Source organism: Lithobates pipiens, unplaced genomic scaffold (assembly GCF_037356315.1).
Source record: "Lithobates pipiens isolate NorthernLeopardFrog02 unplaced genomic scaffold, aLitPip1_a1.2 Scaffold_19, whole genome shotgun sequence".
NCBI classification, from domain to species: domain Eukaryota; kingdom Metazoa; phylum Chordata; class Amphibia; order Anura; family Ranidae; genus Lithobates; species Lithobates pipiens.
The window spans coordinates 133,338,112-133,410,200 of NW_027507764.1; the positions used below are offsets into that span (position 1 = coordinate 133,338,112).

Here is a 72,089-nt window from a genome sequence, read left to right on the forward strand (position 1 = left end):
GTGCTACGGTACATAGGCTTGAGTGCGGTACAGTCTGCTGTTCTGTAAGGACCGCTATCGGTCCACAATAGATAGGGTTGACGTGCACCACTGCTGACCGCTGCCCTATACTGCAGCAGTCCTTCAGCGGTATAGGGACTGACGTACAGTCTGCTAAACACTAATACACAACCTGCTTGGTCCACAAAAGTTCTTATAAGGACTGGTAACTTGGTATAGGGTGCTACGGTACATAGGCTTGAGTGCGGTACAGTCTGCTGTTCTGTAAGGACCGCTATCGGTCCACAATAGATAGGGTTGACGTGCACCACTGCTGACCGCTCACCTATACTGCAGCAGTCCTTCAGCGGTATAGGGACTGACGTACAGTCTGCTAATCACTAACACACAACCTGCTTGTTCCACAAAAGTTCTTATAAGGACTGGTAACTTGGTATAGGGTGCTACGGTACATAGGCTTGAGTGCGGTACAGTCTGCTGTTCTGTAAGGACCGCTATCGGTCCACAATAGATAGGGTTGACGTGCACCACTGCTGACCGCTGCCCTATACTGCAGCAGTCCTTCAGCGGTATAGGGACTGACGTACAGTCTGCTAAACACTAACACACAACCTGCTTGGTCCACAAAAGTTCTTATAAGGACTGGTAACTTGGTATAGGGTGCTACGGTACATAGGCTTGAGTGCGGTACAGTCTGCTGTTCTGTAAGGACCGCTATCGGTCCACAATAGATAGGGTTGACGTGCACCACTGCTGACCGCTGCCCTATACTGCAGCAGTCCTTCAGCGGTATAGGGACTGACGTACAGTCTGCTAAACACTAATACACAACCTGCTTGGTCCACAAAAGTTCTTATAAGGACTGGTAACTTGGTATAGGGTGCTACGGTACATAGGCTTGAGTGCGGTACAGTCTGCTGTTCTGTAAGGACCGCTATCGGTCCACAATAGATAGGGTTGACGTGCACCACTGCTGACCGCTGCCCTATACTGCAGCAGTCCTTCAGCGGTATAGGGACTGACGTACAGTCTGCTAAACACTAATACACAACCTGCTTGGTCCACAAAAGTTCTTATAAGGACTGGTAACTTGGTATAGGGTGCTACGGTACATAGGCTTGAGTGCGGTACAGTCTGCTGTTCTGTAAGGACCGCTATCGGTCCACAATAGATAGGGTTGACGTGCACCACTGCTGACCGCTCACCTATACTGCAGCAGTCCTTCAGCGGTATAGGGACTGACGTACAGTCTGCTAATCACTAACACACAACCTGCTTGTTCCACAAAAGTTCTTATAAGGACTGGTAACTTGGTATAGGGTGCTACGGTACATAGGCTTGAGTGCGGTACAGTCTGCTGTTCTGTAAGGACCGCTATCGGTCCACAATAGATAGGGTTGACGTGCACCACTGCTGACCGCTGCCCTATACTGCAGCAGTCCTTCAGCGGTATAGGGACTGACGTACAGTCTGCTAATCACTAACACACAACCTGCTTGTTCCACAAAAGTTCTTATAAGGACTGGTAACTTGGTATAGGGTGCTACGGTACATAGGCTTGAGTGCGGTACAGTCTGCTGTTCTGTAAGGACCGCTATCGGTCCACAATAGATAGGGTTGACGTGCACCACTGCTGACCGCTGCCCTATACTGCAGCAGTCCTTCAGCGGTATAGGGACTGACGTACAGTCTGCTAATCACTAACACACAACCTGCTTGTTCCACAAAAGTTCTTATAAGGACTGGTAACTTGGTATAGGGTGCTACGGTACATAGGCTTGAGTGCGGTACAGTCTGCTGTTCTGTAAGGACCGCTATCGGTCCACAATAGATAGGGTTGACGTGCACCACTGCTGACCGCTGCCCTATACTGCAGCAGTCCTTCAGCGGTATAGGGACTGACGTACAGTCTGCTAAACACTAATACACAACCTGCTTGGTCCACAAAAGTTCTTATAAGGACTGGTAACTTGGTATAGGGTGCTACGGTACATAGGCTTGAGTGCGGTACAGTCTGCTGTTCTGTAAGGACCGCTATCGGTCCACAATAGATAGGGTTGACGTGCACCACTGCTGACCGCTGCCCTATACTGCAGCAGTCCTTCAGCGGTATAGGGACTGACGTACAGTCTGCTAAACACTAATACACAACCTGCTTGGTCCACAAAAGTTCTTATAAGGACTGGTAACTTGGTATAGGGTGCTACGGTACATAGGCTTGAGTGCGGTACAGTCTGCTGTTCTGTAAGGACCGCTATCGGTCCACAATAGATAGGGTTGACGTGCACCACTGCTGACCGCTCACCTATACTGCAGCAGTCCTTCAGCGGTATAGGGACTGACGTACAGTCTGCTAATCACTAACACACAACCTGCTTGTTCCACAAAAGTTCTTATAAGGACTGGTAACTTGGTATAGGGTGCTACGGTACATAGGCTTGAGTGCGGTACAGTCTGCTGTTCTGTAAGGACCGCTATCGGTCCACAATAGATAGGGTTGACGTGCACCACTGCTGACCGCTGCCCTATACTGCAGCAGTCCTTCAGCGGTATAGGGACTGACGTACAGTCTGCTAAACACTAACACACAACCTGCTTGGTCCACAAAAGTTCTTATAAGGACTGGTAACTTGGTATAGGGTGCTACGGTACATAGGCTTGAGTGCGGTACAGTCTGCTGTTCTGTAAGGACCGCTATCGGTCCACAATAGATAGGGTTGACGTGCACCACTGCTGACCGCTGCCCTATACTGCAGCAGTCCTTCAGCGGTATAGGGACTGACGTACAGTCTGCTAAACACTAATACACAACCTGCTTGGTCCACAAAAGTTCTTATAAGGACTGGTAACTTGGTATAGGGTGCTACGGTACATAGGCTTGAGTGCGGTACAGTCTGCTGTTCTGTAAGGACCGCTATCGGTCCACAATAGATAGGGTTGACGTGCACCACTGCTGACCGCTGCCCTATACTGCAGCAGTCCTTCAGCGGTATAGGGACTGACGTACAGTCTGCTAAACACTAATACACAACCTGCTTGGTCCACAAAAGTTCTTATAAGGACTGGTAACTTGGTATAGGGTGCTACGGTACATAGGCTTGAGTGCGGTACAGTCTGCTGTTCTGTAAGGACCGCTATCGGTCCACAATAGATAGGGTTGACGTGCACCACTGCTGACCGCTGCCCTATACTGCAGCAGTCCTTCAGCGGTATAGGGACTGACGTACAGTCTGCTAAACACTAATACACAACCTGCTTGGTCCACAAAAGTTCTTATAAGGACTGGTAACTTGGTATAGGGTGCTACGGTACATAGGCTTGAGTGCGGTACAGTCTGCTGTTCTGTAAGGACCGCTATAGGTCCACAATAGATAGGGTTGACGTGCACCACTGCTGACCGCTCACCTATACTGCAGCAGTCCTTCAGCGGTATAGGGACTAAGAGTTTTGTCACAGGGTCATTTAAAAAATGACATGCAGAGGAAGAGGCAGGCCCTTCCGCAGGGGTGGTAGGGGTAGGGCAGGAGCAACAGGCTTGAGCCAAAGTGGGAAGTTGCAGAAGGTGCGTTCAATTACTTTAAAGGATGCACCAGACTTGGTTGAGTGGCTCGCTCAGCCTTACTCTTCTGCACCCTCCTCATCCTCTCGATCTGCACCCTCTTCTTCACTCTCTGCTATGTGCACCCCCAAAGACACTACCACCAACAACACGACCACCACCACCACCACCACATACCTTCCGCTTGAGTCACTGGAATTATTTTCCGATCCATATCAAGAGGACATTTCTGATGCGCAGCCACTCTTGGTATTGGATCAGGAAGAGGAGGTAGCAACAAGCGCTACTCAGCAGTCTGACGCCAGTACCCAGATCAGCCCAAGGAGGAGGTTGGTCCCCGGTGTTGCTGCCTACTCTACTTATAGCGGTGGGGAAGGTGACGTTGATGATGACGTGTCTAGTGATGTCACGTGGGTGCCCACAAGAGAGGAAGAGGAGGGGAGTTCAGAGGGAGATATGGACCAGCAGATAGGGAGGAGAAGCAGCAATGACTTACATTGCACAGCAGGGACAAAGCAGACTGCAAATGTATCAGGAGCGAGTCATCGACCATGTACGGTCACATCTGGCGCTCCCAGGACACCGGCACATGGCTCCGCAGTGTGGGCTTTTTTTAACGTGTCCGCTGCTGACAATAGCGTTGCCATCTGCAATCTTTGCAGTCAACGCGTTAGTCGCGGTAAGCCCAATACTCACCTAGGGACGACCGCCTTAAGAAGGCACATGAGCAGCCATCACCGAGCCCAGTGGGAGCAACGGAACACACAAAGCCACACTGCAGGCTCTCACCGTCCAGCCTCGTCTTCTACTTCTCCTTCTCCTCTCTCCTCACAATTGTCCTCCACTCCACCTTCCATCACGCCAAGCTCACATTTTTCTGCAAAAAGGCAGGCTTCCGTGGGCCTAATGTTTGAGCGTAAAAAAATGATGACGCCGGATAACCCTCTTGCCCAACGGTTGGCGGCTGGCTTGTCAGAACTCATAGCCCGCCAACTACTGCCATATAAACTGGTGGACTCGGAGGCCTTTCGCAAATTTGTGGCCATTGGAACACCACAATGGAAGGTCCCAGGAAGGAAGTATTTCTCAGAGAAGGGCATCCCAGAGCTATATGGCCATGTTCAGCGGCAAGTGAATGTATCTCTGGCACACAGTGTCGGTGCCAAGATACATCTGACCACAGACACGTGGTCTAGCAAACACGGGCAGGGAAGGTATATCAGTTTTACTGCCCACTGGGTGAACCTTCTGACGGCCGTCAAGCATGTAACCCGTGGCACCCGTGTAGATTTGGTTTTACCGCCACGGATTGCATGCAGGCCTGACTCTTCTTCTCCTCCTCCTACTCCATCCTCCTCCCTCTCCTCCTCAGCTGCCTCCTCCTTTTCCGCTGCTAGCGTCTCTTCCACTGCACCGCCCAAGCTCCCCAGAACCTATTCCACATGCCAGGTGAGACGTTGCCATGCCGTGCTGCGTCTGTTGTGCCTGGAAGCAAAGAGCCACACTGGCCCGGCACTCCTTTCAGCTTTGCGTTCACAGGCAGATGAGTGGCTAACACCGCTCAATTTGACAGTTGGTAAAGTGGTGTGTGACAACGGTGCCAATCTGCTTAGCGCATTGAAACAGGGCAAAATCACGCACGTGCCGTGCATGGCACACGTCTTAAACTTGGTCGTGCAGCGATTCCTTGTCAAATACCCTGGGGTCCAGGACATCTTGCGGCAGGCAAGGAAAATCTCGGCCCATTTCAGAAGATCTTACACGGCCATGGCTCGCCTTGCTGACATTCAGCGGCGACACCATCTGCCGGTCAGACGTCTTATTTGCGATTGCCCGACGCGATGGAACTCAACCTTCTATATGCTTGATAGGCTGCTCCAGCAGAAACGTGCAGTTAACGTCTACCTGTATGAACTCTGCGAAAGAAACGGTTCTGGGGAGCTGGGTTTTTTTTCACCGCGCCAGTGGCTGCTCATGCGCGACACATGCAGACTTCTGCGGCCATTTGAGGAGATCACCAAACTGGTCAGTCGCAGCCATGGCGCCATCAGTGACATGGTACCTTATGCCTTCTTTCTGGAGCGTGCATTGCGTCGTGTCATTGATCAGGCTGTGGAGGAGCAGGAGCGGGAAGATGAGGAAGTCGCAATGCTGGATGAATTCCCAGGGGGGGCTACTCTATCTGAGACAAGTCAACAACAGGAGTCTGATGAGGAGTCAGAGGAGGATGGTGCCGGGGCGGATGAGCAGGAGCAAGAAGAGCATGCTTTAAACCTTTCTGGGATCCCTGTTGTGCGAGGATGGGGAGAGGAGAATGAAGAGGACGACATTATCCTGGATGATGAGCAGGAGCCAGGCCACCACACCGCTTCCACTTTAGTGCAAATGGGGGCCTTCATGCTCCAGTGTTTTAATAGGGACCCCCGTATAAAAAGCATGAGGGTCAAGGACCAGTACTGGGTGGCAACGTACTTAGACCCCCGGTACAAACACAAAATGGCGGAAATGTTACCGCCGTCGCAGAGGGCTGTCAGAATGCAGCACTTCCAGGCCTTGCTTCGAGAAATGCTGCATTCTGCTTTTGCGTGCGCTGGCAGAGGAGCAATTCCCACTCCCAGAGAAGGATTTGCGGGTACCAATCCAACAGCGCCTGCAAGAAGAGGCCGGTTTGAAGATGTGTTGGTGACTTCGGATATGAGGTCATTCTTTCAGCCGACCCATCGACAGGTGTCATCCGGATCCAGCATCAGGGAACGCCTAGACCGTCAGGTGTCCGACTACATTGGGTTAACGGCCGATGTGGACGCTCTGAGGAGTGATGAACCCCTAGACTACTGGGTGGGCAGGCTTGACCTCTGGCCAGAGCTTGCCCAATTTGCAATCGAACTGTTGGCTTGCCCCTCATCCAGTGTCCTGTCCGAAAGGACGTTCAGCGCAGCAGGGGGGATTGTGACCGATAAGCGTACTCGCCTAGCTCACCACAGTGTTAACTACCTCACATTTCTAAAAATGAATGAGGCATGGATCTCGGAGGAATTCAACACATGTGATCAGTAGACCATGTATATGTCTATAAACAATTTTTGGAATCAAGCACACAGACCTTCTTAATTCATTTGGCTCACTTCCCTGACCCAAAAAAGCACACCGTACTATATGCCCCTACCCTCCTCTTTGAAGAGGTTGAGCGGTGTCATATTTCTACTGGGGCTGCTTATTATGAGGGGTTCCCACCATCCCTGTGCTGTGCTGACTTCCTCCTGGGTGTTCTTATTATGAGGGGCTCCCACCATCCCTGTGCTGTGCTGACTTCCTCCTGGGGGTTCTTATTATGAGGGGATCACACCATCCCTGTGCTGTGCTGACTTCCTCCTGGGGCTGCTTACGGAGCTGCTGTCAGCGCTGTATGTCACGGAGCTGCTGTCAGCGCTGTATGTCACGGAGCTGCTGTCAGCGCTGTATGTCACGGAGCTGCTGTCAGCGCTGTATGTCACGGAGCTGCTGTCAGCGCTGTATGTCACGGAGCTGCTGTCAGCGCTGTATGTCACGGAGCTGCTGTCAGCGCTGTATGTCACGGAGCTGCTGTCAGCGCTGTATGTCACGGAGCTGCTGTCAGCGCTGTATGTCACGGAGCTGCTGTCAGCGCTGTATGTCACGGAGCTGCTGTCAGCGCTGTATGTCACGGAGCTGCTGTCAGCGCTGTATGTCACGGTGCTGCTGTCAGCGCTGTATGTCACGGAGCTGCTGTCAGCGCTGTATGTCACGGAGCTGCTGTCAGTGCTGTATGTCACGGAGCTGCTGTCAGCGCTGTATGTCACGGAGCTGCTGTCAGCGCTGTATGTCACGGAGCTGCTGTCAGCGCTGTATGTCACGGTGCTGCTGTCAGCGCTGTATGTCACGGAGCTGCTGTCAGCGCTGTATGTCACGGAGCTGCTGTCAGCGCTGTATGTCACGGAGCTGCTGTCAGCGCTGTATGTCACGGAGCTGCTGTCAGCGCTGTATGTCACGGAGCTGCTGTCAGCGCTGTATGTCACGGTGCTGATGTCAGTGCTCTGTATTACGGTGCTGCTGTCAGTGCTCTGTATCTCCTGCACCCTCTTGTTTGCCTACCCTGGTCCCTGACCTTCCCTCTCCTCCATTGCCTTCATTAGCTCCATAGTCCTGAATTGTCAGAACAATTTCCCAAATAAAAAAAAAATGCTTGTAGTTATCGATCCCAAATTCACCTCATACATGTATTATGCTATTGTCCAGGTGGTGGGACTACGTGCTACCCCCTAATAATTACCCCGTGGCCGCAAATTCGACCTAAAGGTTTGCGAAATTCGCCTCCCATTGAAGTCAATGGAGCCCGCGGCGAACGGTCGTTTTCGCGAACGTTTGTGTCCGTTCGCGTTTCGCGTTCGCGAAACGTCCCGTCGGAAGTTCGTCCATCACTAGTGATGACCACATATAATTAAGGAGTGAATTGGGATGTTAACATTCTAGTGAATTTCTAATATCCATAAAAGCCATATCACTGACACTAAAATCAGTTTAAATGCTGCAGCATGTCTGATCCATTTTAATTCTTTTACATTAAGTAAATATAAGAAATCCCTCACCAGACACCTACTAACACCAGTAAAAATTCTTATACTTTGGAAAACCACTCATACCCCCTCGGTCAAGGATTGGTTGGACAGAGTGCAATATTATATAAGATGGAAGAAATTCTAGCGATGAAAAAAAAATAAAAATAGCGAGGGCTTTACCAAAACGTGGCAGAACATTTCTGGTTCTGGTTGATGCCATCAGCACAATTTTTCTGCCCCTGTTTAACAGGGGCGTTTAAGTACAATTTTTGATGCAATGCTTTGCAGCAGGGCTAATTCCTGCAATCAAACAAGAGTATATGGGAGAGGTTGCAGTGTGGTGGCACCAGCACCAGTGCCTAAGGCCCAATTTTTATGCCCCTGTTTAACAGGGGCGTTTAATTACAATTTTTGATGCAATGCTTTGCAGCAGGGCTAATTCCTGCAATAAAACAAGAGTATATGGCAGAGGTTGCAGTGTGGTGGCACCAGCACCAGTGCCTAAGGCCCAATTTTTCTGCCCCTGTTTAACAGGGGCGTTTAAGTACAATTTTTGATGCAATGCTTTGCAGCAGGGCTAATTCCTGCAATAAAACTAGAGTATATGGGAGAGGTTGCAGTGTGGTGGCACCAGCAGCAGTGCCTAAGGCCAAATTTTTCTGCCCCTGTTTAACAGGGACATGTAATTACAATTCTTGATATAATATTTCACAGGAGGGCCCCTTCCTGTGCCCACCCAGAGTAACGGTGAGGACTTATAGTGTTGTGGCACCAGCACCACAACCACCAAAGGTCAATTTTTCTACCACTGTTCAACAATGGCATGTAATTACAATTCTTGATATAATCGTTCACAGCAGGGCGCTCCAGCGCCCACCAAGAGTCACTTTCAGGGCTTACAATGTTGTGGCAAAACCAACACCTTGTTCCGCCATTTCTGCAGAGCATATAGGGCAGGCCCCTACTTTCAAGCATCCAATTTACAAACATCTCCTACTTGCAAACGGAAGGAGACAACAGCAAGTGAGATGAAAAAAGATGGACGACAAAACAAATTATACAGGGGTGATAACCCTTCCCTATGTTTTCCAAAAAGCTTAAAAATTGTTTTTTTGACTGGAGCTACACTTTAGTGTTTAATCTTCTTTTCAATAATTTTTATTGATATAAAGAAATGCAGAATACAGTTTTAAGAAAGACAGCGCAATAAAGCGTTCTTAGTAATACAAAGTATGCAATTGTTACATCTATTTTTCAAATACAACAGAAAAATAAAGAAAACAAAGTTATAAGGGGTAAAGAACAGTGTGTAAACTGCTGTAGTGGTAGTATTCCAAGATATGATATATAGGTGGGATAGCACCCTGCCCCAGGTACCCCAAATGGGAGACTGGAGCTACACTTTAAAAATGTACCAGTTGAAAATTACAAACAGATTCAACTTAACACAACAAGCCTACACAGTCCCTGTCTTGTTTGCACCGCCTGTATACTGCTGTTCTGAGTATATAGGGCCTGGGGGCCACACGCATTTCCTTTTTTTAATATGGGTACAGGGTTCCCCTTAATATGCGTACAAGACCCAAATAGGCTGGTAATGGGCAGGGAGGGCTACCCATGCCATTTTTCTCAATCATTTTCAACCATATTGCAGGAACCAGATATAACATTAAAACCGCAAGCAGTTTTAAATGGTGTTATGTCCGTTTAATGTAATTTTGTGCAGGGACTGTTCTAAACACGGGAAACACGTGGCACTTCACAGGCATACTACAGACACCCCCCAGGCACCATATTTAAAGGAATATTTCACTTTTTTTTTCACTTTAATCGTCATTAAAATCAGTGCTCCCGCCAAAACGGCCATTTTTAAAAACATTTTAGGCATTGACCCATGTCCCCTGGGGCAGGAGCCAGGTCCCCAAACCCTTTTTAGGACAGTATCTTGCATATTAGCCGTTAAAATTAGCACTTTTAATTTCGAACGTTCGAGTCCCATAGACTTCAATGGGGTTCTAAAGTTCATTCGAATTTGGGGTCCGTTCGAAAGTTTTGGTGCGAACCGAACTGGGGGGTGTTCGGCTCATCCCTATTAGAGAGCTTTGGCAGACCTTCGCCCCAACTTGGGTGACATTGCAGTAGCATTTGGGGACACCAGCAGCTGAAACTCCAATGTCTTCGGCCCTGGATCCCCCTCCAGCTTGGTGTTCTGCTCCTTGACACAAGGCTCGTACTCCTTCAGGTGTCAGCCGTGCCCACTCTTCCGGGGGGTCACTGGAGCAAAAAGGCCTTCTCCACAGAGCATCTGCATCCTTGTTCCCGACCCCTGGTCAATACTCCAGGCTGCAAGTAAACCCTGAGAGGGCAGCCAACCATCTGTGACCTGTGGCATCCAACTTGGCAGTGGAGAGGATGTAGATGAGAGGATTACTGTCGATCTTAATCACGAACTCCGCTCCATATAGATAATCCCTCAGTTTATCCACTACTGCTTACTTCAAGGCCAGAAACTTGAGTTTGTGGGTAGGGTAGTTCTTCTCAGCGGGTGCCTAACTCCAACTCACATAGGCAACAGGCCATAGGTGGCCGTAGTGTTCTTGATACAGCACCCCGCCTAACCCATCTCGATTGGCGTCAACGTGTAGTTCATATGGCTTGGTTGTATCGGCATAGGCCAGAACTGGGGCAGTTGTTAGGCTCCATTTCAGCTGCCTAAAGGCCTCCTCACATTGGGCAGTCTGTTCCTGAATGGACTCTCTGAGTTTTCTGGGCCCTCCAGTTGGTCTGACAGGTCTTTTCAGGTCATCATCTTCCTCTTCACTTTTCAGTAGTTCATTGAATAGGCGGGCTATCTTAGCGAATCCCTCAATGAATCTTCTGTAATAGGAGCAGAATCCCAGAAATGACCTGAGTTCAGTCACATTAGTGGGCTTTGGCGAGGAAGTCACGGATTCCAGCTTCTGGGGGTCTGTGGCTGCTCCGTCGGCAGACATGATGTGACCAAGGTAGTTGACCAGGGGTTGATAAAACTGGCACTTCTCCAGAGACAGCTTCAACCCCTCACCTCTTGCTCATGGCAGTTGTTAAAGAATGAATCCATGGGACTAGAACATGTAGTGTTCATAGAGCAGTGCACCTGATTACAACTAATGTGCACTGATCCTGTCAAGGTGTGTGTGTGTGTGTGTGTGTGTGTGTGTGTGTGTGTATATATATATATATATATCTCATTCGCTACCTGGGCCCCCCCCCCCCCCCCCCCACACACACACACACGTTTTGCTCTTGGTCTAGCACCACTAGTTGGTGTATTCACTTTTCAAGGTTTCAGCTTCAGTTAAGGGGAGGCATGTCTGTGGATTATGAATGTCTTGAGATATAGGTCTAAGGGGTCTTACTTTTTTGCTGAAGAAACTGATCTGGTAATGGGGTATAATAATTCACCAGGCAAATATCACATGAAGGATAATTACAATGATCTGTACATAAAATATGGCACAGAAACATCTTCATTATACAATTTTAGCACCCTCCCAGAGAGGTGCTAGGTATAGATAAAATGTGTATGTGTTTTAATACACCCTGGAGGATGACTGCATGCTAGTGCAAGAGAGCAAGACTGTGAGTTGTAGTACTTCTAAGAAGGGGCTTTGGAAGTGAGGAGGTGGTGATTTTTCAGTTTGTCCCTACCCATTTGACCAAACACAGGCATAGATGAAATCCAACCTGGATACTACCGTAAAAGTCTTAGATTTGTACACCAGCCTGCCCCAATGCAAAATTTCTGAAAATGGGTTCCTTGCATACTGGCACATTATGAGAGACTTACTTTAGACCAAAGCCCTCCAGTGCCACACTGTCATTATTGCGAGGGCTGACATCTTTCCCCCGGTCTTCCTTCCAGATTAGCATCCTCCGGCTACATATGTGGCCATGGCTGGATGATGTTGCCTGCGCGTGGGAGCCACAGTTTACGGCACGGGCATCGTAGGCCACACCTTCAGAGCACATGTGATGGTAACGTCACCGGCTGCATGCACTCTGAATATCTCCTATACTGCAAGTTTAGGACAGGTGATCTGTCTATCAAGGTTCCCCGGACAAGGGGGAGGGGCTGTGTGTGACGGCGCGCGACGGGGAACACACAGCTATTGAAATTAAAGTGGTTGTAAACCCTAGATTAAGGCTTACTGTACCTGTAGGTCCAAGCAATATCTCCTAAACCTATATGGTTTAGGAGATATTTCCCCGAAAACGGGCACCGCTGTCTACGGCGCATGCGCCGTAGACAGCGGCGCGCAGGCGCACTGAGCGCGGCATTTCCAAAAATGGAGCTGCCGCGCGTGTCGACTCCCGTGCGCATGCGCGGGAGTGACGTCATCGCCGCTTCGCCGAATGAAGACGCCACCAGCAAGATGGATGCGGCGGACTACAGGGGACAGCGGCGACTTCGCTGGCTCCTGTGTCAGGTAAGTGACACATAATGGGCTACTATGCGATGCATAGTAGTCCATTATGCTTTGCCTTTGCAGGGAATGAAAGAGGAAGTAAACCCATCAGGGTTTACTTCCTCTTTAAAGCTGTGATGTTCCCGGCGCTCTATTCAACCAGACGGCTCTCTTCACTGCAGAGGGGCATCGCTGGCTGCATCAGTCCTGCGCTATTCACCCCCATCATGGGAGGCACCAGGGGCGGGACGGGGGCGGAGTTCCGCCCTAGGCCCCGCCCCATTTTCGGCTCAATTGTCGGCCGTTTTTTCCTTTCGGCAAATTGCTGAAAAGGGCATTTTCGGCCGATATGTTTAGGCGGCCGAAATTTCGGTGCATCCCTAATTTTCAGTCCTAATATGCTTATAAGGCTCAAACCGAAGGGATGAAAACAAAGTGATGTGAAGATAAGATGGTTTTTCCCAACCTCAGATTCGTTGCATCTCTGAATAATATGTCCTTGTTTAGGACTTCACCCCAGACTGTGCTCTGAAAATAGTGTATTAGGTTGACATATAAAGAAAGTTCAGTGGAGGGGGAACATGAAAGGGTGGTAAGGCTAACCAGCAGGAAGGGGTTAAAAGGTGTGTCAGGGGTGTTGGCAGGGGATCAAGGTCATTGGTCAAGTTTTGGTACAGAGGGGGGGCTTGTTCTAGTGATATAAAATGGGGAAAAGGGAGGGGTCTCCACAGAAGGAGGTAGCTGTGAGCGAGCATCCCACCCTCCCGCCCTTAAAATGTGTAGTAAGGTTGTTCTGGTTGTTGAGGTCAGGAGTGCATTTTGGGGTCCTTGGCGGTGGTAGCAGTTGGTGTTTCGGTTAAGCGGTGGGGAACCATCTACGGTGGTATGGTGTCCTCGAGTGGGAACGGGTCACTGGATAGTGATCGGGTACTCTAAGGACCCTGGGGTGGCTGAGGTCAGCTGGGTTTAGGCTCCGAGCCAGCATAAGTAGCAGCTGGGGTGGCAGCTCGGCTAGGTGGTGCCTCAGACACACATTTAAAAAGGGGGACAGAGGATAGATTGGTACTGTCAAGGATCTCAAAATATTTACAGTATATAGAGGGCAGGTAAAGTTTAGGTGGGTGTACATTGGGACTGTAACTGGTTTAATAAAGTTGTTTATGTTAATAAAGCTGTTGTGTTAATAAAAGGCCATGCTTGGCCATTTACTCCACCTATGGTATAGTGTGGTTATTTATGGACATAAAGTATTGGTAAGTGGTGGTAGGATTAAATAAGGGCATGGTCAGATCTTACCTACCATTGTCATGAATTTTTTATTAAAGAGATGTAACACCCACTGCGGATTTAGCCCCGGAGCAGATAAAATAGATAACAATGAATGATTTGTGCAGAAGTTATAACATGCAAGACATTCTGCATGTCACAAAACATAGTTGCTTGTTTTGTATTGTACAATTATAAGTCAATTACTAACAATCACATGTTTGAATAATAAAAAAAAAAATTATTTCAAGAGGGAAAACACAATCTTAACAAAAGTTGCTGACCACTTTAAAACAATGTAGAGCGTTCCCATCAAAAATAGCACTGAAGCACGATCTCCTGAAAGTGCATGTAAAATGTACAGTCTGAAATCAGTACTATCACTGAGGTAGCAGCTTTTCCCTCAGTGGAGCATGTAGGTCCACAACCTTTGGTGCCCAAAGAGACCCCCAAGCTGAAAACATGCAACTGTGTAATTATATTTGACTGCAAAGGCAGCAGACTGGGTACCGCCGCTGAACATTCAAGCACATACAAAAATGCTGCAAATGACCCACAAGGAATTATGTGGTTAAAACAGGCTATGGGGAGGTGTCATATAGCCTCCTCATCGCCCGCCAAACACGTCTAAAAAGTGATCTGAATGCAGATTACTTTTCAGAAGCATACCAAACTTGGCGCTCATCTGAACATAGTCTAATTCTGCTGATTGGTTGTATGGTCAATGACTGCATAGGTGGAAACCACCTTTTTGCCTGTGCTGCCTTATGGCACAAGAGCACTCTCTGTAATGGTACATTCAGCACTGGCTATCAAAACAAAATATAACTGAACAAACCAAACTTCGGTGTGGCTGAAAAGGTCTTCTGTATGTAGGCACTGCAGTGTCACACATTTCACAGAGCCTGCCTACTCAACTGCAATCGTTACAGAGCTATTTATTTTAGGATAAGCTAGACTTGCTACTTTGGTGTGAATGCAGTGTCATTTAGGCTCCATAAACTTCAATGGAAACACATCAAAAACGCAATGTGATTTTTGGCAGTTTTTTGTGTAGAAAACCCAGTCTCCGTCTCCTACAAAACATGTGAAGAGAGACCGCAGAGACGGACGGAGTCTAACCAGTCAGACGGAGTTGTACGTCCTGTATTTTACTATATAAACTCGCATTACTGTTATAAATACTTGTAAAATGCAAAACTCCGGTGGGTGTTACAGCATGTCCTATTGTCCTATTTACCCTTTCTTAGTGTATCCTTACTGTGGATGAGTGTGGGGTGAAGCAAGATGGCGGCGACGGAACGTCACTTCCATAGCAAACTGTGATGGGTTGACTGCGGGGAATGCCTGGTGTACGGAGGGACTCTGCCGGGAATACCTGGTGTAAGGGGAAACTCAGTCGGGAATACCTGGTGTAAAGGGGGACTCCACCGGGAATACCCGGTGTAAGGGGGGACCCTGCCGGGAATACCCGGTGTAAGGGGGGGCCCCGTCGGGAATACCTGGTGTAAGGGGGGACTCTGTTGGGAATGCCCGGTGTAAGGGGGGACTCCGTCGGGAATGCCTGGTGCAAGGGGGGACTCTGCCGGGAATGACCGGTGTAAGGGGAGACTCCGCCGGCAATGCCCGGTGTAAGGGGGGACTCCGCCGGGTATGCCCGGTGTAAGGGGGGACTCCACTGGGAATGCCTGATGTAAGAGGGGACTCCACTGGGAATGCCTGGTGTAAGGGGGGACTCCGCTGGCAATACCTGATGTAAGGGGGGACTCCGCTGGCAATACCTGATGTAAGGGGGGACTGTTGGGTGGAAGAACTGAATGATGGAGTGTTAGACTGCCGTGCTCTGAGGGAACCCCCTTCCTGGAGGGGGGTGAAGTCAGGCCTGGAGCTCGTGAGCTCGGAGGGAACCTCTCTCTACATGGTCATTGAGATGTGTCCAGGATCAGGAAGAGGACAGTTGGAAGAACTGCCAGGAAAGTTATTCAGGAGGGATCCATGCTGTGGTCAGTGAGTCAGAAGTACAGTGTAAAGCTCTGGGAGAGACATGCCAGGATTTGGATGTGGAGCCAGAGGGAGAGACTGCAGTGTTGTTTTGAAGTCAAGTTGTTGCAGCCATGAGGGCTGGCAGGATTTGCATCAGACATGCTGGGATCAGTAGTCCACCAAGTGTGAGTTAGCACATTTATTCTCTCTACTAAAATGTTTGCTACCTCAAAGGGGACTGCAGACCCTTGCCTGTAATGGGCTATTAGGAAAATGTTAGGACTTATTCAGAGTGAGGCCTAGACATGTGCTAATGGAGGCAGGAACCTAGATTTGGACAGTGAAGTGAAGCAAGTGATCTCAAGTAGTGTGCAGGAGGATATGTCCAGATGAAGACACAATTAAATCTAGACTCAACCAACATTCATTTAATTGAGAAGTATTCATTATCTGGGTATCCCAAGTCCCTTTTCCCCATCCAAGTTTAATCCCTTAATAAAAACAACAAAAACAAGTAAAGCCGCGTACACAAGTAGCCGTCTGTCCGACGTACTTAGTCTGGCGGACGTCCGCCAAACTGTCCGTCGGAATTTTCGAACGGGCTACTTGCCCACACACGGCACTTTTTCAGCGGACTAATACGGCGTACTAAGTCCGCCGTACTAAGTCCGCCGTACTTTCGAAATGAACGGACTCGCCCACACACGCGGAGGAAAGTCCGCTCATTTCGAGCGCGTCTCCAGGTAGGCGGGGCCCGCGAAGGAGACTTCGCTGGCCCCGCCGCCTGGTATGGACTTAAAGGGGAACCCCCAACGCCCAACAAAATCGGCGTGGGGTCCCCCCAAGTCCACAACAGACCATTGTCCGAGCACGCTACCCGGCCGGCCAGGAAAGGGGGGTGAGCGAGCGCCCCCTCCTCCTGAGCCGTACCAGGCCACGTGCCCTCAACATGGGGGGTGCCTTGGGGAAGGGGGGGCCGCGCGGCCCCCCCACCCCAAAGCACCTTGTCCCCATGTTGATGAGGACAAGGGCCTCTTCCCGACAACCCTGGCCGTTGGTTGTCGGGGTCTGCGGGCGGGGGGCTTATCGGAATCCGGGAGCCCCCTTTAATAAGGGGGCCCCCGGATATCGGCCCCCTACCCTATGTGAATGAGTATGGGGTACAATGTACCCCTACCCATTCACCTGTAAAATAAAAGTACAAAAAAAACACAACACACGAGATAAAATACTTTATTGCACAGCTCCGGGGGTCTTCCGTCTTCGGGGGTCTTCTCGCCGGACTCCTCCGCTATCTTCTTGTAGCTCTTTTGCTAGCGGAGGAGTCCGGCTTTCTTCCTCGCCGCCAGCCTCTTCTCCCGACTTCGGGGGTCTTGTCTCCCTCTTCGGTTCTTCTGCCGGGCCACCGCACCTTCTTATAGCTCTTTTACAGGCGGTGGCCCGGTCTTCTGTCGCCGCTGCCGCCTTCCGTTCTTCTTCTTCTTCTTCTCCAGGAGATGTTGACTCGGCGATCTCTCCAGCCGCAATGCCAGGGACGCCCTGCGCTGCCACTTATATAGGGACAAGGGGCGGTGTCACATGGCTTTATGTCACATGGGTTGGTCACATGGGTTGATGTCACATGGGGACTGTGACATCGTAAGGGGCGGGGTCACCATGTGACACCAACCCATGTGACATAAAGCCATGTGACACCGCCCCTTGTCCCTATATAAGTGGCCGCGCAGCGCGTCCCTGGCATTGTGGCCGGAGAGAGCGTCGAGTCAACATCTCCAGGAGAAGAAGGAGAAGAAGAAGAAGAAGAAGAAGAAGAAGAACGGAAGGCGGTAGCGGCGACAGAAGACCGGGCCACCGCCTGTAAAAGAGCTATAAGAAGGCGCGGTGGCCCGGCAGAAGAACCGAAGAGGGGGACAAGACCCCCGAAGTCGGGAGAAGAGGCCGGCGGCGAGGAAGAAAGCCGGACTCCTCCGCTAGCAAAAGAGCTACAAGAAGATAGCGGAGGAGTCCGGCGAGAAGACCCCCGAAGACGGAAGACCCCTGGAGCTGTGCAATAAAGTATTTTATCTCGTGTGTTGTGTTTTTTTTGTACTTTTATTTTACAGGTGAATGGGTAGGGGTACATTGTACCCCATACTCATTCACATAGGGTGGGGGGCCGGTATCCGGGGGCCCCTTATTAAAGGGGGCTCCCGGATTCCGATAAGCCCCCCGCCCGCAGACCCCGACAACCAACGGCCAGGGTTGTCGGGAAGAGGCCCTTGTCCTCATCAACATGGGGACAAGGTGCTTTGGGGTGGGGGGGTCGCGCGGCCCCCCCCCTTCCCCAAGGCACCCCCCATGTTGAGGGCACACGGCCTGGTACAGCTCAGGAGGGGGTGAGCGCTCGCTCGCCCCCCTTTCCTGGCCGGCCGGGTAGCGTGCTCGGACAAGGGTCTGTTGTGGACTTGGGGGGGACCCCCACGCCGATTTTTTTCGGCGTTGGGGGTTCCCCTTTAAGTCCATACCAGGCGGCGGGGCCAGCGACGTCTCCTTCACGGGCCCCGCCTACCTGGAGACCCGCTCGAAATGAGCGGACTTTTCTCCGGGCGGGAAAAGTCCGCTCATTTCAAAAGTACGGCGGACTGGCATACACATGACCGGATTGTCCGCCGAAATGCGAGTACGGCGGGCAGATTGATGTGCAACACGAAATTCTAAGTCCGCCATACTGTCGGGTCAAAAAAGTATGCCGGAGGCTACACACGGGGGGATTGTTTGGCGGACTTGAGTTTGCCGGACTTTTCCACCGGATTGTTTGATCGTGTGTACGCGGCATAAGAGACTGTTCATTGTCTGGGAAAGTGAGCCAAAATGGATGTCTGACCAGCAGGGTGAAATGTGTGGATGTTGAAATACACAGTGATCTGACAGGGGCGAACAGGCAAAAAATTTGTTCGAACACGTAAAAAATTTGTTCGAACACGTGAACACCATTAAAGTCTATGGGACACGAACAGGAATAATCAAAAGTGCTAATTATAAAGGCTTATATGCAAGGTATTGTCATAAAAAGTGTTTGGGGACCTGGGTCCTGCCCCAGGGGACATGTATCAATGCAAAAAAAAGTTTTAAAAACGAAAGTGTAATATTCCTTTATATATTGTATCTGGGGGGTGTCTATAGTATGCCTGTAAAGGAGCGCATGTTTCCAGTTTTTAGAACAGTCTGACAGCAAAATTACATTTCTAAAGGAAAAAAAAGTAATTTAAAACTACTCTCGGCTACAATGAATTGCCGACCGCAATACACATAAAAGTTCATTGATAAAAACGGCATGGGGATTTCCCCACAGGGGAACCTCGAACCAAAATTAAAAAAATGTGTGGGGGCCCCCCTAAATTCCATACCAGGCCCTTCAGGTCTGTTATGGATATTAACGGGAACACTGCACCAAATTTTAAAATAAATGGCGTGGGGGTCCCCCCAAAAATCCATACCAGACCCTTATCCGAGCACGCAACCTGGCAGGCCACAGGAAAAGAGGGGGGAACGAGAGAACGCCCCCCCTCCTGAACCATACCAAGCCACATGCCCTCAACATTGGGAGGGTGCTTTGCGGTAGCCCCTCAAAGCACCTTGTCCCCATGTTGATGGGGAGAAGGGCCTCATCCCCACAACCCTTGCCCGGTGGTTGTGGGGGTCTGCGGATGGGAGGCTTATCGGAATCTGGAAGCCCCCTTTAACAAGGGGACCCCCAGATCCTGCCCCCCCTGTGTGAATTGGTAATGGGGTACGAATGTACCCCTACCATTTCACAAAAAAAGTGACAAGTCCTTTATTAAATTCTACTTCTTTGTGCTTATTCTTTCATCTTCTTTCTTCTGGTCTTCCTTTGGTGTTGTTCTTCTTCTCCATCTTCTTCTTCATCTTCTTCTTCCTCAGCTCTTCTCGTCCCGCATTTTGCTCTGTAAACGGGTGACCCCGCCCCCTCTGACATCACGGGGAAAGCCATAGGGAAGTCCCCGTGTGTCAGAGGAGGGTGGGGTCACCGGGTGGCCCCGCCCTCCCTTATTTAAGAAGTGTCAGAAGAAGCGAAGTGTCACACTGCTGAAGACTCCCACAGAGGCGGATCGTGCGGATGGCACAGAGAAGAACCCGGAGCAAGATATGGGATGAGAACACTGGAGGAAGAAGTAGATGAAGAAGATGATGAAGAAGAAGAAGATGGAAAAGAAGAACAACACCGAAGGAACACCAGAAAAAAAGAAGATGAAAGAAGTGCAAAGTACTAATGTTTTGGTATAGGACCCCCGAAGTTTTACATAAGTATGATCCCTCACTGTCTCGTTTATGCTGGAGGTGCCTACAGGATATTGGCACACACCTTCATATCTTTTGGGATTGTCCACGTATGACATCTTTTTGGTCTGTGGTCCAATCCATTCTACAATCAATATTGAAAAGAGATATCCCACTGACTCCGACACATTACCTGTTAGGCCTTCCGATCCTAGATCTCCCTAAATATGCTAAAAAACGAATGGCTTTTATACTCCTAGCTGCCAAGAGAGTAATACCGGCTCATTGGCTATTTCCCATACCTCCCACACAAGCGCATGTAGTCTCGTCCATTGCTCACATGCGTAGGATGGAACATTTGACGGCAATAGCTCATGATTCCTTGCCCAAATTTTCCAAGACATGGGACCCATGGGATGCCTCCATATTCAACCCAGAATCTTTTTTTGCCCCCTCTGCCAGCCCTTCCTTAAGTAACCTTAGGGAGATTTGATATCCTGTTTACTGTATTATACCGTATCAGACCAAGAACACCCATACGTCTGGTTTCCAATGTCTTAGTTCGTTCTATCCTTCTTTTTCAGTTATGCCATCACCATTGTATACAGCTTCATGGTGTATCCTATCACTTAACCCGTTTGTAACCTACAATATGGTGCCCCTACTATGTCCACCCAATGTTATTGACTACTGTACCGTATTTATGACATTTTTGTACTGTTTACAGAAAAAATTTTTTTTTCGATAAATATACATTTAAAAAAAGAAAGAAGTGCAAAGAAGAAGAATTTAATAAAGGACTTGTCAAAAACTGTCTTTTGTCTATTTTAACCTTTTTGGCACTTTTTTTGTGAAATGGTAGGGGTACATTTATATCCCATTACCAATTCACACGGAGGGGGTGGCGGGATCTGAGGGTCCCCTTGTTGAAGGGGGCATCCAGATTCCAATAAACCCCCCGCCTGCAGAACCCCACAACCACCTGGCAAGGGTTGTGGGGATGAGGCCCTTCTCCCCATCAACATGGAGACAAGGTGCTTTGTGGGGCTACCTCAAAGCACCATCCCAATGTTGAGGGCATGTGGCCTGGTACGGTTCAGGAGGGGGGGCGCTCTCTTGTCAACCCCTCCTTTTCCGGCGGCCTGCCAGGTTGCATGCTCGGATAAGGGTCTGGTATGGATTTTTGGGTGGACCCCACGCCATTTTTTTAAAAAATTTTGGTGCAGGGTTCCTCTTAAGATCCATACCAGACCCTTGGTATGGATTTTGAGGGGGACCCCACGCCATTTTTAACAAAAATGTTGGCGTGGGGTTCCCCTTAATATCCATAGCAGACCTGAAGAGCCTGGTATGAGATTTACGGGGACCCCCACGCATTTTTTTTAAAATTTTGGTTCAGGGTTCCCCTGTGGGGAAATCCCCATGCCGTTTTTATCAATGAACTTTTATGTGTATTGCGGACCGACAATTCATTGTAGCCGCGAGTAATTTTAACCACTTAACAACCGGCCCATAGCCGAATGACGGCTACAGGGCGGTTGTTTAACTCTGGGAGGCCGTCATATGACGTCCTCCCAGAATTCCGCTCTCGCGCGCCCCCTGGGATGCGCACTCGAGAGCATCCATGATCACGGTAACCGGCCGCTCATCACGGCCATTTACCACGTGATCGCTCTGTCAAATGATGGAGCGATCACCTGTAAACAAACCGGCGTCATGTTATGACGCCGGTTCCTCCCTCCCCTCTCTGTACCGATCGGTACAGCGGAGGGGGGAAGAGATCGGTGTCAGCAGCGCTGTGGGCTGCACCTGCAGTGCCCACATCACTGCTCACCGAAAATTAACCCCTCAATTCCCTGCCAATACTCTGCAATACCCTGCAATACTCTGCAATGCCAGCCAATACTCTGCAATACCCTCCAATACTCTGCAGTACTCTGCAATACTCTGCCATTACTCTGCAATACCCTGCAATACTCTGCAATACCCTGCAACACTCTGCAATACCCTGCAATACTCTGCAATACCCTGCAATGCCCTGCAACACTCTGCAACGCTCTGCAACACCCTGCAGTGCTCTGCAACACCCTGCAATGCCCTGTAACACTCTGCAATACCCTGCAACACTCTGCAATACCCTGCAACACCCACCAATACCCTGCAACACCCACCAATACCCTGCAACACTCTGCAATGCTCTGCAACACCTGCCAATACCCTGCAACACTCTGCAATGCCCTGCAACACTCTGCAAAGCCCTGCAACACTCTGCAATGCACTGCAACACTCTGCAATACCCTGCAACACTCTGCAACACCCGCCAATACCCTGCAACACTCTGCAATGCTCTGCAACACCCGCCAATACCCTGCAATACTCTGCAACGCAATACTCTGCAACGCCATACTCTGAGATACCCAGCCATACTCTGAGATACCCAGCCATAGTCGGTGATACCCTGCAATACCCAGCCATAGACATCTCCCCCCCTCCCGCCGCCCCCCGGTGCTTCTACCGACTCGCCAATACGATCACAGCCAGAATCTTTTTTTTTTTTTTTCAGGCTTCCCAGCTTAGAGGTGAGATGTGGGGTCTTATTGACCCCATATCTCACTGTAAAGAGGACCTGTCATGCCATATTCCTATTACAAGGGATGTTTACATTCCTTGTAATAGGAATAAAAATGATCAAAAAATTTATTTTTGGGGAAAAAAATGTCAAACTAAAATAAATAAAGTAAAATGAACAATAAAATTTTTATTTTTTTTTAAAGCGCCCCTGTCCCCATGTGCTCGCATGCAGAAGCGAACACATACGTAAGTCCCGCCCACATATGAAAACGGTGTTCAAACAACACATGTGAGGTATCGCTGCGAACGCTAGAGCGAGAGCAATAATTCTAGCCCTAGACCTCCTCTGTAACTCAAAACATATAACCAGTAAAAAAAAATGTAAATCGTCACCTTTGGGGATTTTTAAGTAGCGACGTTTGGCGCCATTCCACGAGCGTGCGCAATTTTGAAGAGTGACATGTTAGGTATCTATTTACTCAGCGTAACTTCATCTTTCACATTATGCAAAAATTGGGCTAACTTTACTGTGTTTTTTTTTTTTTTAAGCACAAAACAGTTTTTTTTCCAAAAAAAAGCATTCGAAAAATTGCTGCGCAAATACCGTGCGAGATAAAAAGTTGCAACGACCACCATTGTATTCTCCAGGGTGTTTGCTAAAAAAACATATATAATGTTTTGGGATGCTATGTAATTTTCTAGCAAATAAATGATGATTTTTACATGTAGGAGAGAAATGTCAGAATTGTCCTGGGTGCTCCAGAACGCCTGATGGCGCTCCCTGCATGTTGGGCCTCTGTATGTGGCCACACTGTGTAAAAGTCTCACACATGTGGTATCGCCGTACTCGGGAGTAATAGCAGAATGTGTTTTGGGGTGTAATTTGTGGTATGCATATGCTGTGTGTGAGAAATAAACTGATAATATGAAAATTTTGTGAAAAAAAAAAGTAAAAAAAATCTTGATTTTGTAAAGAATTGTGGGAAAAAAATGACAACTTCAAAAAACTCATCATGCCTCTTACTAAATACCTTGGAATGTCTTCTTTCCAAAAAGGGGTCATTTGGGGGGTATTTGTACTTTTCTGGCATGTTAGGGTCTCAAGAATTGAAATAGGCCGTCAGTACTTCAGGTGTGATCAATTTTCAGATATTGGCACCATAGCTTGTGGACTCTATAACTTTCACAAAGACCAAATAATATCCACCAATTTGTACTTATTTTTACCAAAGATATATAGTAGTATAAATTTTGGCCAAAATTTATGAAGAAAAAATTACTAATCTGCTAAATTTTATAACAGAAACAAAGAAAAATTAATTTTTTTACAGAATTTTCTGTATTTTTTCTTTTATAGCACAAAAAATAAAAAACCCAGTGGTGAATAAATACCACCAAAAGAAAGCTCTAATTGTGTGAAAAAAAGGACAAAAATTTCATATAGGTCCAGTGTTGCATGACTGAGTAATTGTCATTCAAAATGTGAGAGCACCGAAAAGCTGAAAATTGGTCTGGTTATTAAGGGTGTTTAAGTGCCCAGTGGTCAAGTGGTTAAATTACTTTTTTTGCATCGATACATGTCCCCTGGGGCAGGACCCGGGTCCCCAAACACTTTTTTATGACAATACCATGCATGTAAGCTTTTAAAATGAGCACTTTTGATTTCTCCCATAGACTTTTAAAGGGTGTGCCCGGCTTTTGAATTTGCCACGAACACCTAAAATTGTTCGTTTTTCGGCAAACTGGCGAACAGCCAATGTTCAAGTCGAACATGAGATTGACTTGAACATAAAGCTCATCCCTGGTCAGCACGCATTGCATTAAGGTAGCTGATTGAAAATGCTAAGCTGGCATTGGCACCAAAACCTCCCAAAAATCAGACAGGACACACCTTTTTTAATGCAATGCATTTTGGTGTATTGCCATGCAGTGTGCTGTAACACATGTGCATTGCCTTAGTGTGTTGGGGTGCTATTTGAAATAAAATCGCACACATCAAGAAATGTGGACAGAGACAAGTCAATCAATTTGGACAGTTGGATCTGAAGTTGAAGCTATTTTGGGTGTAATTTGTCCATGGTAAACACAATATTAAAATTGTAATTGTCATCTCCTCAGGCAATGATAGCAATAGGGCTGCAACTAACGATTATTTTCATAATCAATTAGTTGGCCGATTATTTTTTCTATTAATCGATTAATCGGTTAATAACCTTAAAAAAAAGGTGTGGTGTATAATTTAGTTAAATATGCAACGTTAAAAAAAAGGCAATTTATTCTTAAATATCTCTATGCAGTGGTAAATATAAATAACCAACTATATGGTGAGAGAGCAAAATCTCTAATCCACTCAGAGTAACAGACAGAAGTGATATACTGTATATACTATTAGTTTACTGATATACTATTGTTTAAAAAAAAAAATTTCTTCCTTCAAAAAAAATGTAATTTTAAGAACGTTCGTTCGATTTTCTAATAGTTAGTGGGGTCAAATCGACGTTCATTTTCAACAGCAGTGACAGGAAAATTTGTAAATAGAAAACAGTGTATGTAGTTTTCGTTCAGAAATTACATTCATTTTAAAAACAGAATGTTAAAAACAAGTGGAAATTTCAAACATTCTTTCATTCAGTGAATGTACAAAGATTTTTTGTCTCAATATTCTTGTCTGAAAATGGATCCGTGTGGCCAGCATAAGGCTCGGCACACACCTATGCAGTTTGCTTTTAATGTGTTTCTGCAGTGCTTTTTGCTGTTTTGATTTTTGCGCACGTGGATTTTGCTGTGATTTGCGTTTTTGCATTTGCAGCATCTGCAGCTTCTCCATTGAAGTATATTGAACCAAAAAAAGCACAGATTTGTGTGCCTGATCCTTTCCAAATATGCAGCGGCTGAAAAAAGCATAGATGTGAACGTGTCCCATAGGAAACCATGTAAATGAACTGTAGTGCGTTTCTGCAAAAAGCACCAAAAAACACATTAGGTGTGAACCAAGTCTATGACGTTTGTGACATTTTGTAACATAATCTGGTTAAAAAAATAAATAAAAAAATAGCCCTTTATAGTACAAAAAAGCAGATAATCAGGGGTTGATTCTTTTTTTACTGTGGAACTGTGAAAGTAATATTTACAGTAGCAATTATTTGATTTTTTTTTGTACTATAAAAGGCTCATTTTAGTTTTTTTTGTTAACCTCATTATGTTACTGGCCGATTAATCGATTAAGAAAATAGTAATCGATTAATTTCATAATCGATTAGTTGTTTCAGCCCTAGATAGCAATATCACCTCTGAAATTTGAGAAACTTAGTTAAAATCTGAGATTCATGGTAAGTGACCCATAAGCACATGAGCAGTGGGGCAGAGCCCAGGACACAGAATCAGGCATCTTCCATCACATGATGAGCCTGAAGGCTTTGCATACACAGGAGGAGGAAACACTAGAATCCTGACTGCTATTACTCTCAGCTGTGGCTAGTAGAGGCCAGTTTAAATACCGCTGTGTTGGAAGAAGAGGAAACAATTCACTTTTTGCAATGCAGGCTGCAGTGGTGAGGGGCTTGTTGGTGCTCAGTGTCTGGCTGATTGCTGCTGCCCAGGCAGGAACACGTGAGTTTGTGTTTGAAGTGCTTATTGTTAAAGGGTCTTTCTTTTGAATATGTTCTTGCATTAAATTACATTCTTACAACTACTTGATGAAAATAGATGTAGATGTATCATGTGAATCTTCAAGCTCTAAAATGTGATGACTATAGCAGTCATTCTCAAGTAGAGTTCCTTCTGCTGTGCATAGTTGCCAACTGTCCCAAATTTCATGGGACATTCCTGTGATTAGGACATTTGTCCCGAATTAATTTTGTCCCGCGAAATTCCGTTTGTCCCGGGAAATTGAATTCCCCCCCCCCCCCCCTTGTCTCTGCCGGCCGCCATTTTTAAGAAGACCAGAAGTTGGTCTACACCTGTGGCGCCACAGTTGAATGTCTGCACATGGCATGTCGGGGGCCAGTCTACCATGTGGATGTCAGGGCGGGGGCCAGTCGGATGTCGGGGGGGGGGGGCAGTGACAGTCATGGTATGTGGATGTTGGGGGCCAGTCTGTGATTGTGGGGGCCAGTGACAGTCGTGGTATGTCGGGGGCCAGTGACAAGTCTGTGAATGTCGGGGGCCAATCTGGAGATGTGGGGGGTGGTCTGTGGATGTCGGAGGGGCACCTGATGTAAGGACAGACTCCGCTTGGGGCATCTGGTGGCAGGCAACGTGGCTAGTGACGCGCTCATGGCTCCCACTGATTCGGCATTATGGTGAGTTGAATGATTTCATTTTATATTACAATGTAACAATAGAAATGCGCTTCAATCATCCTGACACCATAACAATCATGGCGCCAGGATGATTAAAGTGCCAACACAAGGTATTTGGTGTATCTTTATCTGCTGATTGTCAAACTCTGGAAAACACATATTGCTATTGTGGTGTAGGATCGGGGGGCTGCTGTCCCTCCTTTCCCTCTCCATCCCGCATTCATCTCAGACTCTAACCACGCCCCATGGAGGCCACGCCCACTAGTTTACGTAAACCACGCCCATTTTTCTGCAGCGTGCCGCATTTTTGCCTTTTCCTATGCCACACCTATAAACGCATGCCCTGCTCCCCTAATTATACCACGACTCCGCCCACTGCCATAAGTGTCGTTGTTGTTGTTGTTGTTGTCCTCCACCCTACTGCCTGAAGATGTTTGGTTAGTTCTGACTTCAGTTCCACTTGCATACACCCCCAATACTCTTTTAGCTGTTTTTACTAAGGGGGCAGTTTTTCCCACTAGCCACTAAAGTCTAACAGACTTTCTCTGACTATAGATATTGCTCTGGAGGATAGTGTAATGGTGGCTGTATACTATATTGGTTCTGCACTAAAAATGGCTCTGTTGCTGGATATGCAGAATCTTCTTTCGTGAGTGTATGGTGGAAACCAAGGTGATAACTCAATCGATTTCAAAAATGGCTTGAAATTCTCTCCCTCTGGTTTATTAATTGAATGGGTTAACTACAAATAACTATTACTGTTCTCATCAATCTCCCCCAAAAAGAAATTTGAATAAGTTATCCATGCATGGTCACTATGAGAGCCTACCTGTGGGGTTCCTCCTCCTGTCCTTCTTTTCCTTTGCGTAATTGCTCTTGCGAGTCTGCAGTATTGCCCTATATGGGGGATATTGGTAAAACCTATATACGCTACCCTGTAGGTGGACTCTACTACTGCTTTTTATCCCTTTCTAAACTACAGATGGCTGTGCTAAAAAGTGGTCCCTATGTCAGAAAGCTGGTAATCTTTTTAGCTAGGTTCTTGCATTGTGGCTTTCATAAATCTAAAGGAGACTGCCAATCAGGGTGTGCTGCCAACTTAACAGTACTTGCATCTGTTCTAATTTTGGTACACTTTCAAGTTAAAGTGGTTGTAAACCCTTACCACTTTGACCTACAGGTAAGCCTAGATTAAGGCTTAGTCCAAGAAATGTATCTCCTTAACCTACATGATTAAAGAGTTATTACAAAAGAGGGCACTGCTGTTGCAAGCGCACTGGGCACGCCGTAAGTGAAGGAGAACATGCTGTCAATGACAGCTACCATGCGCATACGCCGGAGTGACATCGTGGCTCCGGCCAATCGCAGCGCCGGAGCCGCAAGACCCAGATATCAGTCTAGGATGCATGGCGGCGGAGATGAACGAGGACCGCTTCGGGTGCTTCGATCTCAGGTAAGTTATTCATAATGAGATAGTATGCTAGGTTTTTTTTTTTTTTTTTTTTGTTGTTTAGTGAAGGATCACTGGGGAGATGGTACACTCTGAATCTGGTGCATGTTTGCCAATCGGCTTGTTAAATTAACCATTTCAGCACTGTTGGCTTTTCCCCCCTTAATGACCAGGCCATTTCTGTTTGGTATGGCACTGCGTCACTTTAACTGACAATTGCACAGTTGTGCAATGATGTACCCAAACAAAATGTACTTTTTATTTTCCCACAATTTTTTTTTTTTTTTTTTTTTTTTTTTTTTTTTATTGGTATTTGATCACCCCTGCGGTTCTGTTTATAGCACAAAAAATAAGCAGCAATTTTGAGAAACTGTCTATAATTTAGTAAATGAGCCCCATAGTGTCTGTAGTGGCAGTGCTCTGAAAGTGTAGGGAAATGTGGTGTGGGTCAGGCAGGATTCTGTCAGAACTCCAGGAACTGTTTTTAATTTGGCTATTTTAAGGCCTAAATCTTGGTTTCTGTAACTACTTCTAGCTTTCTTGGTGATTACAGTTGGCAGTCAAATTCCAGTTGCACTTTAAAATTGCTGTATTATGCTTGCAATAGTCCACTATAAACTTGTCAAGGGAACTTTGCTGCATCTTGTAGTAGTTTTTTTTCTTGTGGTGGCCCAATGTAAAATGGCAGATGTTTGGTAATTGATATTTGAGAAATTTTTAATGTAGTTTAAACAAGGGTCACAGTCCAAAAAATTTCCAGGAAGCAAGCCAATCTAAATTTTTTACAGCATAAATACTAGTGCTTTTCACAAAGTCTTTGACTTTTATAGATTGCATTGTGCAGTTAATTAAAAATTTTGGAAATGGGCTGGGTAAACTGTTACTCTAGAATACCATAAATTCTAGTGACTCTCCAGGTCCAAGTAACTGTCCTATTAGACTTTCCAAGAGGTATACTGGGGACTCCAAACTTTCCTAAACCGGTCAGTCCCCACATGTTATGGTTCATCCATAACTTTAGTGGCAAATGCTTTATCTGGTAAGACACACTTGTAAGAATTGACAAATGCTTTCAGAGTCACACAATTGGTATGCATGGTAGCATCAATCAACCTTTCTCCTATCACCTTCCAGGACGGCACACCTGAGATGAAGGCTCCTCCCTACAGGAAACACAATCACTTGACAGCTTTGTTAAGTCTCCACCCTTCCCCTTGATCCTCAGTATTGATTGTATTTCTCCTGAACACAGCAGCATGTTTGGGGACCAAATGACTAGGGAGGGTCTGATGGTCCCCTGTTGAGACAGCTTTTAGGGAAGCCGGGGAGGGCTGAACTAACCTGCAGGCTTGTCCTCACCCCCAAGTTGGCACCAGTGCTCTGGCTGCAGGGAGTGCGTGCCATCGCTGAGGCTGTTTCAATCTCCACCGCCAGCTGCTCTCATTGCCGACGTTTCAGGAAGTCCTGTCTTCCAAGCCTCACTCTGAGGCACACTTGCATCAGCCGGAGTCACAGCGCAACCCAGAGCAGTGTGGAGAGCAGAGAAAGGCGGTGAGAACTGGTTGTACCTGCCTCAGCGGTACCAGCAGCCCAGGACCCTGTTAACCTCCTCATGGAACAAGAGGAAGGGAAAGCAACTACTGAGGGCAGATCCAGGTTGGGGGGCCCGTGAGTACAACCCCCTTGGGAAGGGGGTAAGAAAATCCCAGATTCTTGGAGTCAGGACAGGCTGAACTTTACTTTACCCTTCCTCCCCAGTACAAGCCCGTGGTCTGGGGGAAGATGTAGGTAGATTCTCTATCTTATGTTGCAGAGCCCCCAGATAAATGCCCTCCTGCCGCTGCAGGGCATAGCTCCTAAAAAAAAAAAAAAAAAAAAAAAAAAAAAAAAAAAAATTTAAGTAAAAAGTGTGGGTATTGTAAGGACCCCCCCCCCCCCCCCCCCAAGTCTCACTCAATGCCCTTCTGCTATAAATGCATAAATAAATAAATTGGCAGGAAAAGAGGCTTTGGCATTGATTAAAAATGTTCTCATCCATGCAAACAGAAATGCTGGCAACTGTTAAAGCCTTCTGTGATGCCGCTAGGCAGTCAACAGCCCAGGGCCTTGAGACAGGAGCTCACCCCTAGAGAGGGCACATCCTCCAGGAAAGCCTCTCTGGAGGGTGACCTAATGTCCTTATCCTACCCTCGCAGTCGCTCTCTTGCCCAGATAGATGAGGATGGGGGGGGGGGGTATAGATAGCCAGGCTAGATCTGAACACGGCTAAAAAGATGTCTGGCCCTGGCTTTTCCCTCTTCCCTTTGAAAAAGTTGGGTCCCAGGAGGTGTGTGTGTGTGTGTGTGTGTGTGTGTGCCTATCTTTGCAGCTCTCCAGATTGGACAACAACTTGGAAGTTGGTGATTTTGGCTGCTATTCTCCAGTGTGTCCTGAGGTCAGAAAAGCGAGGCGCTGAGGCAAAAAAGGGGGCAAGGCAATGAGTAACTTCCCTTTGCCTTAGGAGCTTGGCAGCAGAATCCCTAATAACAGCCAGGGGTTTTGAGATGGGACTCCCTCCTTCAATCCAGGGTGCTACTATCCTTTTCCCTTGTGTCTGGGAACAAATGGCCCAGAAGCTTCAGCTACACCAATGTACACGGCTTCCTTGTAAATCGGATGCTGTGGTTATTCCAAAACTAGCTTACCAGTCTACCACTATAAACCCTAATATACACTGTTGCTTATCAGAAATGCATAACATTAAACTGTTAGTGACACTTCTGTTATATAACCATACACTATTTCCAATCAGAAAGGCACAACATAGACTTGTCGGTGACATTTCTGTTGGTTATAGGACTGTACAAGTTGTTGTTCAGAAACTCTCAGCATTGAGTTTTCTAGTGACATTTCTGTTATAGGACTGTGCAGTGGTGCTAATCAGAACCGCACAACATTGAATTATTGTTGGTGACATTTCTGCTGGTTCTTTGCCTATACCCGCTGAAGGTGGGGTGTATTTATTTTTTATTTATTCCCCCCCCCCCCCTCACCTGCAAAGGAAAAGGCATAATAAGCTAGTATGCGCCGCATACTAGCTCATTATAAAATGCTTACCTTAGAACGAGGCCCCGACATCTGGCCGTATCCACGCCGAGGGAGCTGACCTGTTCCCTTGGCGCTTATTCGGAGAATCCCTGTGTTCATGCGCCGCTGCAATCGGCGGCGCATTGCGAGGGCAATATCTCCTAAACCATACAGGTTTAGGAGATGTGTATATTTTATTCTTTCCTGTAGGTAAAAGTCCCAAAATTGATTTATACAACCACTTTAACCAGAAGTGTTAGTGTCACTCTGCTGGTTATGACCGCACGTGGTCTGGCACCAGCAGTACACAACTATAGGTCGCAGGAGTCTTGTCTGTTATCATACTGGGCTGGCTATGCAACTGCATTTTCTTGATCATCAATGTACTCCAGGTATTAGTATCAATTCTGTTGGTTATATGGCCATACGGAGTTCAGTATGGGGAATACACAACACTGTACTGGCTCTTGGCCTTCTGTCTAGCATCTATTACCTTAGTTTGATCAGACGTGCACATCAGAAAAACACAACAGAGAAAGGTGTCTGTGTCTTCTGTTTTTTATATTGGTTGCTCATAAAAATGCCACATTTGCATTTGGTAGTGTCCTTTCTGTTAGATGACCTTACCTTGTTGAGCATCAGAAGCACACAATTGAAGTTTGTCCTTTTCTCTGTGCTTAAGGTGGAAGTAAACCCACCTGTTTAAAGCCAAGGAAGCTGCCATCTTGGCCTCTGTTTTAATCTATAACTGCCATGATGCAGCACATGTGATCAGTTAAGACACCAGCCATTGGATGATTGGACAGTTTGGTTGAAAGCACAACCAATGGGAGTTTCACATTTCTGGCATGGCCTAGAAATGTAACTGTTGTGTGGATAGGTTTACTTAAAGCGGGACTGCACTGCGGAAAAAAATATTAAAAGCCAGCAGCTACAAATACTGCAGCTGCTGACTTTTAATAAATGGACACTCACCTGTCCCAGGGTCCAGCGATACCGGCAGCCGATCGATCTCTCGGCTGCTGCCGCCACCATTCTAGGTGAGGGAATCGGGAAGCGAAGCGGTGTCCCTTCTCGGTTCCCTACTGCGCATGCATGAGTCGCGTAGCGCAATGGGAATTGTCCACACTGTCTCTGGGACCCGTGTGTCCCAGCAGACAGCGCGCGCAGGGACAGGAAGAGGCATAGACTCCCATGGGAGTCTATGCCCGGAAGTGGTATCTGCACCCCCTCCTCCTCCCCCCCCCCCCCTGAAAGGTGCCAATTGTGACACCGGAGGGGGGGGAAGGTTCCGATCAGCGGAAGTTCCACTTTAGGGTGGAACCCCGCTTTAAGTTATATGATATTTTAATAGACAACATTTTATGTGTTTGTCTTCTCTGTTCTGCAGGTGACTGTACATCAGAAAATGTAACAGTGAAGGCTGGGTGTGTCTTCTGTTCCTGTATTCCATATAAAGCTTGAGCTGGCTACCCTTTAGAAATGCAAGGTTTATGGCCTGTATATCTGTGATATCGTATAATTCTTTCTTTTATTCCAGACTTTATTTTCCATGCACATGGAAGGAACAGATGTTCTGACTGCTTGGTTAGTGAGCACCAGATCCTAAAAGAGCAAGGACTGCTCGGAGTAATAAATACCCTCTTCTAGGGTAGAAAACCAGTGACTTAAACGATTTATTCTAAAGTGTGGAAGACCTTCTGTTCCTTGAGTAAAAGGCAGATAACCTCCACCACTGTTCCAGTTATCCTGGAGTTTCTCCAGGACGGAGTAGACTTGGGCCTAGGGATCAGCACCCTTCAGGTTCAAATAGCGGCCCTCAGTCTACCTTGATATAAGGTTGGCAAAAGAGAACCTCATCAAATGTTTTCTGTTGGCCAGGAAAAGGATTCCACTTGTCGTCAAAAGTAGTTTCCCTCCATGGGACCTAACAAGGGTATTGAAGGCATTATTTAAACACCCCTTTGAACCTATAGAAGAGGTTCCCTTAAGTTTCTAACCTTAAAATCTAAAAAGACATAGTATTTCCGTCCTTCTGTGATAAACCCAGAAACGAGAGCAAATTTTTCATTGTCTAGATGTAGGCAAGGAGACCTCTTATCTAGAAAGAACAAAGGTGTGTGTGTGTGTGTGTGTTTATTTATTTTTATTTTTTTTGGGAGGTCCAGTCACCTGCTAGTTTTATACGCTGAGTCTAGGAAGAGGCTTCAGGCTTCTAAAGCCTCAGCTTCTCTGATCCATCTAGAAACTATCTCTGTAGCATGAGTTCTGGAGTTCCAGCAAAAGTTAAAGCTCATTCAACCAGGTCACTAGCAACATCCTGGGCTGAGAAAGTAGGTGCCTCCTGGGAACAAATCCGCAGTGCGGCCATCTGGTCCAGTCAGGATACATTCCTAAAGCACTAACATGTGGAAGTGTTGTCACAGCAAGACTTGGCTTTTGGTCAGAAAGTCCTACAAGCTGGTCTCAACCTGAAGCTAGGCCTGGGGTTACTTGATCATCCTCTCAGGTGTGCCATCCTGGAAGGTGATAGAAATACCGTTACAGGTAAGCCTAATGGAGGTCTTCTCCTAACGTAGGCTTTTTTTCCATGGTTTGGTATCTCATGAGCTAAAATTGCATATCATCTCTACAGGTTTCCAAGATGTGTCGGAGTTCGGAAGCAGGACTGGCCATGAAAATCACCTTGTACGTGGTTGGTCCCCAGCCAGCAGCTCTTGGGATGACAAGCTTTATCCTGCCTGGAAATCTGGTGATCCTAGATGGGAAAACTGTTGGCGAGGTAATGTCTAAGCTTTTACAACAATACACTTGCTTTTTATAGTGAACCTTCCTGCCTCTCCACCCAAAATGGGCATACTTTGGACCTAGCATGACATTTTGTATCTAAATGCACAAATCTTCCAATGTGAGCACTTGTTCAATGACTACTGCTGAAGAGGCATTCCCTTATTGTATGAGGCCAAACCAGCCAGTCATGCCCTACTCGTAACTTAACTTTTTATGTATACTATATTTGTCAGAAACCAACTCAGCCTGATGTTTTGCCTTACAATTACTAGGACTAAAATCTGGCCTCTGACTAAAGGGGCTGTCCTGTGTAAATGGCAGCAAAAAATGTGTAATTAAATGAATATCAGTCCTTTATAGTTCAACAAAGGGAAAACTCTCTACAGCTAATTCCATGTTTATACTGGCCTTCTGTAAACCAGTAAGGTCTGCTGCTTTTGTCCTCTGCTGGGTGTCTGAAAGAATCTTCACAAACCATTAAAACCTGTTTTGGGAGATGGTGTTGGTGTAAGCCAGTAGGTGTAGCTCTAGCTAGGTAACATGTACAATCTTTCTGCTAGGCAAAGGGTACCAAGTAAACATGCAAATGTAGCAAGGTCCCAGGCCTACTTCAGTCTGAGGACCTCCACGGCTACTGACATCCTTCCATATAGTGGGTTGTAAGGCATAGTGGGTGTAGTGTAAAGTAGATTCATGTCATGGGCACCAGACATTACTTGAATGCAAAGATTTTTATTTCTTGAGCAGAACTCTTGGGGGAGGGAGAAAGAGGGTTAGGGCCAGGACACACTTGGGCAGTTGCAATGGTCATTTGGCGGACTCTAAGACTTCTACAGATAAACAGCCATGCAGGGAAAGGCATCCAGCAAGACACCACATCTGCATGTGTAGGAATGCTGTCTCCTATGGCAACAGTCTGTACCAGTTCATCAGCCTACTGAGCTCCCAGTCTATCTTGCTAGACTAGATTCACTGGCACTGAATGCCTTGAGCTCCTCCAATGTTCACTGTAGTGGCTTCCTCAAGCATCACCCCTGCTTCTCTGCTGGGTCCCTGGCTTAAAACACAAGGCCACTCTGCAAGCGTTGCCTCTGCTGGCTAGGTCCCTGGCTTGATGCCCGCTGAAGTTTCCTTATTCACTCACCACAGTAGGTGAGTATTTTGCTCTGGTACTTGCTTCAGCTTCTCGCTGTGGTTCCTGGTAATAAGGTGGTTGGTCCCTTAGTGGCGACAGCTTCTTCTCTACCTCTGACCCGACAGGTTCTCCAGTCGGCAGAACCATCATTTGTGGTTGGACTGCAAGCCGCAATCCCAACCCTGTAGAAAAGAGGATGGCACAAAAACCAACTAAGGAGTAATAAACATTAAAAAAAATGATTAATCACAAATATGGATGTAAAAGTCAGTAGAAGGAAACGTCAAGTTCAAGCTCCAATTTCAAATACACTGGTGGCTGCAACCCTGAGAGTTGAAGCAAGACTTTGAAAAACAAAATGGGACAAAGGGTGTGCCAGACTCTGTGCAGTATTAAAGTATTCATTTAATAAAACAAAGTGGCTACTTGCAAGAGAGTAATGGTATCAGGCAGATGTGTAAAGGATCCTGGGGTCAGTCACTCTGCAGTCTGTGCTGCTGTCCGTATGGTAAAAAGGCTGGCTTGGTCAGTTTGTATGGAAAGTGACTCTAGAGTCTGGAAACCCAGACCGCTGCCGTTCTCAAAACCCCCTCCTCTTACACCGCCACAACCCTCACTGAACCTCAAGTCAGCATGGAATGCAAGCTTTGTGTGTGTGGTGTTAGAACTGCAGCGTTCTGGGTTTCCATTCATCCTCAAAGGATGGCTTAAAGTGAGGGGTGGGTAAAGTTGGGGAAAATCTAGTAACACGCACCACTTGTGTACCAGAAGCATGTCGCTGACAAGTGGCACAGTTATATCTTTTCTTTACATTGACTTCTTGGCTACTGGATTCTGGCCCGTCCTAAAACGGGTTTTCCCTGATCGTCATTCAGGACATCTACTATGAGACGGTCTAATCCCACTCCGCAAGATACAACCCTGCCACTGGCTCAGGGCTCTGCACCTGCAACTACAACTAGGGCAGAGGAAGTTTCAGGCCCTTCCAAGGTGGTGCAAAGGCAGCTAGACAGTGGCACCTCTGACTCCCAAGAGGAGTCAGAGGGAGAGGACCAGGAAGGCCTCTAGATAAGCTGTCCTTGGAGGGCCACGTTTGTGGGTTTTTTTTTTTTTTTTTTTTTTTTTTTTTTTTTTAAAAAACCCCTGGGGAAATTTCAGATTGCCTACAAGAGATTCTTCATGGAGTCAATTGACCTGTTTAATGGCTTTAAATTCAGACGCAATCTTCACAGTCAGAGCCTTGCTTCATAGTCTCTCTGGACCTGAGGGATGCATACTTGCACATCCCTATCGCAGAAACCTCGCAGGTTTCTCTGTTTAGCAATAGACTTGGATTGTGTAATGGTGCATCTACAGTTTCAGGCACTGCCTTTTAGGACTATCACTCCTCACCCAGCATTTTTTTTCAAGGTCTTGGCGTAGGCCATGGCTTTTATGTGACTCCAGGAAGTGTCGGGTATTGCGTATCTGGATGACCTGCTCCTATTTGCAGTATCTCCAGAGCAGCTACTCAAAGACTTCAATCTAACAAAAAGGGTCCTAATGGGCCTGGGGTGGTTGCTGAACTTGCAGAAGTCCAGCCTGATTCCTTCAGTGTATTGTGTACCTAGGTTACCTGCTGGACTCAATGGTGTTGAGTTTTCTCCTGACAGAGAATCCTGAAACTGGACAGAGCAGTAGCCTCTCTTCAGTGCAGCCAACAGGTCTCCAAAAGAGCTCTAATGTCAACGCTGGGCCTGCTAACCTCTAACCTCCCAGCAGTGCAGTGGGCAGGACTGCACTTTTGTCCACTGCAGACATTTGTACTAAGGGTGTGGGATCAGTCAGGGACCTAGACGCCTTGGTACATGTTCCTTACCAGGTAAAGGGACCTCTCTGGTGGAGGAGGGAAGTGAACCTGTCACAGGGACGTCTGGTTTATTACAGTTTCTCAGACGGTAACCACAGATGGGGGGGGGGGGGGGGAACGCTACATCTGGATTCCCTTCTTGCTCAGGGCACCTGGGAAGGCGACGCACTAAAAAGATCTTCCAATTGGAAGGAGCTGAGGGCAGTTGGGCTAGCCCTCATTGGCTGTGGCCTATATAAAGAAGCGGGGCGGCGTGAGAAGCATAGTCCTGCTGGCCCTAGCAACAGACATTCTGAGCTGGGCTGAGTCCAACACTCAGCAATTTTTCTGAGGGGAGAGAAATATGATAGACTTTCTCAGCCGAAGGAAGCTTAGATCCTCAAACGGGAAGTCTTCAATCTCATATTGAAGAAAATGGACTCCCAGAAGTGGACCTTTTCCTGTCAATAGACAATGCAAAAACCCCCTGTTTTTTCTCCCTAAACAGAGGTGCACTGGGGTGGATGCGTTGCCCAGAACTGCCAATTCAGGACCTGCTATAGCTTCCTCCCTCCAGCATTGATGCCAGCAGTTCTGAGGAAGCTTCAACTAGAGAACGCGTCTCTGATTCTAGTGGCTCCACATTGGCCAAAATGGGTCTGGCTTTGTTAAGATTGTGTAGGAAGCTCCTTCTCAGCACAAAGCCCCATAGCTGTATTGGAATTTCTGCACTGTGGGGGGGACAAGGGTTTATCCATAGCTACCCTGAAAATTCAGGTATCGGCACTTGGTGCTTATTTATAAAGATCTCTGGCCACCAGCCCATGGGTGGTCAGATTCTTTAAGTCTCTGTCTAGACAGAGACCAGTCCGAGGTCCACCCTTTCCTGGGTGGGACCTAACAGACGGATGTTTGCTAAAGGAGCTCACTCAACAGTATCTTTAGTTGCAGTAACAACTGCCAGGAGGGTCAGCGAATATTGAGGCTTTATCTATTAGACTTTTTCTCAAATCGCCTTTCAGGACAACCCCGGAGAGAGTAGCTCCACCTTGCAATCAGGAAACACATGCCCACTTTAAAAACACCTCCTCCTCCTCCATGGCTTCAGTTATTGTGTTTCCTCCTTGGAGGAAGCATGTGCCTGAACCAGGGAGAGCTACACTCTCTGCAGGGGAGTAAGGCTTACCTTTTGTTGCAGGTTGTTTCTCTTTGACCCCCAGCAGCATCTCCACGGGGAGAGGACTCCTGGAGCTCCTGGTCCCGCCATCTCACGGGAGTAAGGACCCTCGGAGTGCCGGCGTCGGGTGCCCGGTGTCCGCTTGTTAGCGCAGGGAGGGCTCTGTTGCTGGCGGAGGCCGCTGCAGGTCAGCGGCATGGCTCCGTTTTCGGCGCCGGGTCCCGGGCGGCGACGGCGTCGTTCACGGTGACGCGCGGGCGCTCTGAGGGGGCGTGGCGCCGTGGTTCAGCGCCTGGAACGCAGGGGTCATGGGGCGGGTCAGGTGACCGTGTGCTTCCGCTTCCGGCCGGCCTTGATGACGCGGCGGCCGGGAAAATTTAAAATGAGAGCTGTTTGAAAAATAGCTGCCTCACTCAAATGATGGAAGAGTGCAAGCCAGCTATGGCGGAGACAGGCGCCCCCAGCACCGGTCCAGCCCAGGTACGTAAGGTGCACTGGCACCCTCTGCTTTACTGTGGGTATGTCTTTGTTTGTTCCCCCCTCTTGGGGGCCTGTCGCTGCAGGTCAGAGGTGGACTTCGCTCTGACCTTTTGCAGCCTAGTTCTGGGGTCTCACTAGTAGGTCTGTTTGGTGGTGGGTCTCTGCACTGGCTTGGTGTTAAGCAACTGGTTGTTGAGAGCTTTTAGTGAATTAAACCTGTATGTCGTTTCAGGAAAAATCACTAGGAAAAGCTAGACCAGGTCAGAGAAAATGTCCTTCTTGCAAAACCCCCCTCAGAGATTCATGGCAGAAGGCAATGTGCAGAAATTGTATCAGAGAATTGGTGGAAGAGGAAACATCTCAACAATATAAGGATTTGTTTTCTTCGGTTAAAGAGCTGACAAACTCTTTGAGTTCAGTCAAGTCCATCCTGATACAAAACCCTCCCGCACAGACCGAGCCTCAGAACTTACCGCCCAGCCCCAGGGCGTCGTCATCCAGACAGGTGGAAACTGAAGAGTCTGGAGACGAAGGGGGTAGTACTCTCATCTCCTTCAGGGATTCTGAGGAGGAGGAAGAGGAAGAAGATAGCAGGGGCTCCAAATTCAAGCTATCACTAGAGGAAGTAGATGATATTTTAAAAGCAATCTACACTACTCTAGAAATTCAGGAAGAAAAAGTACAACTGTCAGTTCATGACAAAATGTACCAGGGGTTGGACGAAACAAAACGGCGAGTTTTTCCTGTCCACAGGGTCCTCTCAGACTCAGTGAGAAAGGAGTGGAAGGACCCAGAAAAAGCCCCTTTCTTCTCTAAAGCTCTCAAAAGAAGGTTTCCCTTCGAAGATAAGGACTCAGAGGTTTGGAACAAGAAACCCAGAGTCGATGCAGCTTTCTCGCAGGTATCCAGACGAACGGATCTAGCCTTTGAAGATATGGGGATCCTTAAAGACCCAATGGACAAAAAAGCTGACTCCATCCTTAAAAAAGCTTGGGATGCTGCGTCAGTCAGTCTAAAACCAGCAATGGCAGCTACGGTGGTGGCCAGGAATCTGGAATGTTGGGTAGAGAAGCTGAAGAGCCATATTGAGGCGGGGACACCCCGCAAGGATCTCTTAGAGTCCTTTCCACTGATCCTGAATGCAGTCAAATACATGGCGGATGCATCAGCAGAATCAGTTAAACTGGCCGCTAGGTCTTCGGCTCTTGTAAATTCAGCCAGGAGAGCAGTTTGGCTGAAAACATGGTCTGGGGACACTGCCTCTAAGGTCAAGCTGTGTGGTCTTCCCTTCTCGGGTGACTTGCTCTTTGGTCCTGATTTAGAGTCTGTGCTGGATAGAACAGCCGATAAAAAGAAGGCTTTTCCAGTTAAGAAAAAGCAGATGGCTAAAAAATTTTCGTGCTTTTCAGCAGTCCCATAAAAAAGACCAGGAGCACAAGAGCAGATGGGGTTCACAGAAGGGCAAAGGCAGGGGTGGAGTCCTCTTTAGATCTCCCCCAGAGCAGTCCCCTAAGAACAAGTGACAATATCTCCCCAGTGGGGGGGAGACTGTCAGCTTTTCGCGAACAATGGGACAGGCTGTCTCCAAATCTGTTCGTGAAGAGCGTTGTCGATCAGGGGTACAGGTTGGAGTTTTCAGAACCACCCCCGAGCAGGTTTTATGTGACAACATTGCCAAGGGATCAGGAGAAGGCCTCTGCAATGAAGCTGTTGTTACAGGAGCTGATACAGCAAGAGGTTCTGATTCAAGTCCCAGTAAGCCAGCAGGGCGGGGGTTTTTATTCACATATTTTTCTGGTGAAAAAACCCTCAGGGAAGTACCGTCTAATCCTGAATCTGAAATTCCTGAACAGGTTCATTCGGTACAAACATTTCAGGATGGATACAATTTTCTCCATCACAAAGCTGTTGACCCCAGAATGCTTCATGGCATCCCTGGACCTAAGGGATGCCTACCTTCATATACCAATTCATCAGGCATCGCAGCAGTTCCTGCGCCTGGCATTGAAGGTAGGGAGTTCGGTATGGCACCTCCAATTCAGGGCTCTGCCGTTCGGACTCTCGTCCTCTCCCAGGGTCTTTACGAAGATTATGGCAGAGGCTTTGGAACCCCTGAAATTGAAGGGGATTCCAGTCGTTCCTTATCTGGACGACCTTTTGTTTTTTGCAGACTCCAGGGAGCAGGTCCTAGTCAATCTCCAGAGGGCCCAGTCTCACCTCGAGGGCCTGGGATGGCTTCTAAACCTAGAGAAGTCAATCCTGACCCCCTCACAGGAAATGAAATTTCTGGGGTATACATTAAATTCGATTCTCCAGAAAGTTTTCCTGCCGTTGGAAAAACAGGAAAAGTTACAGCTAGCTGTACAGCGGATACAGAGCAACCAGACAGTCTCAGTCAGGATGGCTATGGCAGTTCTGGGCCTGCTTACGGCAGCAATCCCGGCTGTTCAGTGGGCCAGGTTCCATTCCAGACCCCTTCAGAGGGAGGTTCTGTCAAGCTGGTCCCATCAGGATCCTTTGGAAAAACAGCTAAAAATTTCGTCAAAGACGAAAAGGGCTCTTTGGTGGTGGAGAGACCAGGCAAACCTCTCAAGGGGCCTGGTGTGGACCTTTCCTGTGGACAAGCGCCTTACTACAGACGCAAGTGCCTGGGGCTGGGGAGCCCATCTGGATGGTCAGACATCTCAGGGGGTCTGGTCCAAACAGGAAGCTCAAAGATCATCCAACTGGAGGGAGTTGAAGGCGATCTTTCTGGGTTTAGTGGCATTTCAGCAGAGTTTGAGAGGCCACCATGTTCAGGTGTTGTCAGACAACACAACAGCGGTTACCTACATTATGAAGCAAGGGGGAACCAGAAGCAGGAGCTTGATGGAGCTGGCCAATCTGTTGTTAGCCTGGGCAGAACAGAACACAGCCTCACTATCGGCAGTGCATCTGAAGGGCTCTCAGAATTTGTTTGCGGACCTCCTAAGCAGGCGCAAATTGCTAGAGGCAGAATGGAGTCTGAATCAGGAAGTGTTCCTGATGATCTCCGAGGCCTGGGGGGTTCCTCAGGTAGACCTTTTTGCCAGCCAGCAGAACTCAAAGGTGGACAGATTCTTTTCTCTTCACCGAGGAGATGCAGCAATAGGGTTGGATGCATTCGCTCACCCCTGGCATTACCAGCTGTGCTATGCCTTTCCCCCCTTTCCTCTAATTCCACTAGTACTGAGGAAATTCAGGGAAGAAAGGACAGACTTAATACTGGTCACTCCTTTTTGGCCAAAAAGACCCTGGTTCGCGGGTCTTCGAAACCTAGCCTCGAAGCCCCCATGGAGGTTACCACTCAGAAAAGATCTGTTATCCCAGGGGACAGTAAGTCATCCAGAAGTGGAACTCCTGCAGCTAACCGCCTGGTTTCTGAGGAGGACCTGTTGAAAGCCAAAGGTCTCTCAGAAAAAGTAGTAAAGACCCTGCTGTCCAGTAGGAAGGCAGTTACACAGGCAATTTACATGAAGGTCTGGAAAAAGTTCAACTCCTGGTGCAGTTCTAGAGAACTCAGGGTCAAGAGCACGGTGTCCGTCTTGGAGTTTCTCCATGAAGGAATGGAGAAGGGTCTCGCAGCCAGTACCCTGAAGACTCAGGTGGCTGCCTTATCAGTTTTCTTTGAAAAGACTTTATCTAAAGAAACTTTAATTTCTAGATTTTTTAGGGCTCTTGCTCGAAATAGACCAGTAGCCCTTAAAGACTTTCCCAGTTGGGATTTGTCTACAGTTTTACAGGGTCTCTCGGGAGCACCGTTTGAACCCTTACAAGAAGCTTCTTTACAGAAGGTGGTTTTAAAAACAATCTTTTTGGTGGCCATCACCTCGGCCAGGAGAGTCAGCGAGCTCCAAGCTCTAGCTATTACAGAACCCTTCCTTAGAATTTATCAGGACAGGGTGGTACTGAGGACGGATCCAGCATTCCTACCGAAAGTATCCTCAACTTTCCATCGATCACAGGAAATAGTGTTGCCTACATTCTCTGCAAGCCCAGCAAATGCAGGAGAGGAAGTTTTTCACACATTGGATGTGAGAAGATGTCTTTTACAGTTTCTGAAAGTTACTAAAGAATTTAGAAAATCAAACGCCCTCTTTGTGATATTTTCTGGATCACGCAAGGGGGAGAAAGCTTCTAAAAGTACGCTGGGTAGGTGGCTTAAGTTGGCTATAACAGAAGCCTATAAAGCAAAAGGAGAAATACCTCCCTCAGGTATTGCTGCCCACTCTACTAGATCCACGGCAGTTTCCTGGGCTGAAAGGGCCGGTGCCACGCCTGAACAAATCTGCAAGGCTGCCACTTGGTCCAGTTATTCGACATTTCTCCGGCATTACCGGTTAGATCTACTGTCTGCAGCAGATCAGGCCTTCGGCAGGAAGGTACTGCAGGCAGTAGTCCCGCCCTAGGGTAAGTTTCTCGGTTATCCTCTCCGGGGTTGTCCTGAAAGGCGATTTGAGAAAGACTCAGTTAGACTTACCGGTGACGGTATTTCTAAGAGCCTTTCAGGACAACCGTTACTTCCCTCCCTAGGTTATGCTTAGTAAATGTATTAAGTTCTACCATGGTGTTGTGCTTTCTGTGCTTTGTTTTCCAGCGTCGGAAGGCCACAATAACTGAAGCCATGGAGGAGGAGGAGGTGTTTTTAAAGTGGGCATGTGTTTCCTGATTGCAAGGTGGAGCTACTCTCTCCGGGGTTGTCCTGAAAGGCTCTTAGAAATACCGTCACCGGTAAGTCTAACTGAGTCTTTTTTTTTTTTCCCCAGACCAGATAGTTCTCAAGACTGATCCAGCATTTTTGCCCAAAGTGGCTTTGGGTCCTCACAAGCCAAGAGGTATTCTTTGTTTTGTCCCAACCCCTCAGGAGAAGGGGAATTGACATTTCCTTTTCTGAATGTAAGGAGAAGTATCCTACAGTAACTAGAGTTGACCAAGTCAGTAAGAGTCACTTTATTTGTCTTCTGGGGAAAGATTCCGAGCATCTCAATGCATTATTGCCAGGTGGCTTCGATCAACCATTTGGCCAAGCATCTACATTAGCAGGGAAGAAGATGCCTACGGTATAAAGGCACACTCCATCAGAGCCATGGCAACGTCCCAGGCAGAGAGGGCTGGAGCAACACCAGATCAAATATGCAAGGCAGGAACATGGTCCAGCTATTCCACTCTTGTAAAACATTAGTGGATCTGGTGTTGGCAGGTGAGCAAACCTTTGGGCGAAAGGTTTTGCAAGCTGTAGTAACAACTTGATAAGTGCTTGCTTATGCTCTCATGGTGGCTGTCAATAAGGTAAAATTGGTGTTTTGCTTTCTGGTAATGTCTCTTCCTGTAGTCTTTCAGGAAAGCCCTAGTTACCAATCTGACTTTAGGGGGGTCTTGTAAAAGACCAGAATGCAGCATGACCATGATAATTGTGTATGTTAATGTGTTCTTGTGTCTCCCCAGCTGGCTGGAGGTGATCTTGACAAAAATGAGGTGGGGAAGTAATTTATGGGCTGGCAGTTTCCTAGAAGAGGAGACTATCTTGGTGGCTGCCCTGAGACTACAGGAAAAGACGTTACCGGTAAGCACAACTCTAACACTTATTTATTTTTTGTTTTAGGTGGCAAAGTAGTGGCACGCTTGACCAGTGACAGTCCTGCACTGATAGGGTCAAACGTTACATTTTCTGTGGCTCTGCAGTTTCCCAGATGTCAAAAGGAGAATGAAGATGGGGATATAGTCTATGAACAAGGATGTGCTAATGGTATACAAGTTTCTGTTTCTATCTTTATCTGTCAAGAGGTAGGATAGCTGGCTTTCTCTAATCCTCCTATTTCAGCTTCCTTTAGTGATCGGTATGTGTATAACTGGACCAAATGGGTACCATTCTGTAATGAAGGGAACTGCAGTTTTTCTAACAAGTTTCCAGATGGCAGACCATTTCCTCACCACCATGACTGGAGACACCATAACTTCATCTACATCTTTCAAACACTGGGTTGGTATCATTCTAATCTATTCTCTATATCTCAAGTATATGGCTAGCTGAATTACAGCTTTGACAAGTTGAGGTATGGTTAGGTTTGGGTGTGTGATTTTTGTTGGGGGGGTTCCTCTGAATCTGTACAGGAATTCTGTTCAGGAACCAGGCTCCTGCCATACTGCATAACTAAGGGCAGGCTTTCTTTGGCTATGTTGTTCTTCATGTGTAGCTAAACAGACTAACTAGCTGGAAACCCCAGTCACGTGGCAGCTAACTTTGTATGGGCTTTTTCTGGAGATGGTGCAAGGGATGACCTTTGGATGTTTTCATATGAAAATTGGTTTCAAAACTTTTTATTCCTGAGCCCTATGTGTTTCTAGGGCAAACTAGACTGAATCCTGTAAGTGTAAAATTTTGATGGGTTATTTAGAGGCTGACTTTATTCTGAAGGTATTTTCCATATCCAGGCCAGTACTATCAGACGACTGGAAGATCTTCAGCTGTTCTCTCAATAAATACTACAAACATCACAGCTGGTGCACAGATGATCGAGGTGACAGTTTTTAGGAGAGGCCATCAAAGGCATTACCCTGTTGCTAAAGCAAGTGGCCTGTACATTGTAACAGGTAAGTGTAAAGATGCTGATAACTTGCCTGTACATATTCTTGGTTCTGGTGTCTTGGAAAGTGTAGTTATAAATATAACTTTTTATTTTTTCAGATCAAATTCCTTTCTATGTGAACATTTCTCAGAAAAATGACAAGAATTCCTCTGACCACATCTATATCAAAGATTCTCCAATTTCATTTGATGTTAAAATCCATGATCCAAGCCACTACCTCAACAAATCTATTCTGTCATTCAACTGGACCTATGGTGATGGCAGTGGCTCCTTTGTATCCAATAACCCAGTCTCCACTCATACTTACACCTTGCTTGGAAACTTCAGTCTGAACCTAACCATCAAAGCTGCCATTCCAGGACCCTGTAAACCAGTTACACCTACTCCCCTGCCTACAACAAGAGCAGCAACTACACAGATGCCAACAACCACCACACCCCATACCACTACAAACACAACCGGTAAGTGTGTGTGAATGTTCCATAACTGCTGTTTGGATTGGTTGCTTAAATGGTGGTGTGGGTTGTTTTCAAGGGTGTTCATGTGTAACAAGGATTACAATAACTGTCTTGTCCAAAAGGTAACGCCACAGAAGTGCCACCCTTCAAAACTGAGACCTTTCCACTAACTACAGAAGAACAGAATACTACCCATGCTATCCCTACTACCCATTCAACTATACTGACAACTACATCTGTACCTGGGTGCTTTATCTACAGATATGGTTACTACAATGCAAAAATTACAGTTGCAGGTAGGTGGAAAGCATTCAGAACTTTTTCATGGCTTAAAATTAGAATTTGGCTTAAATGTTTACCTTTTCTATTTAGATGGCATCCTTGGTATGAATATTATTGAAATGAACACTATCCAAGTGCCCTCCCAGGCTGAAAATTCTGTAATTGATTTTGTGGTGTCCTGTGAAGGCAGGTAGGTGCTGTGTTGCGATTATAATGGGTTGAGGTAGAATGGGGCCCTGGGCTACACTGCAGTTCAGTGTCCCCTTTAACTGCAAAGAATGATTGCAAGACAAAGATGCCCCGATTTTCTTTTACTGGCATATTCACTCACATCAGAGCTACATGTAGAATGACAGTGCACAGTATTTACAATACAATTATCCTAGTTTACTGCAGGAAAACTAAGGTTGTAGTTTGCCACCTGGACATCTGCTCTGCCTAGACTAATGTTCTTCCTCCTTGGTATTCTAATGATATGGTTTGTCTCCCAGCATGCCTACAGATGCCTGCACAATTGTTTCAGATGCTTCTTGCACAATTCCTCAGAACATGGTATGTGATCCAATTCCAGCTTCAGACCAGTGTCTCTTGACCCTACGGAGAGCATTTGCAGAACCAGGAACTTATTGTGTCAATATTACCCTAAGTGATGATGCAAGTCTGGCCCTTGCCAGTACCCTGGTCTATGTAGATGCAGGTAATTGCAACATGCTGGGTGTAACTTTAAAATGGGGGGGCACTTTTGACCTTGCTGGTGTAGAGGGATTTGTTGAAGCTCTGCAGACAGTACCAAACACTAACTCGTGTTATGCAGGACACTACAGCTAATGGTAGCTAGAGCTGCATTAAGGGCCTAATGAAGGCAGTAAGACTTTGAAAATAATGCTTGTACTTGTAAGTGGGACCAGTCTGGTGACTAATAGTCTTGTACATGGTGTGCATGTTTGCTGGTACACTTTACCAAGGCAGCTAAATGACTGCATGAGCCCTCATCATGCAAAAATAAGATGCACAATTGACACAAATCATTTGTTTCTAGTATGCTGTAGTGCAGGTACATTAACAAATGGTAATGTGTCGCAAAACATGAAATTGGCATTGCATGTCTTGGCTAGTTCACCAGTAGTGTTTAGAGCAGGAACACTGGCAATTGAGTTTTAAGAAGTTCAAATCTGCAACTTGACAGTTGTGGTGAAAGGAAATGCAGTGTTTGGGTCATATCTGTAGTCATGGCCAGCACTACCTTGCATAACTCTGGATGGCAATACTATATAGGTATTTAAAATCCTACTCTGTGCCTTAAGGGATAAACCTTTAATTTTTTTTTTTTTTTTTTTTTTTTTTTTTCACCCCCTAGGATCTGCAACAAAAATCACCTCTGTAGTCCTGGCTATATTTGGATTGGTGGTCCTTGTTGCAATAGTGGCTGGTGTCCTTCTGTACAGGTGAGTGCTTCAGCTCTATCGTTTTTAGTACAGACTTGATGGCATAGTTGTCCATTATGTGTCCTTGAGGTCTTGTTTCTTCAAAATGTATGTCTAGCAGGTCTTTAACTAGGAAGTGAAAGCCAATGCCTTGCTAATCTTTTACTAGAGCGGTACTACACACCTCACTTGTGGCAAATGTGCCATATTCTCTCCTTTACCACATCTTATTGGCCATGCATGTAGATCATTCTACCAATAACAGCAATTCCTCTAAAATGACTGGCTACTGCCATCTGCTTGTGTAGGCTCAATATTCCACTAGCTGTACACCTTGGGTTTATACAGCAGTAGTCTTTACTCAACACTAGCTTTTACTTCAACTGTGTGCTGTTCTGCATGGTTGTGGTCTATAAAATGTGTTGCGCTTTGAACCACAGACTGTCACTTGAGTCTGCAGAACTCCCTGATGCCACTCTGAGTGTTAAAATAGGAGCCTGAACTAGAGCTCACATCAAGGCACTCCAACTTTTCCTTTACTGTCAATTCTCATAGAGGTACAGCTGATTAAGCATTACTGATTTTTCTGATCATGGTATGTGAGAAAATGATAGGTGTGTGTGTGTGTGTGTGTGTGTGTGTGTGTGTGTGTGTGTCTTTAATTTTCTTGTTTTATAAATCTTCTCCCCCCCCCCCCCCCCCTTAGGAAATACAAGGAGTATAAGCCCATCAGGAATGTAACAGATGAAGGTGACAGTCAGATCAGCGTGTACTTCAGACAAGTCAAAGATGCCTTGCTTCATGGAAACCACAATGAGCATGATCCACTGCTGAAAAACAAAGCTGGAATAATATAGTAACTTACTGCAATGCCCCTGCACTGTATAAACTTGCATGGTCTTAAATACTGACTATATAATGGTCTGTTAGAAGGGGTAAAATCAAATAAAATGCTCCCTCCTTAAAAACAGTTTTTTTTTTTTTTTTTTTTTTGTTGTAGTGCTTTTGCGTCAGCTCCTGAAACAAACTATAAAATGCTTGCCTCCAAGGGTGAGACACCTATTCTAGAAGGCAATTGGCCAAGTCTATTTGTTCTGGAGTCTGCCTGCCATCTAAATACCGGAATTCCTTTACAAGCTACCTTATTTTGTAATGGCTCTATACAAAAGTGAGTGTGCTTCAGTTTGCTCCAACTCATCACTAGGGATGAGTTTGCTGTTTGACTTGACATCAGGCCTTCGGAAGAGTGAACATTATGGAGCAAATGTGAGCACTGCAGTGCATTGCTGTATGACTGGCCAAAGCATGCACCTGACATGCATGCTTTGGCCAATCATGGCTCGGGTGTGTTTGTGTGTTCCACACTATATAAGGCTGCTTTACATGGTGGTGCTGTGGACAGAGATGGCTTGAATTCATTTAAGCAGGTTATTCAGTTGGTGGCAGTGTATTTGAGAGGTGTGTCTGTCAAGTTTGTACAGTTTCTGGTGTTGCAAAACATACATGTCACAGGCCACTAAAAGGGCAAGCAGCCTGTGTTGACAGTGCTGGTTGTGGACATGGTGTAATCTCTGATGCTGGCCATGTTCTGGCAAAATGCAGAAGAGTTGGAGCGGATAACAACAAAGCTGCCCTCATCATCCTGTCACCCAAGCTCAGATTAGTTTGCCTTCCAACGCAGCTGTCAAAGTGGCCTATTCCACCAGCTCCTTTTCCAGTCACTCCTTCTGTAGCCCTCACCATGTACAGGGGAGTTCCCTGAATTATTTGACCAGCAACAGGTACATGCTGCTGGAGCATGGGCAGCAACTTTAAGGCTCCGATGTTTCTCAGGTTGAGGAAGGGAGTGACTGGAGTCTAGAGGGGGTACTCAAACGTGCAGTCATGTTCCCACCCTGCTGCAGCATACTACCAAGTTTGCTCCAGTGACAAGGGGAGGGGATGAGATCACTGACTGCCTGGGAGGAGGCATAACTCCAACAAGACAGGATGTCCTCTAGGCAGCAGCCATCCTATTGCAGGGCGATGCTGACTTTTAAAAGTTCCTTGGTGTTGGCCTTTTGACACATGTGCAGCAGGTTGCTCTTTGCAACCTACCCTGTTTCCCTGAAAATTAGACCTAGCGTGATGGCTGCAAAATAAGACCTACAAGAACTTTAGCTAGGGCTTATATTGCAGCCATCACTGACAATCACGCTAGGTCTTATTTTTGGGGAAACGCGGTATGTCTGAGGAAGATCAAGTGTGCCCAGAACAGATGCTTGGGCACCACATGCTTGACCTGCCATGCAGTCTATTGGCAACAGCATTTGACAGACCTATATGAAAGGAAGACTTCTCCTTGCTCCTCAATCTAGGATCTCTAACCCTACTATACCTCCAGTCCTCTCAAACCTGCACGGAGAGAAATGAAGGTATAGCAACAGGTGTCCCAAGTATTTGCAGCCAACCTGCTAGCAGTACACCACCATCTGAGAGATAAGTGTGTGTGTGTGTGTGTGTGTGTGTGTGTGTGTATACATACATACATTTTTTTTTTTTTTTTTTTTTTTTTTTTTTTTTTTTTTTTTTTTTTTTGGCCAGGCAAATTTCCCTACCCCAGTTGCTGAACCATAAAAAAAATTTGGTCCCAGCCATGCACATGCTCAGTGCTAGCAATTTGGCCAAGCAAGCATTAACTGCTGCCTTTTCGGCTGGTGGACTCTGCCCCCTTTTGTAAATATGTGGAATGTGCTGTACCACAGTTGCAGGTTCCAAAAATGCCATGCCAGCATGTGGAAGGCAATGTTTTGGCCTCCGTTGGACAGGGCGGTCAGCAGTAAGGTGCATATTAATGTCGACTCATGGTCCAGCAGGGACGTTGGCTTACCTTAACGGCACACTGGGTAACTCTGCTGGCAAGGATGTAGGACAGGGTTCAGTGATGTTGGCACTTGTTCTGTCTCCAAAATGCTAGTGGTGATTCTACCACAGCTCTATCCTCCACCCCCCTCCATCTATGGCCTCTTCTGCAGATTTGTCCTCTGAACCAGCAGTGCTCCGTAAGCATTCAAGGAGCTACACAAGCAGTCATGCTCCGATGCCATGCAGTGCTTGAGTGGGTCTGCCTAGGGGACATGAGCCACACTAGGGCAGAGATTCTGTCAGCTCTGCAGGGGCAGTTTCAGAAGTGACTGACACCATGCCAGGAATGGTTGTATGTGACAATGGCACCAACCTTCTCTTCTCTTCTCCCTCCAACAGGAACACTTGACCCATGTTTCATGTTAAGCACACGTCCTGAATTTGGTGGTACAAGAGTTTTTGAGCAGGTACCCAGGCTTACAGGATCACCTGAGGCAGCCCAGAGAAGTGATAATTTCCACCAGTCATACTATGCCAGTGCTCGGCTGGCTGACATTCAAAGGGAATGCAACCTGCGCACCAACCGCCTCATTTGTGACATGCCCACCAGGTGTAACTCAACATTGGCAATGCTGCAGTGACTACACACCCAGCAGAGGGCCATAAAATACCTGTGTGAGTATGGTGCCTTGGCTACTGATCGAGGATGCCACAAGGATGGTGAGCAGTGACACTGTCCCTCTAGTCTTCCTGTTAGAGCACACGCTTTATGGACAGGGCACCTGAGGCAGAACAGTGAGCGGAAGAGGACTTCTTGCCTCTCAAAGCCCCCTTTATCCACATACAATAGCATTCCTGTGGGCCCACCAAGCACACAGGAAGAGGATGAGGATTGTATCAGCATGGATGTAGAGGATAACACTAGTGGTGGTCTTGAAGGGATTGTTTCCAGTCCCCAGAAACTCAATGAGTTGTACATGGCTGGGAGGAGGTAGTTACGGATCATGTGACCCAGAATCTAATGCCTCAACAAACTTGCACTGCATGGCCTCCCTGATTCTGCAAAGCCTACACAAGGACCCTAGGATTTGTGGTATCAAGGAGAGGGATCATTACTGGCTTGCATCCCTTCTTGTTTAACAAGGGCATGTAATTACAATTTATATAATATTTCACAGCAGGGCCTGTTCCTGCGCCCAACAAGAGTAAATGTGTGGGCTTAGTGTTCATGTACCACCAACACCAAAGGCACAATTTAACAGGGGCATATAATTTTATATATATATATATATATATATAGTATTTTACAGCAGGGCCAATTCCTGCGCCCACCAAGAGTAACTGTGAGGGCTTACAGTGTTATGGTGCCACCAACACCTAAGGCCCAATTTTCTGCAGAGTATATAGGGCCAGTCATATAGCATATATACTGCTGTTCAGAGTATATAGGACCTGAGGGACCCCATGAATATTTAATTTTTATTGTTTTACTTTAAGCATTGTTAAAATCACTGCTCCCGAAAAAATGGCTGTTTTTAAAACTTTTTTTTTTCATTGATACATGTCCCCTGGGGCAGGACTCGGGTACCAAAACACTTTTTATGGCAATAACTTGCATATAAGCCTTTAAAATTAGCACTTTTGATTTTTCACGTTCGTGTCCCATAGACTTTAACAGTGTTGGCGGTTTCAAACAAATTGTTTGCCTGTTCGCATGTTTTGCTACGAACGGGGGGGGGGGGGGGGGGGGAGAATGTGTTCAGCTTATCTCTACTCCTCACTGAGCTAGAACTAAGGTAATGACCACATATAATTAAGGAGTGAATTTGGATGTTAACATTGTAGTGAATTTCTAATATCCATAAAAGCCATATCACTGACACTAAAATCAGTTTAAATGCTGCAGCATGTCTGATCCATTTTAGTTCTTTTACATTAAGTAAATATAAGAAATCCCTCACCAGACACCTACTAACACCAGTAAAAATTCTTATACTTTGGAAAACCACTCATACCCCCTCGGTCAAGGATTGGTTGGACAGAGTGCAATATTATATAAGATGGAAGAAATTCTAGCGATGAAAAAAGAAAAAAAATAGCGAGGGCTTTACCAAAACGTGGCAGCCATGGTTAATATTTACCTACTTGTCTGAATATCAAACACTTTGCAAGTAAAAGCTAATGATACATGACCCGTGTAGGCCAAATTACCCCTTCTATTATACTGTTATGTCCTTATACTCTCATCCCTTTAAACCCTCTTTCTAAAATAACTGACATCACATGTTGCTTATGGAGTATAACTGGCCATAACAGCCTTTATTAAAACAATTCCACCAAATAACTCCAATATAAAATATAACATGAAAACAACATAACATTTTTAACCCAGTTTGTTGGTCTTTGACGGCGACCCACCTTTTACCATGTAATTATATCACCACACACTGCGGGACCATTTTACCACCTGTTAGGCCTCAAGCTGTCACCGCTCAGAGACACCCACCTCCCGCAGTGCCACCTTTACCAAATTCCAGCCCCCTTGCTGGAATACACCGGAGGGGCACATACTGAGATGAGCTCCCCACCCCTTTTCCATCACGTACATTTTACCGCCACCGTCAGAGACCAACAAGCAACACTGCCACAGCCCAAAAGGGTGACCAACTTACACTTGAGGGTGCCTCCCCAAACTCAAAGCCCTGTGAACCCCTTCCTGTATACCCATTGTCCAGAGGTCAATCCCCACATCCAAAAGGTGAACCCCATCCTTCCGTAAGTAAAGCCCAACATTCTTCTGATGCCTGATCACCAGGCCTCCATTTTTTATCACGAACCACCCCACCACCTTGTTCACTCGAAAGTCTTCTGGATACTTACCACCAACCTGGCCCATCTCCAAACTGTCTTTGCCACTATGTCCGACCACAGCACTACTGTATCAGGGAAAGTCACGTGCAACTGCAAGAAGTCCGACTTGCTGCCAGCGATCAGATCCCTCACTGGGCGGAGCCCCAGGTCGTTGCCCCCTACATGTAAAACCGAGACATCTGGAGGTTTATCCAGACTGGCGTAGTGCAACACATCCCTGAGCACCCTCTCCCACAACATCCCTGGTGAACCCAACTATCTCACATACGCCTCCCTTCTAGAGATACTTAGCTGCCTTCCATCCAGCCTAACCTCCTCTCCTGGCCCCCCAGCACATGTAAGAGTGCCCAAGAATCCAGACAAGGCGTGTTGAACCTCTATCTGAAACGAGACGATAACACAACATAATAACACACACCCAGCACACTACTGCTCGTACCCCTGCCAACACCCCCCTCTGTTTTTTTTATTCAATCACCATATGAGGCCTAACATAGGACCGAAATCTCAGTGATTCCCACCTACCAATCCTACGCACAGCCGCTTCGTCCAACCCACACCTGGCCGCTTCAGTAGCTGCTCCAATGCGGAAGGAGTGTGAGGCGTACTGCAACCCGTCCAATCCCACACTCGTCAGGCATTTCCTAAACACTGAAATAAATTGGAACCTAGCTAAGCAGGACCTATCCTCGTGCTTCAGTAATGGCCTGCCCCCACTCATTCTGACCTCTGCAAAATCCCTTACCGCCCTTACCGGGCAGACTGCAGAACCTGCCAATGTAAACAGCCAAATATCTACACCCCTGCCCCGTTGGTCCGTCTTTGACTTACACAGCCTGCAACACACCCGGTCCTCCTCCAAGCGAACAGCCCTCTCCAAAATCCCACCCCCTGCAACCCGGGATGGGCTCACGAATTCCCCTACCCGGAATGCCCCGTAAAATGCTAACGAACAGGACGCCTTAAACAGCAGTACCTCATATGGATAGGTACACACCGCCTCCAGCAACCCAGAGATTGTCTGCAGATTAGCAAACGTGACCAGGCGTCTGGAATCCACTCTCCTGTGCCCTTTCTTAAAACCTTTTAGGGCCTGCCTCACCCAGAAATCCTTTGTTGCATCCTCGCCCCCTGTCAACTTAAACAGGAAGGACAGCCCTGCCATCTTCCTCTCTAGGACCGAGACTGACACCCCCCGTTCCATGTGCCGGGATACAAAGTACAACACAGGCAACCTTACCTCCGACCTGTCCTTCCCAATCCCGGCCTCTTATACCAATAATGACCACTCCTTCCACACCTTACTGTAGTACGCCCACGTAGCTGCGCTCACAGACTGGTGAATCCATCCCGCGATGACTCCAATGCCAGCTCCCAAATCCACACCGGGCAAGGAATGCCATCCCTCTCCGCGCCTGGGGCCAGTTCCCTGAACCTGTCCCACTGAAAGCGAGACAGAGCGTCAGCCAAATGATTGTCCACTCTCGGAATGTGAACAGCATAAATGAAAATATTTTAAACTTAAACACCTCAAAACCAACCTGGGCAACAGCCGTATAACTGGTGGCAATGACGCTTACATCCAGTTGATCACTTGGACCACCCCCATGTTGTCGCAATTCAGCCTCAACTTCAGGTTCCGGCAAGCCCCCCCCCTAGTTCCATGGCCAGCACTACTGGAAACAGCTCCAATAGCACCAGGTTCCGAGCAAAGCCGGCATCCACCCAAGACTGCGGCCATGGTTCCGCGCTCCACTGCCCTCGAAAAAAGGCCCCCGTAAACCGTGGATCCCGCTGCATCCGTAGCCAACTCCACGTCAAAATTACTTACCTGGCCCGACATCCAAACCGACCTGCCGTTGAAGGATTCCAAAAACTCTTGCCACACCCTAAGATTCTCTCGATGTTCTTTGTTAAGCCTAACAAAATGCTTGGGAGCCTTCATCCCTGCTGTGGCTGCCGACAGCCATCGGCAGAACACCCTCCCCATGGGGATTATCCTACAGCCAAAGTTCAACTTACCCGAAAGTGACTGCAGCACCCTCAACTGAACTTTCCCCAGTCCTTGGATCCCACAAATTTCGCCCTGTAAGTCCTCCAATTTCTCTCTGGGCAGTCTGCACTCCATCGCAACTGCGTCAATGACTATACCCAAAAAACTGAGTTCCGTCGTCGGGCTCTCAGTCTTTTCTGCTGCCAAAGGTACGCCAAACTTGCCCGCGACGTACTGCAACTTTGACAGTAGAATCGCACACACAGCGGAGGCAGGGGGACCAATGCACAGGAAATCATCCAAATAATGAATGATGGAATCCAGACCCGACACATCCCTAACCACCCACTCTAGGAAAGAACTAAATGCCTCTAACATGGCGCACAAAATGGAGCAACCCATAGGCAAACATTTGTCCACGTAGAATCGCTCCTGCCAATAACAACCCAACAACCTAAAACTATCTGGGTGCACAGGTAACAAGCGAAAAGCTAACTCAATATCCGACTTCGCCATCAGTGCCCCTTGTCCGTATTTCCTGACCCACCACACCGCCGTGTCAAAAGACGTGTACGAAACCGTGCCTTCCTCTGGGTCAATGAAATCGTTCACCAACCCCCCTTTTGGGAATGACAAATGATGTAGAAGTCGGAACTTGTTCCGTTCCCTCTTAGGCACCACTCCCAATGGGGAAACTACCAAGTCAAGCAAAGGCCATTTTATTTGCCAGCCCCCACCACCTCCACGTGTTCCAACACAGACCTCAGATTCTTAGCCAGCGGGGGCACCACCGACAAAGAACATGGTATCTTAAAACCCTCCCTAAAACCATCCGCTAACAATTTTGCCGCCTCCTTGTCTGGATACCAACCTAGAAAGGGTTGCATCCTTTCCCATCTCACCGTCGTCATCCCTTTTCTGAGCAGGCTCTCCGGAATGCTTACCCTTCTTAAAGCAATGGGACAGAGGGTGGGTACCCTCACAGCCTGAGCACTCGTGCTTGAACTTGCAGGAGCTTCCAAATCTATAGGCACCCTCGTTGTACTGCCAGCACAACCCCATTTTTTTCCCAGCCAAAAGTACTGAGGCTTGACTACTCCCAGCCCCCCCTTGAAGAAACTGTGACGGGGTCCTCGCCTGACTGCCATTCGCTGGCGAAACTGCTCGTCATAACGCAACCCAGAAGACCCACCGTACACCCTGTGGGCCTCCCTGATTGCATCTAAATAACAAAATAACGCTGAACAATGCTCGGGGTTCTTTTCCCCTATCACGCTAGCCATAATGGCAAACGCCTGGAGCCAGTTCGCAAAAGTTCTCGGAATCAGCCGGATACCGCCTATTTTCCTTGTCCTCCTTCTTGGAGTCATCTGGCTTCACCCTATCCAGATTGAATTTCTCTAAGGGAAGCAGCGAAAATATCTCTACATACTCACCCTTTTGTATCTTGTCCCGCACTTCCTGCTTCAAATGTGCACCTAGCTGGCCCTCAAAGCACACATATACTTCACACTTCAGCCCCCCAGGGGAAGTAGCCACAGAGGCCGTTGTCTCCTGCTCCTGTAAGGGCTGACTCCCTCCATCCAAAACCCCTCTGGCCAGCGCTGCGTTTGGAGTCGCCCTGGACCTGGATGGTGCCATCTGCTGCAGCCCCCCCCAACATCTTGGCTCCTGGCTCTCCCTCCTCGTGGACCCCCCTGCCCGGTGTACTGCGTCCTGCTCACCCCCAATGCCCAGCCTGCTGCCTCTCCTCCACACAGCCATCCCCCTGCTCTCCCCTGTCCCCCTCACACTGCTCTGCTCCATGCTGCTGCCTAACAGTCCCAGGTAGGGAACCGGCGCCATCCCGGCCCGTGGCCCCGCCCCCCTACAGGCCCATGGCGTGCCGACCGGCCAGGCCCTGGTTGAGCCCCAGAAACTGTCCGTTTCGCCGGGGGTTACGATCGGTCCTCCCTCGGGCTCCTCGCGACCTCTGCGCACAAGGGGTCTCCACCGCTGCACTGGAACCGCCGGCCTCATCCTCCCCCAGGCTCCCCACTTCCCTGGCTAGACAGTCCACTCCATGAGTCGCCGCCACTGCCCGCAATTTAGCCAGAATAGCGTCCACGTCGGCCATGATGCAAAGTGGAGGAGCAGTGAGTAAAACTGCTTCCTCCTGTGCGTTCCTTCTCCAGCTGCTTCCTTGGCTCCTCCCCCACCTTAAATGAAGCCGCTCCCCCTCCAACAAAGTTTGCTAACTCCTCCCCTTCTCACACACTATTTTCCACGCCTATTAACCCCTGAATGATTCATTCTCCACACTGTCATGCCCGACACTCCGTTATAATCCCTTTCAGTCCTTTCCACTCCATGCCTCACTAAACTCTTATATCATGTTTCCCATAAAATTACATGTAGCAAACCCCCGAAGGAGCTGCTTTTGATTATTGGTTCAATCCGTAGTTCTGCCTCTCAACCCCAGTGAACTGTCTCAGCCCCTCTGACACACCTAGCTTAATGATGGATAGAATAACCTGATAATAATACACAACACAGTGCTGTATTTTTATGTTTACTTTTGATAGAATAAAATTCATAGAATAACATCAGTCAGCCAAGACCAGTATAAATATCCAGGTCTTGGTTGAAACAGTTTAAAGGTAAACAGTCAGTAACACTTTGCAACCATAAACCAAGAAATAAATGACAATATGCACAGATTCAATAGGCTCCTAAAACAAGCTTTTCATAGGTGCGAAATGCTACGAATAAAGGGAAACCCCAGGCCGGCCTATGATGTCTCTATTACACACACAGAAGTAATTTCAATACCCGCAGTGTGTCCCCTTTAAGGCTCGATTTACATCTATGCATGTTGCTTTTAAACGTTTTTGCAGTGCTTTTTGCGGTGCTTGCCGCGTTTTTGGACACACGTTTTTGCTGCGATTTTCCCGCGTTTTGCGTTTTTTTTTCTTGTTTTTTTTTTTACACTGTGGTTGCTCAGCAACCAGATATATACAATGTAAAAAAAAAAAAAAAAAAAAAAAAAAACAACGCAAATCACGGCAAAATCACGGCAAAAACACGGTAAAACACGGTAAAAATGCGGTACTTGTGTTTTTGATGCAGGTCCATTGACTTCTATTACATGCAAAACGCTGCATTTTGCATGAAAAAAGTCCCCGACCCTTTCCAAAAACGCAGAGGCACAAAAATGCATTGATGTGAACATGTTCCATAGGAACCCATGTTAAAAAATTTCCTTGCATTTCTGCAAAATGCAAAATGCATCAAAAAACGCGCTAGTGTGAATCGAGCCTAAGAGCCACAGCAACAATGTTCGATGAGCAAAGCTTTGCGTTTATTATCTTCACCAGCAATGTATGAGCTCTGTGAACAAGAATCCCTCAATATAATAGGGTGATGTGAGGAATGTGAAATAGCTGATGCAATACTGTAGTATTCCTCCGATACAGAAGTACAGTTAATCACACTTGTTTAATAATAATAAAAGGGTAAAACAGAGTAAGCAAAATCAATACATAGCCAGAGTTCAGTAACCAGGTCGGGTCGTCAGCCAATGCCAATGTCAGAGAGCCAAAGATCAATGTAGTAGTACAGCAAGCAGGATCAGGAGACAGAAGGGACGTCAGCCGAGCAAGTCTTCAACAGGAACGCAGGAGAAAAGTCTCTGAAATGTGACCACAGGCGAAGGAAGAGATGAAGTGAGCTGGATGGTTTTAAGTAGGCAGGACTGATGAGCAGATCACCAACAGCTGAGTCACTGTGGAGAGAAAGGAGCTGGCAATTAGCCGACAGCTGAGCAGCCAGCTCAGAGAAGGAAGGGCTGAGCCGGCCCTGCCAGTGATCCAGCTAACAGGTGCATGTGCACGTTATTTAGATGTGGTGTCTTATGAAAAGCAATAAAGGTTCCTGGGCAAGGCCCCGCTCACCAAATCCTGTATGCAATCCTCAGACATGCAATTGACCGTCTCTCCTGGATGTAAGTGCGTCGCAGTGGCATTCAGTCTCTGAGCTGCTGCAACGGCCTCTCCTATGACATACCGCACTGTTGTGGGCATTCTTCTGCAGCATGGACAATCTGTTCCTGTAGGCTGGAGTTGCAAACGGTGTGCCCCTTGGTAGGCCATGATCCTCCTCCACAGCAGCCGAGGAGTTGCTCTCTTCATGGAGTCCAGGAAAGCTTCCAGGTCTAGTTTCTGTGACCTTATCCCCTCTCCCACCAACTTTCTGCTAAGCGCAATGCAGCCTTGGATTTGTAGTCCTGTTACACACTTAAGTTAGTTAGGCTGCATTGCGCTGGACTTTCTATTCCACAGTGCTTTGCTGCTGTCTGATGATTGGCTCAGTCTTTCCTAATAGGGAGGTTCCTACATAACAGCCATGAGTGTCTGTGTGAAGAGAAAAAGGGGGTTGAAAAAGTCCAGGCTCCTGCTAGCAGACAGTTCTCCCCTTATTGATTGGATCAGCCTGAGGAAATGCCTACTACACACTCCCCCCCACCAAAGAACCTTTGGTCCCCAAAGGAAGTAAAAGTCCGTAACCTGTTACATGCTGTTTATTTACAAGCAGAAAAACTAGTTAGTATGCACAAGAAATCAGACAATTTGCCTTTTCATAAAACCCTGGCAGAGGGACTTCCGACCAATGAGCATGGGAAGGAAGGTTGTCCTGCCTACATGCCACCTTAACTAGAATGGCGCAGCTAGATGTGCCAGGAGGTGAGTTGGGGTTGTCCTCCAATAAATGTGTGGTGGAAGGACTAGTCATTTCAAGAGTCCTTTTTGAGGTGAAAACAGCTTCTTCAGAGCTTTCACCCAGCATATTATAAGTCAGTTAATTAGGTGGGTGAATAGCTGTTCTCTCTCTTTGTTCTTTTGGCTCTGGCGTTACAGGCACACTGGACTTGGCTTTGTCCGCAGCTTCTTCTTCTTCTTGAATCTCAGCCTCAATTCCCCCTTCTATGAGTGATTCAACATCATCGAAGTCTGCTGTCAATAGGGAAGAATGGGTGTCTTCCAACTCTTCAGAAGGTGGACTTTGAGGCACAAACTCAGGAGCCTCTGGTCTGAGAGTTGCAGTTTCAATTTCTATAGGCCGGAGTCGAAAAGAGGGACAGGAAAACCCTGGCATTTGAGGTGGCCACAACCAGACTATCCCCATCTCTTCATCTTCGCTGTCCTCATCGTCCACAGCAAGGGGTACAGACTGAGACGTAATGACTGGTCGGGATCTCTGCGAGGCCGTGGGTGTGGACTGTGAATCTAGCTGTGGTGGCAAACGAACTGCTTCTGATAAGGGAAGTAGATGGTTGCAATGCTAAGTCTTCAGCGGGCCTGTGCTCCTCTCTGGTCTGATTTGGTAAACTGGGAATCCTGGACAGTTGCTTGCAAATGACATAAGGCTGTGAACTCCAGCGGTCGGCCAACTTGTGCTTTCCAGGGACACCCAGATTCCTCAGCAGCACTTTGTCACCTGGTTTCAAATCCTGCACTCGGACTCGGCCTTGTCATAGACGGTCTTCAGGCTTTTCCGTAGATGGTCTACATACCCTCTGTGGGAGGTTGCTGAAGTACGATCCAAGGATGTGCCGAAGGCCAAGTCTAATGGCAACTGGTCCTCTCACCCAAACATTGGACAATAAGGGCAGTACCCTGTGCCATCGTTGAGGGTGCTGTTATAAGCGTGGACAATAGCAGCTACATGCTTGCTCCAGTGCTGCTTTTTCTCGGAATTCAAGGTCCCAAGCATATCCAAGAGGGTTCGGTTGAACCTCTCCGGCTAGGGATGGTATGGAGTGATTCTGGACTTCTTAATGCCCAACAAGTCTGAAAGTCTCTTGATGAGGCTACTTTCGAAATCTCTCCCTTGATTAGAGTGGATACGTTAGGGCAGGGCATAGTGTACAAAGAACTTCTCCACCAAAACCTTGGCCACCGTGGAAGGCCTGGGCATATTTAGTGAAGTGGATAGTCACTACCAGGATATTTCTCTGTCCACTCATATCGGGCTCCAAGCACAGAAAGTCAATGCATACCAGCTCCATGGGTCCCTGACTCTGAAGATGTACCATTGGGGCGGCTCGTGTGGCAAAGTTTTCCTTTGGATGCATCTGATACAGGAATGGCAGTAGCCCTTGACTTCAGCCCGCATGCAAGGCCAGTAGAAACGGTCCCTCACCAGGTGGAAAGTCTTCCCGGGCCCTAGGTAGCCACGGTGGTCGTGAAGAGAGGTTAAGATTGTCTCCCTGTGTTTTTCCGGTAGAAAAAGCTGCCATTTTTCTTTGAGTTCATCAGAGGGGCCCCTTTGGTAGACCACCCCTTGATGCAGTTGCAACCGGTCCCACTCTCGGTGCAGGAGACGGGCCTCTTTTGGAGAGTAGGTGAGGAGCATGTCAGTTCATTGGCTCTCCAAGGCCTTCAATGACAGGCTGCAGAGAGGGTCTTCCAGCTGATCCTTTTGCAAATCCTTCTTAGAGAGCTTTGGCAGACCTTCGTCCCCGACTTGGGTGACATTGCAGTAGCATTTGGGGACACCAGCAGCTGAAACTCCAATGTCTTCGGCCCTGGATCCCCCTCCAGCTTGGTGTTCTGCTCCTTGACACAAGGCTCGTACTCCTTCAGGTGTCAGCCGTGCCCACTCTTCCGGGGGGGTCACTGGAGCAATGAGGCCTTCTCCACAGAGCATCTGCATCCTTGTTCCCGACCCCTGGTCAATACTTCAGGCTGCAAGTAAACCCTGAGAGGGCAGCCAACCATCTGTGACCTGTGGTATCCAACTTGGCAGTGAAGAGGATGTAGGTGAGAGGATTACTGTCGATCTTAATCACGAACTCCGCTCCATATAGATAATCCCTCAGTTTATCCACTACTGCCTACTTCAAGGCCAGAAACTTGAGTTTGTGGGTAGGGTAGTTCTTCTCAGCGGGTGCCTAACTCCAACTCACATAGGCAACAGGCCATAGGTGGCCATAGTGGTCTTGATACAGCACCCCGCCTAACCATCTCGATTGGCGTCAACGTGTAGTTCATATGGCTTGGCTGTATCGGCATAGGCCAGAACTGGGGCAGTTGTTAGGCTCCATTTCAGCTGCCTAAAGGCCTCCTCACATTGGGCAGTCTACTGTTCCTGAATGGACTCTCTGGGTTTTCTGGGCCCTCCAGTTGGTCTGACAGGTCTTTTCGGGTCATCATCTTCCTCCTCACTTTTCAGTAGTTCATTGAATAGGCGGGCTATCTTAGCAAATCCCTCAACGAATCTTCTGTAATAGGAGCAGAATCCCAGAAATGACCTGAGTTCAGTCACATTAGTGGGCTTCGGCGAGGAAGTGACGGCTTCCAGCTTCTGGGGGTCTGTGGCTGCTCTGTCGGCAGACACGATGTGACCAAGGTAGTTGACCAGGGGTTGATAAAACTGGCACTTCTCCAGAGACAGCTTCAACCCCTCACCTCTTGCTCATGGCAGTTGTTAAATTAAAGAATGAATCCATGGGGCTAGAACATGTAGTGTTCATAGAGCAGTGCACATGATTACAACTAATGTGCACTGATCCTGTCAAGGTGTGTGTGTGTGTGTGTGTATATATATATATATATATATATATATATATATATATATATCTCATTCCCTACCCGCCCCCCCCCCCCCACACACACACACACACACACACACACACACGTTTTGCTCTTGGTCTAGCACTACTAGTTGGTGTATTCACTTTTCAGGGTTTCAGCTTCAGTTAAGGGAAGGCATGTCTATGGATTATGAATGTCTTGAGTAGGGATGAGCTTCGTGTTCGAGTCGAACATATGTTCGACTCGAACATCGGATGTTCGCCCGTTCGGCGAATTCCGAACGTTATGGGCCGTTCGCGCCAAATTCGTGTGGCGCTCACGGCCCACAATGCACTGCGCCATCGCAATGCATTGCTGGCTCATGATTGGCCAAGCATGCACTGTGACCCCGCATGCTTGGCCAATTACAGCGCCGGCAGCGAGGAGAGCCATGATTGGCCACAGGCAGGATGCCTGTGGCCAATCATAGCTCAGGCTATGTAGTACACGCCCCACACTATATAAGGCCGCCAGTGCGGCGGCCTTGTGTAGTGTGTTGGCGTCTGTAGCAGTTAGTGGGTGTTCTGTGTACCTTCAACACAGTATACACCGATCGTTATTGGCCAATTTTTCGTTCTTGCTCTTCTGTAGTGGTTGTTGTCTGCGTGCCCTGACCGCAGTATACACCGCTATATCCACCTATATAGCTAACTATCTTGCTCGTTTTAAATAGAGCTTGCAGTCAGTGTTAGGAGATTATGCGTGCTGTCTGTGTGCTCTGAACCCAGTATACACTGCTATATCCACCTATATAGCTAACTAGCTTGCTCGTTTTAAATAGAGCTTGCAGTCAGTGTTAGGAGATTGTGTGTGCTGTCTGCGTGCTCTGAACCCAGTATACACCGCTATATCCACCTATATAGCTAACTACCTTGCTCTTTTTAAATAGAGCTTGCAGTCAGTGTTAGGAGATTGTGTGTGCTGTCTGCGTGCTCTGAACCCAGTATACACTGCTATATTCACCTATATAGCTAACTATCTTGCTCGTTTTAAATAGAGCTTGCAGTCAGTGTTAGGAGATTGTGTGTGCTGTCTGCGTGCTCTGAACCCAGTATACACCGCTATATCCACCTATATAGCTAACTATCTTGCTAGTTTTAAATAGAGCTTGCAGTCAGTGTTAGGAGATTGTGCGTGCTGTCTGCGTGCTCTGAACCCAGTATACACCGCTATATCACCTATATAGCTAACTATCTTGCTCGTTTTAAATAGAGCTTGCAGTCAGTGTTAGGAGATTGTGCGTGCTGTCTGCGTGCTCTGAACCCAGTATACACCGCTATATCCACCTATATAGCTAACTATCTTGCTCGTTTTAAATAGAGCTTGCAGTCAGTGTTAGGAGATTGTGCGTACTGTCTGCGTGCTCTGAACCCAGTATACACCACTATATCCACCTATATAGCTAACTATCTTGCTTGTTTTAAATAGAGCTTGCAGTCAGTGTTAGGAGATTGTGCGTGCTGTCTGTGTGCTCTGAACCCAGTATACACCGCTATATCCACCTATATAGCTAACTATCTTGCTCGTTTTAAACAGAGCTTGCAGTCAGTGTTAGGAGATTGTGCGTGCTGTCTGCGTGCTCTGAACCCAGTATACACCGCTATATCCACCTATATAGCTAACTATCTTGCTCGTTTTAAATAGAACTTGCAGTCAGTGGTAGGAGATTGTGCGTGCTGTCTGCGTGCTCTGAACCCAGTATACACCGCTATATCCACCTACATAGCTCTTCTCTATTTGAGCCATCTGCCATCTGCAGGAGTTAGTGGAAGTTGTGTGTGCCTCCAGCACAATATACACTACCCAATTGCTGGTTTTCCCAACTCCCTTCAGGCCATTGCCATGTCTGGAAGGCCAGCAAGGAGAGGCAGACAGGCGCGAGCCGATAAAAGAGGGCAAGCAGGCTCTGTGTCTAGAGACAACAGTGCTGGTCGTGGACGCGGTGCATCGTCATCATCAGCACGTGGCCATGGGACACGCTTGTCCTTCTTTTCGGCAGCTGGACATGTTGAGCCGCAACATGCCAATGACTTGGTAGAGTGGATGACCAAGCCCTCTTCATCCTCCTCATCCTCTCTCACCCAGGCTCAGGGTACTAGCAAAGCAGCTGCCAACGCATCGTCTTCCCTCATCTCAATGTCATCATCAGTGACTCCTTCCCTAGACCCACCACATCCTCCTGAGGAGTCTCCTGAACTCTTTGAGCACAGTGTTGGGTACATGCTCCAGGAGGATGCCCAGTGTTTTGTAGGCTCTGATGATTATACTCAGCTAGAGGAAGGCAGTAGCGTGAATGCAGAGAGAGGGGATGCTCAAGAAGGACAGCAATCTGGCAGTCATGTTCCACAAGCTGCAGCATACTGCCAGGTTTGCTCCAGCGATGAAGAGGGAGGGGATGATGAGGGCACTGACTCCACGTGGGTGCCTGGTAGGAGAGAGGAGGAGGAGGCACATGTCCAACGAGGCAGGATGCCCTCCGGGGGGCAGCTTAGGGGCAGCACACCGACTGAATCACACCGCAGAGCTCCGCCTGTGCAGGGCACTGCCTCTGCACGTTATTCTAAAAGTTCTTTGGTGTGGGCCTTTTTTGAGACGAGTGCATCAGATCGCACTGCTGCTATTTGCAACATATGTCTCAAGCGTATCTCGCGTGGCCAAAACATCAGCCGCTTGGGCACCACATGCTTGACCAGACATATGTTGACCTGCCATGCAGCTCGTTGGCAAGCGTACCTCAAAGACCCACACCAAAGAACAAAGCGGTACTCTCCTTGCTCCTCATCAGCTGGGATCTCCAACCCCACTAGACCTTTAGTCCTCTCTGAAACCTGCTCTGAGAGGAATGAAGGTGCAGAATTAGGTGTGTCACAGCCAAGTGCTTCCGGGCACTCTGCTAGCAGTACACCCATGTCCGATTATAGCAGACAAATGTCCCTGCCCCAGCTGCTGGACCGGCGAAAGAAGTTCACTCCCAGCCATCCACATGCCCAGCGGTTGAATGCTAGCTTGGCTAAATTGCTAGCACTTCAACTGCTGCCTTTTCAGTTGGTAGACTTGGCCCCCTTCCATGAGTTTGTACAATGTGCGGTTCCTCAGTGGCAGGTCCCCAAACGCCACTTTTTCTCACGGAAGGCCATTCCGTCTCTCTACCGGCATGTGTAAGGCAATGTCCTTGCCTCGCTGGACAGGGCGGTCAGCAGTAAGGTGCATATTACCGCTGACTCATGGTCTAGCAGGCATGGACAGGGACGTTACCTGTCTTTCACGGCCCATTGGGTCACTCTTCTGGCAGCTGGGAAGGATGCAGGACAAGGTGCAGTAGTGTTGGAGGTTGTTATGCTACTATTGGTTGTGACACACCTCTCTCCTCCACCCCCTCCTCTTCTTCTTCCTCCATGGCCTCTTTCAGTGCTCTGTCCTCAGAACCAGCGGTGCTCCGTAGGCGTTCCAGGGGCTACGCAAGTACGCAGGCAAAACGATGCCATGCCGTGCTTGCGCTGGTTTGTTTGTGGGACAGGAGCCACACTGGGGCGAATGTTTTGTCAGCTCTGCAGGGGCAGGCCGAGAGGTGGTTGACGCCACGCCAGCTTAAGCCAGGAATGGTGGTTTTCGACAATGGCACCAACCTCCTCTCCGCCCTCCGACAGGGACAACTGACCCATGTGCCCTGTGTGGCTCACGTCCCTAACCTGGTGGTGCAGCGGTTCTTGGGCATGTACCGGGCTTACTGGATGTCCTGAAGCAGGCCAGGAAAGTCTGTGTGCATTTCCGCCGATCATTTAATGCCTGTGCTCGGCTGGCTGAGCTCCAAAAGGAGTTGAACCTGCCCAAGAACCGCCTTATATGTGACATGCCCACCAGGTGGAACTCAACGTTGGCCATGCTGCAGCGGCTGCACACGCAGCAGAGGGCCATCAATGAGTACCTGTGCGACTACGGCACCAGGACAGGGTCAGGGGAGCTTGGCTTTTTCTCACCACGCCAGTGGGGCATGATCAGGGATGCATGCACTGTCCTGTCACCGTTTGAGGAGGCCACAAGGATGGTGAGCAGTGACAGTGCATGCATCAGTGACACTGTACCTCTTGTCCACCTCTTGGAGCATACGCTGCGTGGAATAATGGACAGGGCACTTGAGGCAGAACAGAGGCAGGAAGAGGAGGACTTCCTTGCCTCTCAAGGCCCCCTTTATCCAGACAGTGTTCCTGCTGTGCCACTCATCACACAGGAAGAGGATGAGGAGGAGGAGGAGAAGGAGGAGGAGGATGATTGTGTCAGCATGGAGGTGGAGGCTGGCACTCAGCATCAGCAGCAGCAGCAGTCTTGTAGGGATGATTTACATTCCCAAGAAACCTGTGTACTTGTATGTGGCTGGGAGGAGGTAGCTGCGGATCATGTTGTCCTTAGTGACCCAGAGGACTCCGGACCGAATGCCTCAGCTAACCTACGCTGCATGGCCTCCCTGATCCTGCAAAGCCTGCGGAAGCATCCTTGTATTCTTCGGATCAATGAGAGGGGCCATTACTGGCTGGCCACTCTCCTTGAGCCACGGTACAAGGGTAAGGTTGCCGACCTTATCTTGCCGTCGCAGAGGGAGCAGAGGATGAGACATCTCCGGGAGGCCTTGCAGAAAGGTCTGTGCAACGCGTTTCCAGAGACTGGGAGGTTACAAACTCCTGGTCCTGGACAACGTGTTGCTAAAACATCGGTCAGAAGGAGCGGTGGAGAAGGTGGCCGTCTGACCGATGCTTTCAGGCAATTTTTTAGTCCGCAGCCCCAAGGTATGATCGGTTCCAACAACCATCGCCAGCATCTGATTTACATGGTGCAGGAATACCTAGGGGCAAGGTCAGACTTGGACACCTTTCCCACCGAAAATCCTCTGGCTTACTGGGTTTCGAGGATGGATCACTGGCCAGAGCTTGCACAGTATGCAATTGAGCTACTGGCCTGTCCTGCATCCAGCGTTCTTTCGGAACGCACCTTCAGTGCTGCTGGTGGCTTTGTTACCGATCACAGGGTGCACCTGTCCACCGAATCAGTTGATCGACTGACCTTCATCAAGATGAATCAATCTTGGATCACCCACAGCTACCAAGCACCTGAAGCTGATGTAACCGAATAATTTTTTTTGAAATATCACATCCCTTCAAGACTGCCTATGCTGATGCTGAGTGACTGTCCTGTTATGTTGATTGTCTATCCTCTTCCTCCTCCGCTGATAAGATGGAAGAACATTTTTGGTTCTGGGTGATGCCATCAGCCCAATTTTTTTGTCCCTGTTTAACAGGGGCGTTTAATTACAATTTTTGATGCAATGCTTTGCAGCAGGGCTAATTCCTGCACAAAACTAGAGTATGTGGGAGAGGTTGCAGTGTCGTGGCACCAGCACCAGTGCCTAAGGCCCAATTTTTCTGCCCCTGTTTAACAGGGGCGTTTAATTACAATTTTTGATGCAATGCTTTGCAGCAGGGCTAGTTCCTGCACTAAAACTAGAGTATATGGGAGAGGTTGCAGTGTCGTAGCACCAGCACCAGTGCCTAAGGCCCAATTTTTCTGCCCCTGTTTAACAAGAGCGTTTAATTAAAATTTTTGATGCAATGCTTTGCGGCAGGGCTAATTCCTGCACTAAAACTAGAGTATATGGGAGAGGTTGCAGTGTCGTGGCACCAGCACCAGTGCCTAAGGCACAATTTTTCTGCCCCTGTTTAACAGGGACATGTAATTACAATTCTTGATATAATATTTCACAGGAGGGCCCGTTCCTGTGCCCACCCAGAGTAACTGTGAGGACTTATAGTGTTGTGGCACCAGCACCACAACCACCAAAGGTCAATTTTTCTACCACTGTTCAACAATGGCATGTAATTACAATTCTTGATATAATCGTTCACAGCAGGGCGCTCTAACGCCCACCAAGAGTCACTTTGAGGGCTTACAATGTTGTGGCAAAACCAACACCTTGTTCCGCCATTTCTGCAGAGCATATAGGGCAGGCCCCTACTTTCAAACATCCAACTTACAAACATCTCCTACTGCAAACGGAAGGAGACAACAGCAAGTGAGATGAAAAAAGACGGACGGCAAAACAAATTATACAGGGGTGATAACCCTTTCCTATGTTTTCCAAAAAGCTTAAAAATAGTTTTTTTGACTGGAGCTACACTTTAAAAATGTACCAGTTGAAAATTACAAAAAGATTCTACTTAACACAACAAATCTACACAGTCCCTGTCTTGTTTGCACCGCCTGTATACTGCTGTTCTGAGTATATAGGGCCTGGGGGCCACACGTATTTCCTTTTTTTAATATGGGTACGGGGTTCCCCTTAATATCCGTACAAGACCCAAAGGGGCTGGTAATGGGCAGGGAGGGCTACCCATGCCATTTTTCTCAATGATTTTCAACCATATTGCAGGAACCAGATATAACATTAAAACCGCAAGCAGTTTTAAATGATGTTATTTCCGTTAAATGTCATTTTGTGCAGGGACTGTTCTAAACATGGGAAACACGTGGCACTTCACAGGCATACTATAGACACCCCCCAGGCACGATATTTAACCACTTGCTTACTGGGCACTTAAACCCCCCTCAGTCCCAGACCAATTTTCAGCTTTCAGCGCTGATGCACTTTGAATGACAATTGCGCGGGCATACAACACTGTACCCAAATGAAATTTTTATCATTTTTTTCCCACAAATAGAGCTTTCTTTTGGTGGTATTTAGTTACAGCTCGGAGTTTTATTTTTTGCTAAACAAACAAAAAAAGATGCAAAAAAAAAAAAAAAAAAAAAATCATGTTTTAATAGTTTGTTATAAAATTTTGCAAACGGGTCATTTTTCTCCTTCATTGAAGTGCGCTGATTAGGCGGCACTGATGGCTGCATTGGTGGGCACTGATGGGCTGCATTGGTGGGCACTGATGGGCTGCATTGGTGGGCACTGATGGGCTGCACTGGTGGGCACTGATAGGCATAGTTAAGGCGGCACTAATAGGCACAGATAAGGCGGCACCGATGGGCACAGATAAGGCGGCACTGATGGACAAAGATGGGCACATAAGATGGCACGGATGGGTGGCACAGATGGGTGGCACGGATGGGTGGCACGGATGGGCACTGATAGGTACCACAGATAGATGGGACTGATGGGCACTGATAGGTGGCACTGATAGGTGGCTCTGATAGGTGGCACTGCTGGGCACTGATGGGCGGCACTGCTGGGCACTGATGGGCGGCACTGCTGGGCACTGATGGGCGGCACTGGGGTGCAGCACCTTTGAGGCAGATTGGGTGGCACTGTGGGTGGCACTGTGGGTGGCACTGTGGGGTGGCACTGTGGGTGGCACTGTGGGTGGCACTGTGGGCACTATGGGCACTGACGGGGGGCACTGACGGGGGGCACTTACTTTTGCGTTTTATTTTACTTCAGGATGGCACTGCGGGAGGCAGGTGGGCACTGGCAGGTGGCAGGTGGTCCCTTGTATTGATGGCCGTGATCGGGACTGATGTCCCGATCACGGCCGCCGGTGATCGGCTTTTTTTTTTCTCCTCGTGCTGTCAGCGCGAGGAGGAATAATAGCCGATTACCGGCTCCGTTCTATCACATGATCAGCTGTCATTGGCTGACAGCTGATCACGTGATAAGGGGTCGGGATCGACCCCTTGCACGGATCGGTGATCAGGCGAGTCTCACGGACTCGCCGATCACAGAGCGCGCCGCGCGCGCCCCTCAGGGGGCGCGCAGGCTGCTCGTATCCGGGACGACGTCAATAGACGTCGTCCCGGAAATGTAGGTCCGCGCTGTTGCCGTCATTTGGCAATAGCGCGGATCTGTAGTGGTTAAAGGAATATTTCACTTTTTTTCACTTTAATCGTCACTAACCACTTCCCATCCGGCCAATGCACATATACGGCCGGGTGGGAGCCGTCTACTTCTGATAGGACGTTCAGGAATGTCCTTCAGAATGAGCGGGATCGTGCCCACGCAGTGGCGCGATCCCGATGTGCTTGTGTCACCCAGACACGGCGTATCTCAGATCGGCAGGAGGGCTCTGTGATTGGCCCTCCTGATCACATGACGGCCGTGTCCAATCACGGCCATCATGTGATGTAAACAAACAGCCAGTTGCTAGGCAATCGGCTCCTCCTCTCCTCACACAGAAGTCATCGCTGAGGAGAGGAGAGCAGATCGCTGCAGCCGACTGATGATCAGTGAGTATGAGCTGTTTTTTACAGCTTTTTACTCACTGATCATCAGTCTAGTGTAAACACACAATACACCACACAGTATAAACACAATGTCCCCACACATGTCCCCAAAACATACATGTCCCCAAAACATACATGTCCCCAAATAATAAAAAACACTAAACACTAAAACATGTCCCTAATAATGAAAACATGTCCCCCACATATGTCCCACTAAAATCACATGTCCCAATGATTATCTGCACACATATGTACGTGATCACCTGCACACATATGTACATGATCATGTGCGTACATATGTCCGTGATCACACAAACCAATTATTATACACTTAACGGAATTTTTTTTACCAAAAACATGTAGCAGAATACATTTTGGCTTAAATTTATGACAAAATTCGATTTTTATTGGATTTCTTTTAAAATAGAAAAAAGAAAATATAGTTTTTTTTCCAAATTCCCTTTTTTTTGTGCTTATATCGCAAAAAATAAAAAACGGAGTCGTGAATAAATAACACCAAAATAAAGCTCTATTTGTGCAAACAAAATGATAAAAATTTCATTTGGTTACAGTGTAGCATGACCGCGCAATTGTCACTGAAAGCGCTAGAGCGATGAAAGCTGAAAATTGGGCTGGGAAGGAAGGGGGCGAAAGTGCCCTGTATTGAAGTGGTTAAAATCAGTGCTCCCGCCAAAACTGCCATTTTTAAAACTTTTTTTTGCATTGACCCATGTCCCCTGGGGCAGGAGCCAGGTCTCCAAACCCTTTTTAGGACAGTATCTTGCATATTAGCCGTTAAAATTAGCACTTTTAATTTTGAACGTTCGAGTCCCATAGACTTCAATGGGGTTCTAACGTTCGTGCGAATTTGGGGTCCGT

General features: G+C 47.6%; 1 protein-coding gene across 1 annotated transcript; it reads left to right on the plus strand.

Moving 5' to 3' along the window:
• Window positions 1–26,129: 26,129 nt before the first annotated feature.
• On the plus strand, window positions 26,130–48,643 carry LOC143996299 (protein QNR-71-like). The gene is made up of 11 exons (XM_077491283.1): window positions 26,130–26,288; window positions 34,132–34,278; window positions 44,527–44,670; window positions 44,746–44,904; window positions 45,357–45,515; window positions 45,610–45,972; window positions 46,092–46,265; window positions 46,342–46,441; window positions 46,743–46,948; window positions 47,609–47,696; window positions 48,382–48,643. The coding sequence occupies exons 1-11, from the start codon at window positions 26,216–26,218 to the stop codon at window positions 48,530–48,532; spliced, it is 1,764 nt and encodes a 587-aa protein (XP_077347409.1). The 5' UTR covers window positions 26,130–26,215; the 3' UTR covers window positions 48,533–48,643.
• The last annotated feature ends 23,446 nt before the right edge of the window (window positions 48,644–72,089 follow it).

What these genes read in the sequence shown, in the direction of transcription:
- LOC143996299 (XM_077491283.1), top strand. Translation starts at nt 26,216, where the DNA reads ATGCAGGCTGCAGTGGTGAGGGGCTTGTTGGTGCTCAGTGTCTGGCTG. An exon ending in CCTGGTCTATGTAGATGCAG is followed by an intron (nt 46,949 to 47,608) that starts GTAATTGCAACA and finishes TTCACCCCCTAG; the next exon opens with GATCTGCAACAAAAATCACC. An exon ending in GCTGGTGTCCTTCTGTACAG is followed by an intron (nt 47,697 to 48,381) that starts GTGAGTGCTTCA and finishes CCCCCCCCTTAG; the next exon opens with GAAATACAAGGAGTATAAGC.